This window comes from Glycine max, chromosome 13 (assembly GCF_000004515.6).
Source record: "Glycine max cultivar Williams 82 chromosome 13, Glycine_max_v4.0, whole genome shotgun sequence".
Classification (NCBI taxonomy): Eukaryota; Viridiplantae; Streptophyta; class Magnoliopsida; order Fabales; family Fabaceae; genus Glycine; species Glycine max.
The window spans coordinates 10,205,831-10,268,215 of NC_038249.2; the positions used below are offsets into that span (position 1 = coordinate 10,205,831).

At 34.9% G+C, this 62,385-nt stretch overlaps 2 protein-coding genes across 3 annotated transcripts; both read left to right on the forward strand.

The window, feature by feature from the left end:
* The first annotated feature begins 22,259 nt into the window (after positions 1-22,259).
* LOC106795446 (putative wall-associated receptor kinase-like 16) lies at positions 22,260-25,595 on the forward strand. The gene is made up of 3 exons (XM_026125084.2): positions 22,260-23,391; positions 23,698-23,859; positions 23,983-25,595. The coding sequence occupies exons 1-3, from the start codon at positions 22,527-22,529 to the stop codon at positions 25,185-25,187; spliced, it is 2,232 nt and encodes a 743-aa protein (XP_025980869.1). The 5' UTR covers positions 22,260-22,526; the 3' UTR covers positions 25,188-25,595.
* Positions 25,596-34,030: 8,435 nt separating this feature from the next.
* LOC100784078 (wall-associated receptor kinase 2) lies at positions 34,031-38,540 on the forward strand. Of its 2 annotated transcripts, none has more exons than XM_014765247.2 (4): positions 34,031-34,698; positions 35,213-35,610; positions 36,613-36,771; positions 37,155-38,540. In XM_014765247.2, the coding sequence occupies exons 1-4, from the start codon at positions 34,235-34,237 to the stop codon at positions 38,351-38,353; spliced, it is 2,220 nt and encodes a 739-aa protein (XP_014620733.1). In that variant the 5' UTR covers positions 34,031-34,234; the 3' UTR covers positions 38,354-38,540. The 2 variants fall into 2 exon arrangements, with proteins under 2 accessions (XP_014620733.1, XP_014620734.1); XM_014765248.2 differs by having other exon boundaries at positions 34,031-34,674.
* Positions 38,541-62,385: the final 23,845 nt, after the last annotated feature.

The window sequence follows — 62,385 nt, forward strand, 5'->3', positions numbered from 1 at the left end:
TAGCAATATCACATACTCAGCTTTAGAAGGAAATTTGAAGTAAACACAGTTATCATAGTGACTTCTATGAAACTGTATGTGAGCCATAAATTCATCAAATCTCCTATTCCATTATCTTGGGGACTGTTTTAGACCATACATGGATTTGTTTAATTTGCAAACATAATCTTCTTTACCTTTGACTTCAAACCCCTCAGGTTGTTTCATCAATATCACCTCATCAAGCTTCCCATACAAAAATGTTGTCTTCACATCCATCTTTTCTAACACAAGATCAAATTCTGCCACCATAGCCATAAGAATTCTGATTGACATGTGTTTCACTACAGGAGAGAAAACTTCATTGAAGTCAATTCCCTCCTTTTGAGTGAACCCTCGAGTACCAAGTCTAGCTTTGAATATGTCCGATTCAACTCCTTGGACGCCTTCCTTTTTCTTGAAGATCCATTTGCAGCTGACCACTCTAGAACCAGGTGGTTTTTTAATCAATTCCCATGTATGGTTGTCATGGAGAGACTTAATCTCTTCATTCATGGCACTTAGCCATTTTTCTTTCTCCTTACTAGCTAAGACAGCTTTAACAGTTTTTGGATCTTCCTTCAAAACTTCACTAGCAGCTACCAGAGCAAATGCTATTAGATCAGCATATCCATACCTCTTAGGTTGTTTGATTTCCCTTCTGATTCTATCTCGAGCCAGCACATAGTCAGCTTCTTCTTGTTCCTCTTCTTCATATTTTTCTTCATCAAGAGGCCAATTAACAGCTTGTGTTTCAGCATGTTTATCCTCAGTCTCCACCTCAAAATTTAATTTTTCAGAATCAATTTCCTTACTCTGATCAGTGTTGGACTGAGTCTTGTAGGCCATTTCAGCTTCATTGAAGACAACATCACGACTCACCAAACACCTCTTAAAACTAGCCTCCAAACACCACAGCTTATACCCTTTCACTCCTTCAGGATATCCTAGAAAAATATACTTGACAGCTCTAGGTTCCAATTTATCTTGCTTGATGTGAGCATAGGCAACACAGCCAAATACCTTTAGCTGTTTTAGACTCGGTGGATGGCCAGACCAAATCTCCTCAGGGGTTTTAAAATTCAAAGCTGTTGAAGGACACTTGTTGATGAGATATACAGCAGTCATTGCTACTTCAGCCCAAAAAATCTTGGGTAATCCTGCACTCAGCAACATACATCTCACTCTCTCCAAAATGGTCCTGTTGAATCTTTCAGCTAAGCCATTTTGTTGAGGAGTGCCCGCAACTGTCCTGTGCCTTGCAATGTCATTCTCTTTGCAGAAATCATTGAAAGGTTCAGAACAGAACTCAAGACCATTATCATTACAGAGCCTCTTGATCTTTCTGCCTGTTTGGTTTTCCACAAGTGTTTTCCAGCCTTTGAAATTATCAAAAGCCTCATCTTTTGTTTTCTGAATGTAGATCCACAACTTCCTTGAGTAGTCATCCACAATGCTCAAGAAATACCTTGCTCCAGAATGAAAGGGAGTCTTGGTTGGACCCCAAAGATCAGCATGAACATAATCAAGAGTACCTTTAGTTCTTTGTTGTCCAGCATTGAATTTGGCTCTGCAGGCTTTGCCATAGACACAATTTTCACAAAACTTTAATCTTTCCATTCTATCCCCACATAGCAACTCCTGTTTTGTCAATTCAATCAATCCCTTCTCACTTACATGGCCCAACCTCATGTGCCATAACTCTATTTTTGATAAAACTCTTCCAGTTGCAGTGGCTGCAGAGCCAATTACAACTTCACCATCAACAGAATAGAGGCCATTCTCCATAATTCCCCTCATGACAACCATGGAGTCTTTAACTACATTCTGTATTCCTTTTTCACCCTTGAACACATACCCTCTTTTATCAAATTCACCAAGAGAGATTAAATTTCTCTTCAACTCAGGTACATATCTGACCTCTGTGAGAATTCTTTCAGCCCCATCAGGAAACTTGAACCTTATAGATCCAATTCCTTCAATTTTGCAAGGCTTGTTATCTCCAAGGAGTACTAACCCATCTGCTTGATCAGAAAATTGTTCAAACCATGATTTGTTTGGTGTCATATGCCATGAACACCCTGAATCCATTATCCATTTAGTTTCTGGATTCTTCTCAGACACCATAAGTGCCTCTGCAGATTCATAGCCATCATCTTGAACAATTACAGCATTTCCTGAGTCCTTCTTCCTATTGTTACTGCCACCATTTTTCTGCCTTTCAGGACAAACTTTCTTGTATGACCCTCCTTTTTATAGTGATAACATCTGATTTTGAAGATGTTTCCTTCACCATTCTTCTGATTTTCTGGCTTTTGCTTCTTCTTATCAAATTTACTATCTTTCTTGAAGGTCTTGCCTCTTGCTGTCAGCCCTTCACCACTTGCAGAGGACTTCTTTTCCTTTCTTTCATTCAATTCCTTTGAATTCAGAGCAGCCTACACTTCATCAAGAGAAACAGTATCTCTTCCAAACAATAAAGTCTCTTTGAAATGAGAGTAACTCTTAGGCAAAGAGCACAACAATAACAAAGCTTGATCCTCATCATCAATAGTGACATCAATATTTTCAAGATCTAGAATCATTTTATTAAACAAATCCAATTGTTCTCCTACTGATCTATCTTCATGCATTTTAAACGAATACAAAGACTGCTTTAGGTAAAGACGAATAACTAAAGATTTGGTCATGTACAAACCTTCAAGCTTTGACCAAACTCTAGTAGCAGTTGTTTCCTTAGAGACTTGCCTCATCACCTTGTCTTCGAGACTGAGGATAATTGCACTGTGTGCCTTCTGCAGTAGTGCTTTCTTATCCCCATCAGCCATCAGTTTTTTAAGTTTGGCTTCTCCATCAAGTGCTTCCACCAGGCCCTGCTGAACAAGAAGGGCTCTCATCTTCAATCGCCATAACCCAAAATCATTTTGCCCTGTGAATTTTTCAACCTCATACTTGGCCGAGCCCATTTCTTGAATCGAACTCAAAATCGCTCCACGCTCACCGCACCAATTTGTTGTGCCAAGATCAGATTATAATTCACAACAGAATGAGTTTCTTGTATGAACAAGAATAAGCAAAATGCAGGAAAAAGGATGAACAGAAAAAACTGCATTGTGCTCACAGCAGCCACTTTATTCAATCTCTGCAGAATTTTCTAAGTACAGAACTTTCTCTCTAGTTACAAAAAAAACTCTCTCTTGATCTAGGCTATACAAGAAGAAGAAATAGAAGCACTATTTCAATCCTAACTAACCCAACCAACTTAAAACTAATTAACTGTTACATGTTATAACAAAATAACAGAAAAATACAAGTTGGTAAAGAGAAGGAGAACTAACTAATGGTTGTTAATGAACCAACATACAACAAGAGAAAAACACTCAGCTTAGAAAGTTCAATCGTTTATATTTACAGGGCTTTATTTTGTGATCAAAATCTCCATTGTAAACACACACACTCTTTGAGTGTTGAAAAGAATCTTTGATTCTAAGCCAAATTTTTGTTTGTGAAAGTCAAGAGTGACTTAGTGACTAAATAATACTTTGGTGTTCTTCAATTCAGGGGGAGTCTAAGGGTTGTGCCAGTAGTGTCCTTGAGAATACTTGTAAGCTAAAAGTGACAAAAAAATATTTGTTGTAATCAAGTTTGATTAGTGGAACCTTTTAGTGGTTAATAAAGAAGAACTAGACGTAGGTCAGTTTGAGAGAACCAATATAAAATTAAGTATATTTTTATTGTTCTTCTTTAGCTTGTCAAAGTATTTTTAAAGTCTATTATTAACACATTCTTGCACACAAGTCTTTCACTAAAAATACATTTTATATATATTATTGGACAACAATCCACCTTTGCTTAACTTGGTTCAGTCATTAGACGAGAGTCCTTACAAACTGTTTTGTTTATTAAACAACTTCCATTCGAAAAGATTTGAATATTTTATCTAGCATACTATTCAACCTCATTTTAGTATGATTTATGATATATCATTGGTTTATAGTGCCCTAAGGCATGCACCATACTAGTTATGTTTTTAACTTGATTACATGATGTTTTTTATGATGGAGGATGATTAGATAACATGATAGGAAATGTGAAAAACTGATAACTATTTTCATGAATTAAACTTGATTTTACTATGATGTAAAATGAATCTAGAAGGAGATATTCCATGGTATTGGCGATGGAATGGGAGGAACAATACTAATGTAGCTCCCTTTCACATTGTTAAAATGTATAGCTAGCAAGTGATGGTTGGTTGTCTTCACTGGCATTTTGTTCATTAACAAAGATCTTATTATCAAATTGAAGGAGGCCTACTGAACGACCTAGCATGTCATCAGATTGTCATGGGAAGGAAACAAAGATCTTATTATCAAATTGAAGGAATCTTGGGAATGACATTATTGGTCAACTTTCTCTTGTATTGAGCATTATCCAACCTCCTCTCTAGTGGAGTCTTTCTTGTGCTCACAACAAATTTATTCACTCTTTCCACAATATTAAAAGTATACAAATCACTCAGAATGGTGAATAAGACTTGAGGAAACCAAATTCATTCAAACAATAGCTCCACACTCTCACCTTCTAAGCCCAAAAATGAAAAGGGGAAGACAATAGAAAAGCAGCCCCCTAAGGCTAGTATGCAAGAGAAGAGTAGCTCTATAAAGTGCTTTAAATGTCTTGGAAGAGGACACATTTCTTCTCAATGCCCCACCAAGAAAACCATGACTATGAGGGGCCAAGACATTTATAGTAGTCAAGATGAGGTTACTACTTCACCTTTCTCTAGTAAAAGTGAAGAAGCAAAAGGGGAAGAATCAAGTGAAGAAATCTACCCCCAAGAAGAAGGGGACCCTCTAATGGTCAGAAGGCTTCTAGGTGGTCAATCTTGTGACTTGACCCAATCTCAAAGAGAGAATATTTTCCACACAAGGTGTAAAATTTTTTATAACACATGCTCTCTCATTGTAGAAAGTGGTTCATGTTACAATTGTTGCAGCACAAGATTAGTCCCAGAGTTGAGCTTTGCTATCACTTCCCATCCCAAGCCTTACAAACTTCAATGGCTCGATGAGAAAGGGGAGATGATAGTCAATCAACAAGTGAAAGTGCCCTTCTCCATTGGAACATATAAGGATGAAGTGATTTGTGATGTAATTCCTATGGAGGCAGGACACCTTCTTTTAGGTAGATCATGGCAATATGATAGGAAAATCATCTATAATGGCCTAACTAATGAGATAACCCTCACCCACCTTGGAACAAAGTTTGTGTTGCATCCTCAAACACCTTCACAGGTGGCCAAAGATCAACTAACTATGAAAAATAAGAGGGGTGATGAAGAAAAACTTGAAAAATAAAAGAATAAGAAGGATAGTAAGGCCTTGTCTTCAAAGGCAAGGGGAAGGAAAAAAAGGAAAAAGATTCCTCCAAGATGATTGTTAAGAAGGAAATTCATTTTGCAACAAAAGGTGATATCAAAAGAGCGCTCCTTCTTAAACAATCCTTCTACCTTCTCCTATCAAGGGAAACCTCCCTTAGCACTGCCACAATTCCTATATTTGAGACCTTACCCCCAAAGGTCCAAGAACTCTTAAATGAATTTGGTGAAGGAGATAGAGTCCAAGGAGCAAGCCTTCCTAATAGGCCAACCTATAGGACTAACCCTCAAGAGACTAAGGAGATAGAGTCCCAGGTTAAAGAATTGTTAGAGAAGGGCTGGGTCCAACAGAGCCTAAGCCCTTGTGTTGTGCCAGTGTTGTTGGTGCCCAAAAAGGATGGTAAGTGGAGAATGTGTACAGATTGTAGGGTCATCAAAAACATTCCTGTAAAGTATAGGCACCCCATTCCTAGACTTGATGAGTTGCACGGTGCCAACATCTTTTAAAAAATTGATGTTAAAAGTGGTTATCACCAAATCAAGATGAAAGAGGGTGATGAGTGGAAAACCGCTTTCAAGTTTGCATGAATGGCTAGTGATGCCTTTTGGGCTCACTAATGCACCAAACACCTTTATGAGGCTTATGCATTATGTCTTAAGGGATTTCATAGGTAGAAAAGCTCACAAAGGCACCTGTTCTAGCTCTTCCTGACTTTTATAAAACTTTTGAGCTAGAATGTGAAGCGTCTAGAGTGGGGGTTGGAGCTGTATTGTTACAAGGTAGGCACCTTATTGCTTATTTTAGTGAAACACTTCATGGTGTCACCCTCAACTACCCCACCAATGATAAAGAGCTTAATGCCTTAATAAGAGCCCTTCAAACTTGGGAACATAATGTTGTTTCCAAGGAATTTGTCATTCATAGTGATCATGAATCACTTAAGTACATTAGAGGGCAGAGCAAGTTAAACAAAAGGCATGAAAAATGGGTAGAGTACCTAAAGCAATTTCCATATGCTATCAAATACAAAAAGGGAAAAACAAATGTGGTAGATGATGCCTTCTCTAGGAGGCATACGTTGTTTTTCTCCCTAGGAGCTCAAATTTTAGGATTTGATAACATTAGGGACTTATATGCTTTAGATGAATGTTTATCTCCCATTTAGGACAGTTATGGGCAAAAGGCCCAAGATAGATTCTATTTGACTGAGGGGTATTTGTTCAAAGAGGGAAAACTTTGCATACCCCAAGGATCCATCAAGAAATTACTTGTGAAAGAGAGCCATGAGGGTGGACTCATGAGCCACTTTGGGATAGACAAGACCCTTGTCTTACTCAAAGAAAAGTTCCAGTGGCCCCATATGAAGAAAGATGTCCATAAGCATTGCACTAGGTGTTCCTCATGGGCTATACACACCCTTACCCATCCCATCTACACCTTGGGTAGACATTAGTATGGACTTTGTCCTTGGGCTTCCTAGAACCCAAAGAGGTGTAGATTCTATCTTTGTGGTGGTGGATAGGTTTAGTAAGATGGCACACTTTATACCATGCCACAAGGTGGATGATGCTTCCTACATCTCAAAACTCTATTTTAGGGAAGTTGTGAGACTCCATGGTTTGCCTAGGACCATTGTGTCAAATAGAGATGCTAAGTTCCTTAGTCACTTTTGGAAAACCTTATGGGCTAAGCTAGGAACTAAGCTTCTTTTCTCTACCACTTGTCATCCACAAACTTATGGGCAAATAAAGGTAGTGAATAGGTCTTTTCCACCCTTTTAAGGGCTCTTCTAAAAGGAAACCATAAGTCTTGGGATGAGTATCTTCCTCATGTAGAATTTTCCTACAATAGAAGGGTTCATAGAACCACCAAGCAATCCCCTTTTAAGGTTGAGTATGAGTTCAATCCCCTAACACCCTTAGACCTCATTCCCCTCCCACTTGACACTTCTTTTATACATAAAGAAAGGGAATTTAGGTCAAAGTTTGTAAAGAAGTTGCAAGAGAGGGTTAAGAACCAAATAGAGAACCAAACAAAGGTGTATTCAACTAAAGGAAATAGAGGAAGAAAGAAGCTAGTTCTTAATGAGGGGGATTGGCTTTGGCTCCATCTTAAGACGGATAGACTCCCAACTAAAAGGAAATCCAAGCATAGCCCTAGAGGGGATGGACCTTTTCAAGAGTATGGAGTCAACACCACTTTTAACATTTATGATTTAATTCATTTTGCAGATGGAATTGATATTGAGGAGGAGGAACCAACAAATTTGAGGTCAAATCTGTTGGACAAGTGGCCTCAGTTGTCTTAAGAAGGGGGGGTTGAATTAAGATACAAAAATGATTCCCAATTAAAATTTAACTCTCTTTTTGAATCAACAATGCACCCTTAATATGAATTACTCAAATGACAATTCAAAATAAACTTCTTTAAAGCAAAAGATAAATAGCGATAAATAAAAGAAGTTTAAGGAAAGAGAGAATGCAAACTCATATTTTATACTGGTTGGGCCACGCCTTGTTCCTACGTCCAGTCCCCAAGCAACCCGCTTGAGATTTCCACTATGTTGAAAAAGGCTTTTCACAAAACTCTGAATCACACAAGGACATCCTTCCCTTGTGTTCAGATAACCTTACAACTTAAGAGACACTCGGTCTCTTAAACAGATCTCTTTGAATAAGAAGAAGAAGAGTTCTTTCTTTAAGAGAAGGATATTAGAATGGAAGATCGCTCAAGATTCCTTATTGAATTTGCAAGTGTTTTGGCCAAGGAATATTTTGAGAGTGATAAGATAATTTAATTTTGAGAGGATAAGAAAATGTTGTTCAGAAAAACTCTAATAGTGTGTTTGGATGGAGCAATTTAACAGGGGAATTCATTTTTTCATGGAATTTAAAATGATTCATGATATAATGGCTTGTTTGGATAGAGTAGTTGAAAGAATATTTAATTTTTGTTATTTTTATGAATCATTTTGATTGACTAAAACAGTGGGATTTCAAATTCTCTCAAAAAATATAGAATTTGAAATTCTTTTTTCGGAGATGCTCACTCTAACCCACGTTCCTGCCCATGACTCTTTCTCGCTCAACGCTCACAACTACAGGTGACCAAAGTTTTTACAATCGATATCGACATAAATTGTTTTTCACTAACATTGGCTGAGGTTTTTTCGGTCAGAATTTTTTTGTATGGTGTCAACTAAAGCTATTTTTTGCCGATATCGGCTAATATTTTTTTAGATGAAGTTGGTTAGGGTTATTTTCTCAGTGATGTCAATCATGGGAAATTTTTGCAAACGTCGGCCAAATTTTTTTGGTCGTTATCATCCAGGTTTTTTCAGTTGATGTTGACCAATGATTTTTTTTGGCCGATGTTGGTTACATTTTTTCTACTGACATCGGTCATGACTAACTTTTGAGTAGACACCTGTTAGGATTTTTTAGCTGACGTCAGCTAGGTTTTTCCAGCCAACATCAGCCAAAGCTATTTTTTAGCCAATATCGGCTAGGGTTATTTTTTAGCCAATGTTAACTAAGGTGTTTTGGTTGATGTCAACTAGATTTTCTTAGCCGATGTTGGTTAGGATTTTTTTGCTGACATCGACTAGGGTTTTCTAGCAGACATCAGCCAAAGCTATTTCTTAACAACATTAGTTAGGTTTTTTGGTTGAAGTTGGCTAGGGTTTTTCTGCTAACACCAGCTAGGTATTTTTGACCGACATCGGGCATGACTATTTTTAATCAACATCAACTAGGTTCTTACAGGGGACATCCACTAGATTTATTTTGGTCGACATCAGTCAAAGCTATTATCAATATTTTATATTTATAAATTATTAAAAATTTAAAATATTTTTTACTTAATATTTCAAAATTAGTTTGTGTTTATTTTCTATAAAGTTTAATATTAAAATTTCATCTATTTAAAATATAAAATTGAAATTTTGCATATGGAGGAAATTGAATTGCCCTATCCAAACAAAAAATTTAAAATGGAAGAAATTTGAATTGATTTATCCAAACAAAGCATTTGAAAAATGAAGGAAATTAAAATAAAAGCAATTCAAATTCTAGGCATTTCATATTCCTTGAAATTTTGAAATTCCTGATCCAAACACAAGGTAAGGAATTTCCTAGCCCAAGTCACCTATTTATAGGTCTTTGATGGCCATTCAAAAACTTCTTGAACAGATGTGACTCTTGGGAGTTATTTTCGAAAATTCCTTACTGGTAATAAATTACATAAATGTTGTAATCGATTACACAATTAATTTCTAAATATTTTTTACTCTTAAGACTTGAAATTTGAATTTTTATGTTTGGTAATCAATTACACAAATGTTGTAATTTATTATAAGCTTTTAAAATTTAAATTCAAATTTCTAAAAGTTGTAACAAATAGTTTGAACTTCTGGTAATCGATTAAAAACTTTGTGTAAACGATTACAGACTTTAAAAATCAAATTCAAAATTTATAAAATTGTTTCATAAACCAATTTGACCACTGGTAATCGATTACTAGAGAGAAAATATCATAGTTTTGAAATCTTAAAAAGCTTTTGTAAAACATCCTTTAGTCAAACCTTGTGCAGCATCAATTAAGGAATTCTTTCTAAGATCCTATCAATTAAGTACATCGTTCTTCTTGCATTTCTGAATTCTTAACTTGAATCGCACTCATCTTTGGCATCATCAAAACTTCATATCATATATGCTTCTACAATCTCCCCCTTTTTGATGATGAAAATAATTTGAAATCAAGATAAACAATATATAATTGATAATGCATGCTCACAGCCCTTACTCCCTCTTAAGATTGGAATTTATGCCTAAGTTCATGATAAATTCTATCCTAAGTTCTCTCCCCCTTTGGCAACATCATCAAAAAGTAAAATAAAAAAAATGTCTAGAGAAAGGAACTAAGGGAACAAAAAAATCATAGCACAAGTTATCCATAAACTAATTCAATCCATAGAATAAACCAAGCAAGTGTAAATCATCCAAATCAAAGTCTAAATAACCAAACACAAAGCAAAACATAATGGTAAACATCCAAGACAATCATAACAAAAGTACTAAGCAATAAAAGCCAAAATACAAGGCTAAAGAAATAATAATAAAGCTAAAGGAAATAAAAATATAAGAAAGATAACTAAGAGTCGGCTGAGGGATTGAAGCAACGCATGATAAAGCTTATATCATCTTCAAGCCAAGTGATACAAGTATCCATCCCATCAAAGCGAGTATCCATCGCATCGAAGCGCTCACCCACAAAAGCTCGAAGGTCGCGAAGCTTTGTGAGTACTTTAGTCAGAAGAGAAGTGGAATCATCCCTTTGTGGTGGAGGAGATGGGGTATGTTGGTCGGGAATAGGTAGTGGCAAGTCTTGTTTGCGAACCCACTGACCATCAACATCTTTTTGGTAACCAAAGGAGGTAACCGCACTGGCACCAATGGAAAACAACCTTTTAACCTGGACATAGGGTTTATCATCCAAAGGAACATTGAAATGGTGAAGAAAGAGAGTAACAAGGTGGGGATAAGGCAGAGGTACATTGGCCCGTAATGCCTTATGCATCTGGTACTGAACTAGATGGGCCTAGTCGATCTGACGACCAGTTTGAAGTGCCCACAACAAAATCAAATCCTCCTCAGAGGCTTGTGCAAGGTTTAAAGACCGAGGAAGAAAAATACGAACAATGATATAGTGCATGATGCAACAATCGAAGGTAAATGACCCAGCAAGTAATCTACCAGTCATTTTAGCCTTGTCATTACAGACCATTCTACGAGCATTATGACTAGAATATTCAAATTTCCAATCATTAACAAGAGTGCCCTCAAAAGGAACACCTTGATTGGGTAGCTTAGTAAAAGAATAAAACAAGGACTGATCAACAACAATGGGAGTATGATGCACCTCGGAGTAAAGAACACCATCCTGAATCTTCAAATTTTTATAGAAAACCTTAACTAATTCAGGAAAGTAGGGCAGTTTCAGAGACATGAAATCAACCAAAGCAGAATTTTGAAACACTAGGTAACAATCAAATGTTTCTCCATAAAAAAATTCAAGGTCAAGGTACTTAGGGTCTAGAATGACTCTATTACAGAATTGAGAGTAGTACCTTTGATGCTAATCATCTGAGGAAAATAATATGGATGATCGAGGAGATGAAAGAGAAGGAGGAACTGGTGCAGGTGGGTCTCCATAAGTTCCTTGGCGGTGGTGGCCAACAGCGGTGGTGGTGGAGGAAGATATCTTTCTCTTCTTTGATGATTATGCCATTTAAAGGTGTTACAATTGATTTTGATCAGTGGGTTTGAAAGAGAATTGAAAAAGATGAAGATTAGGCTTTGTTCGAAGCGATTTGGTTAATAAATGAGAGAGATACAAAGATTTGAAGATTGGGGAAGGTTTTGCACCGTCACACGAAAGGGGAGAATGAAGGTTCACAAATATTTATAGACAGGGACGCTTGGTAATCGATTACAGGCCATTATAATCGATTACAGGCTTCTATAATCGATTACAGCCTTGCTGTTCTAAGGTAATCGATTACAAAGAATGGTAATCGATTACCAGATCCTTAAACAAGGCTTTTTCAATTAAAACTAATTATTCTTAAGTCACATACATACTTAACAATGATAATCAAGCACAATCAAATGCATTCAATCAACAAACACATTCAATCAATAATCATCAAACACAAACAAATCTAATCAATTTATCAATCAATTTACTACACACAATAGATTATATTGCTATTAAAAATCAAACAAAGGTAATTAAGGACAATTATTATATGACATACAACAATGAATATGACTATTAATAACACAAACAACTACACGCAAAGATAATCTATTGAACATAAGAAGGATAAAACTCAATTTGAGTTACCTATTTGTCTAGATCATTGACATCTAAAAGACCTAGTTCTCTCCTAATAGCAAAGAATGTTTCTTTAAGGAGAGGTTTTGTAAAGATATCAGCTAACTGATTCTTTGTATCAACGAATTCTAGTACACAATCTCCCTTTTGAACATGATCTCTCAAGAAATGATGTCTTATCTCTATATGTTTGGTTCTTCAGTGCTGAAGAGGGTTCTTAGATAGATTTATAACATTTCTGTTATCACATCTTATAGGAATATGATCAACAAATATTCCATAATCAGAAAGTTGTTGCTTCATCCAAAGAATTTGGGCACAACAACTGCCAGCAAAAATGTATTCCGCTTCAGCAGTGGATAAAACAACACTATTTTGTTTCTTACTATGCCAAGAAACTATAACAGATCCAATGAAATGGCAAGTTCCAGTGGTGCTCTTTCTATCAACTTTAGAACCGCCAAAGTTGGAATCAGAATATCCTATTAAATTGCATGTGGAATTTTTAGGATACCATAATCCTATATTCATAGTGCCTAACAAATATCTTATAATTCTCTTAACTGCACTAAGATGTGATTCTTTGGGATTTGATTGAAATCTATCACACATACACACACTAAACATAATATCAGGTCTACTAGCAGATAAATAAACAAGAGATCTGATCATACCTTGATATTTCTTAATATCTATTGACTTACTATTTTCATCTTTATCCAAATAGAAAGCAGTGCTCATTGGAGTAGCCATATGTTTAGCATTTTCCATCCCAAATCTATGAATCAATTCTTTGCAATACTTTGATTGATTGACAAATATTCCATTCTTGGTTAGCTTTATTTGCAACCCAAGAAAGAAATTTAACTCACCCATCATAAACATTTCAAATTCACTTTGCATGTCTTGAGAGAATTCTTTGCATAAAGAGTCATTAGTGGATCCAAAGATAATATCATCAATGTAAATTTGAACTAATAAAATATCATTTAACTTCTTAATGAAAATAGTAGTATCTACTTTAACTCTAGAGAAATCTTTTTCTAAAAAGAACTTACTCAGATGCTCATACCAAGCCCTAGGGGCTTGCTTTGAGCCATATAAAGCCTTTTTTTAATTTAAAAACATGATTAGGCTTATTTGGGTTATCAAAACCAGGGGGTTGATCTACATATACTTGCTCTTGGATAAAGCCATTTAAAAAGGCACTCTTCATATCCATTTGATAAAGTTTAAAATCCATTATGGATGCATAGGCTAATAACATTCTTATGGCTTCTAATCTAGCAACTGGAGCATATGTTTCCTCATAGTCTATCCCCTCTTCCTGATTGTATCCTTTGGCTACTAACCTAGCCTTATTTCTAATAACTATGCCATTTTCATCTAACTTGTTTCTAAATACCCATTTTGTTCCAATAACTGGGTAGTTTTTAGGTTTCTCAACTAACTCCTAAACATTATTTCTTTCAAATTGGTTTAACTCTTCCTGTATAGCTATTATCCAATGTTCATCAATTATGGCTTCTTTCAAATTTTTAGGTTCAATCATAGAAACAAAATCCATATTATTGCACATATCTTTGAGAGAATGTCTAGTGGATACCCCTTTTGATATATCACCAATGGTGTTGTCAAGAGGATGATATCTAGAAGCTCTTCATTCTCTTGGAAGATCAGCATTTGTTTTGATTTCATCAATGTGAAAATCTTCATTATTTCCATCTCCTTTGCCTTTGTGATCTTCTCCTTGAATATGAATTTCTTCTAATGATTCTGAAATATCATCTAGTATATCTTTTCTTGGCAAAATTGCATTAGATTCATCAAAAGAAACATGAATGGATTCTTCAATAATCATAGTTATTTTGTTATATATTCTAAATACTTTACTTTGCAATGAATAGCCAAGAAAAATACCTTCATTAGATTTAGCATCAAACTTTCCTAAATTATCTTTACCATTGTTTAGCACAAAACATTTACATCCATATACATGAAGATGCATGTGAAATGTTAGGTTTTCTTCCATTAAATAACTCATATGGAGTTTTCTTCAAGATTGGTCTTATTAAAGCTCTATTCATGATGTAGCATACAGTATTTACGGCTTCAGCCCTAAAATATTTTGGAAGAAAAGTATCATTTAGTAAAGTTCTAGCAATTTCTTCTAAGGATCTATTTTTCCTCTCAACAACTCCATTTTGTTGAGGATTTTTGGGTGTAGAAAAATCATGCTCAATGCCATGTTCATCACAAAATGATTCAAAATATTTGTTTTCAAATTCTCCTCCATGATCACTCCTGATAGATGCAATTTTAAGATTTTTCTTATTTTGAATAACTTTAGCAAGTTTCTTGAATGCATGAAATGCATCACTTTTATGAGTGAGAAATAATGTCCATGTATATCTAGAGTAATTATCAGCAATAACGAGAGCATAATAGTTCCCTCCAAAACTCATAGTTCTAGAAGGACCAAAAAGATCCATATGCAACAGTTGTGAGGGTTGAGTTGTTGACACAATATTCTTAGATTTAAAAGAAACTCTTACTTGTTTTCCTTTTTGACATGCATCACATTATTAATCTTTTTCAAATTTGAGTTTTGGTAAACCAATAACTAAATCTTTTGAAATTAGTTTATTTAAATGTTCCATGTTTATATGGGCAATCCTTCTATGCCATAACCAAGGATCATCATCTTTACTAAGAAAACATTGATCATGGTTTTGTTTTTGTTTTAAATTTATCATGTAAACATTATTTGTTCTATAGCCTATATGCTTTATATTCCTATCAATCTTGTTTTCAATAACATAGTTATAAGAGTCAAATGATACTAGATAACCTTTATCACATAATTGACTAACACTAAGCAAGTTATGCTTAAGACCTTCAACAAGTTGAACATTCTCAATGGAGGAAGATGAGTTTGTACCTATTTTTCCAACTCTAAGAGTTCTACCTTTATCGTTGCAATAAGTCACATGTCCATTTTTCTTAGGAGAGATATGAGTGAACTTTGATGCATCTTCCGTCATATGTTTAGAGCATCCGCTATCTATGTACCAACTTTTCTTCAAGGATACCTATATGATCATATTTGTGAGTTAGGTACCCAAACTTTCTTGGGTCCTTGTGTGTTAGATTTAATAAAAGGTCCTTTTGGGACCCATATCATTTTAATATTGTTGCTATTTTTCTTAAAGTAACATGTAGATGTACCATGTCGTTTCTATCCACAATAAAAACATGTTAAGAAAGGAGAACTATATTTTTGTGTGGATGCAAAGAAACTTTTATAAAATTTTTGTTGTTTATCAAGCTTATATCCTAATCCTGCCTTATCAAAGACACATCTTTGCTTTCCTAATATAATATCTAAGTTACTTTTGCCAATAGAAAATTTTGCAAGAGAAATTTTCAAATCCTTAATTTCTTCTAAGTACTTGTTACAACAATTACATGAATTAGATACCTCTATATTATCATGCATGGTAGAAGAATGAATTATATCATTTGATCTTAAAGTTATAACTTCAGTCCTAAGATTTTCTAATTCTTCATTTAATTTTAAAACTTATTTTTCTAAATTTGAAATTTTTTTCTTAGAAGATGAAACCAGTTTTGCAAGTTTAACTGATTCTTTATGAAAATCAGCAAATGCATCTTGTAATTCATCAAATGAAATGGATAAGTTGTTATCAGAAGATGTTACCTCTTCATCACTTTCATAACTCTTGGCCATCAGACTCAGGTTTACAACTTCATTTTCTGAATCTTCAGATGAGTCCATATCATTGTCATCCCATGTAATGTAGGCCTTCTTTTCATTAAAAACTTTCTTTTCAGATTTCTCCATTCTTTTCTTGAAAATTGGGCAATCAACCCTCAGATGTCCAGGTTGATTGCATTCATAACATTTTGGAGTAGACGATGAATCTTCTGCCCTTTTCTTTGATTTAAAATTTGATCTTTTTTTATTTCCTCTGACTCTTAGAAATTTGTTCAATCTTTTTACAAAAATACTAAGATCATCATCGTTTATTTCAATTGAATCCTCCTTATCACTTCCTTCTTGGACTGAAGATGAAGCTTTAAGGGCAATTCCTTTCTTCTTTCTATCATTCTCCTCATGTTGATTCAATCTCATCAATTCCATTTCATGTTCATGTAACTATCCAAACAAAGTAGCAAGAGACATGTTAGAAAGATCTCTTGATTCAGCAATGGCCATTACCTTTGGTTGCCATTCCCTGCTTAAACATCTCAAAACTTTATTGACAAGATCTTCATTTGGAAATATTTTTTCTAAGGATGCAAGATGATTTACTATATGTGTGAATCTCTTTTGCATGTCATGTGTGGTTTCATTAGGATTCATTCTAAATAATTCATATTCATGAGTTAAAGTATTTATCCAAGATCTTTTCACATTTGTTGTCCCTTCATGGGTTACTTGTAAGGTATCCCACATATCTTTTGTATTTTTGCAATTTGACACCCTAAAATATTCATCCATTCCTAATGCAGATGTAATTACATTTTTGGCTTTTAAATTGTAATGAACTAATCTTTTTTCCTCCTCACTCCATTGATCCCTAGGTTTTTTTATGGTTTTATTTTTTGTCACCATAGTGGGAATGTAGGGCCCAATTTCTATGGCTTCCTAGATATTCAGAAGACAATGCACCCTTAATATGAATTACTCAAAAGACAATTAAAATTATTCCCAATTAAAATTTAACTCTTTTTTTTCAATTAACAATGCACCCTTAATATGAATTACTCAAAAGATAATTCAAAATAAACTTCTTTAAAGCAAAAGATAAATAGCAATAAATAAAAGAAGTTTAAGGGAAGAGAGAATGCAAACTCAGATTTTATAATGGTTCAGCCACGCCCTGTGCCTACGTCTAGTTCCCAAGCAACCCGCTTGAAATTTTCACTAGCTTGTAAAAAGTTTTTTACAAAACTCTGAACCACACAGGGACACCCTTCCCTTGTGTTCAGATAACCTTACAACTTAAGAGACCCTCGGTCTCTTAAACAAATCTCTTTGAATAAGAAGAAAAAGAGTTCTCTCTTTAAGAGAAGGATATTACAATGGAAGATCGCTCAAGATTCCTTATTGAATTTTGCAAGTGTTTTGGCCAAGGAATATTTTGAGAGTGATAAGACAATTTGATTTTAAGAGGATAAGACAATGTTGTTTAGAAAAAATCTATGGAATTTCGTAACTCAAGTCACCTATTTATAGGCCTTTGATGGCCATTCAAAAACTTCTTGAACAAATATGACTCTTGGGAGTTATTTTCGAAAATTCCTTACTGGTAATCGATTACATAAATGTTGTAATCAATTACACATTTAGTTTCTAAAGAGTTGTGACTCTTCAGATTTGAAATTAGAATTTTTATGCCTCGTAATCGATTACACAAATGTTGTAATCGATTACAAGCTTTTAAAATTTAAATTCAAATTTCTAAAGTTGCTACAAACAGTTTTAACTTCTAGTAATCGATTACATACTTTGTGTAATCGATTACAGGCTTAAAAATCAAATTTGAAATTTGTAAAATTGTTTCAGAAACCAATTTGGCCACTGGTAATCGATTACATCCTCTGGTAATCGATTGCCAGAGAGAAAGTATCATATTTTGAAATCTTAAAAATCTTTTGTAATATATCATTTAGCCAAACCTTGTGCTGCATCAATTAAGGAATTCTTTCTAAGATCCTATCAGCTAAGTACATCGTTCTTCTTGCCTTTCTGAATCATTGACTTGAATCACGCTCATCTTTGGCATCATCAAAACTTCATATCATATATGTTTCTACAAAATTCTCTTCAAGGGGGAGCGGATGGTGCAATCCTTCCTATGAAGGGACTAGTCACCAGAGCCATGAGCAAGAGGCTCCAAGAGTATTGGGCTAGAGCTGCTGAAGAAGGTCCTGGGATTCTCATGAACCTCAGGGTAGATTTCTGAGCCCATGGGCCAAGGTTGGGTTCACTTATCTTTGTACATGTTAGATTAGGATTTCATTATTTTTGGGCCTTGTATTTAGGGCTCCATAATGTAGGTAGGGTACCCTAGAAATGTAGGATTTTTCAGCCCTTGTATTTTAGAATTTGTATTAGGGGTATTTTTGTAATTTCACATGCACTAAGTGAATATTTGATGTGTATGTTGAGAAATAAATTTAATTGAATTGGGAGAAGCCCAATCCAATTAAATTTTAGAGGGGGAGGTGAGCATTTGCTTGCTACACCCCATTGCCACATCATGTAGTCACACTTTGTGCACATCTTTCATGTTTTACATGCCTTATAACACCTAAGCACACTTAGTGGAGAATCTTGTACATGATCTTGGATTAGTGGGTTGAACCATAGCTAAAATTCACTAATCATAATTAGTGAAATTTCGACTCCAAAATTTGGTTCCACAAATTCAATTTCAAATTCAAGGGAAATTTGAATAGAAATTCAAATATCCCTCCAATTTTGTGTGACACTTAGGCTATAAATAGAGGCCGTGTGTGCATTTTTTGAACTTTGATCATTTGAGAATTACACTTCAAAGTTCAGACTTCATTTGAGGAACAAAATTTCATGCTCCTTCTCCCTCTCCCTCCACTCATCTTCTCCTACCTTCAAGCTCCTATCCATGACTTCCTATGGTGGTGAGCTTCTTCATGACTCATCTTCTCCTTGTAGTGGCATCTCCAATCATCTTTCTTCCATCTCCATTCCACTGCCATTGATCTTCAAGAAGCAAAGGACTTCATTGATGAAAAAGATCCAAGGTGTACAAGCTCCACATGGAGCTACATCAATATGTTTTTGTCCCTATACTTTTGTTGAATCTTATTTTTAGTCCTTAAACTTTTATATCATGCAATTTAATACATGAACTTTATAAAAAAAAACATGCTTTAAGACCCCTGGGCTTACTCCCCCATTTTTACAATTTTTTAACTTAAGGTTGTCACGAGGGACTAAAGGTTTTTTTTACAAAGTTCAGGGGCTAAATTGTAAGATATGAAAACAAAAACAAGATATAATGAAAGTATAGAAACTAAAAACATATTTTATCCTTAATTTGTTTTACCACATGACCTTTTTGGTCCTTCATTTTTTTTAGTTTAGTCTTTTATCATTTAAAAAATCATTTTGGTCCTTTATCGTTTTTAAATCGATTCAAAATGGTCCTACCATCCATCTGTGGTTAACTTCACTAACGAAATAATGATATTGGTGCCTAAAATCCATCAAGAAATGTCTCTTCTTCCTCTACTCCATCTACTTGCACCTTCTTCCTAAGTCTACTCCATCCTAGCTCCTTCCACCTCTCTCTCTTTCTTCACCCATGAATAGAGGTGTTCTAAGACTGAGATTGCAAGAGAAGGGGATATCAAACAAATCTAAGACCAAATCACAAATTGAAACAATAATTTAGCAAATTCCACATAAATTTTCACTCTAGACCCAAATCACAAATAAACCAAAACAGAAATCAAGATCATAGAACTATGGAAAGAAGGAAAGTGTAGAAAATAAATAGAAGAAATGAAACACCATCACAACACTGCGTTGGAGGCAACGGTTCCCCTCATTCACCGCCACATCGCTGTCACCTCCACTCCCCCTCCACTTCCTTTGAAGACTTCTCTCTCCCCCACAAACAACAAATATCTTCTCCTCTTTTTGTTTTCAATCCTTTCTTTATGTTTTCTCCCTTCACAAAACCCAAAAACACCCCACGCCACCAGCTTCTCCTACCCTCTCCATCACGTCCTATGTTGGGTTAGGGAAGCATGGGATGGGGGATTTCGGGTTTGGAGCTTGGGCTAGCGTTAGGGTCTGGGGAACATAGATCCTTGGTTGGTTGATCTAAGCAAAAATAGTGAGAGGCGTAAGAGAGAGAACAATGAGAGTGGAGAGAGAAAACATTAATGACAATAATCTTTAACTTAACAAAAGGACCATTTTCAATTGATTTAAAAAGATAAATGATCAAAATAAATCTTTTAAAAGATAAACGATCAAACTAAATAAATAAAATTAAGATAAAGAACCAAAAAAGTCATTTGACCTATTTTTTTACTTTGATCTCTTAGTATTGCATTGTTAGATTATATTGGTTTTTCCATCAATTTTTAACCCTAACAATATCAAACTTGCTGTAGCTACTTGTTATGTCTCGAATAGCTTTCGACTTACAGGTATTTTAAGAGAAATTTTGAAGGCAACATCTGAAGCTTATTTGGGTTCGTAAGGCTTGGGTATATTCTTATTTGACTAAAATATGATTTATATCCCTCATAAATTAGCAAATTTTGTAATGATTTTGTGATAAATTTTTTATTGCATTGACTCCCTAGTAAACCAATCATTTTGTTTTTGGTCCCTAACACTTTTTTTAGTTCATGATAAATTAATGAATTTTGTACTTATTCTCGATAATAAGTATGTTTCTCATTTGCTATTAGTCCTTTTGAAAAATACTAATAAGAAATTAAAAAAAATATTCTACAACCAAATAAAAAATTCAATAATTTGTCAGGGATTAAAAAGTGTCAAAGGACCAAAAAGTAAAATTATTGTTGTAATCAGAACTCGATGCGAAGAAAAAAATTATTAGAGAACAAACACAAACATTGAATATTTATAAGGAATCGAAAACATATTTTGACCTTTTTATTTTAATATGTAATGGGTAGTTAATTATATCTTTGCTCAAATGTGTAATTTTGTTAGATGGGTTGGTGTGCTTTTTCTTTTCTTTTAGGTACCTTTGCTTTTTGTTAAATGTGACCTCTCTCATAGTTTATCATATTCCATTAAGTTGAATAAGTTAATATAATAAACTAACAACTCATTTATCCATTTGGTCTCCAAATTATTTTAAATTGTTCAATTTAGTCCATAAATTTTTAAAATATTCAAATTGGATCTTAAGTTTTAAAAAAACGAATCAATTTGGTCTCCAAATTTTTAAGAAATTCAATTTGATCCTTAAATTTTTAAAAGAGTGAATCAATTTGGTTCCTAAATTATTTTAAATGGTTTAATTTGATTCTCTGAGTTCTTAAACATTTGAGGTCCGAAATTATTTATTTTTCAGAATTTGATGACTAAATTAGACTTTTTAAAAATTTGGACACCAAATTTTTTTTTTTTAAGAACTAAAGGACCAAATTGAACCTTTTAAAAATTTGAGAACCAAATTAATAATTAATGCATAAAAAGATTAATTTAATCTGACAAAGATATTTTAAAAGACTATAAAATAAAACTATTTAAACTTAAGAGAGTAATTAAATTAAAGAAAAATAATATAAATAAAGAATCAAAATTCTATTTCAGTCTCGTTTTTACTAAAGTAAATTTCTGCCGAATAAATTGAAAGAGTATAGAACGAAAAGGTAACAAAACATAAAACTGAAATATGCAGAAACTTTGTATTGTGCAATACTGATAAAATAGAAAAAAAAATTATTCAGTTTAAATTAGAAATATATATGATATATAATTACGGTATGATATTTATTTTTGCTTGTGAATTCATAGAAATGAATGATCTTCGAAAACTTTATAGTGGATAGAAGTTGATTCCCATTTCCTAGATATAAAAGGAATTTCACGTATCATATAGTTTAGTTAGGAAAATAATATTCGGACACCCAAAATGTTAAACAATATATAGTGTTAGAAAGATATAAATATTATAAATGTTAAGCCGTGATAACAAAATAGAAAAATAAAAAAAATATCAGTTAAGTGTTTGGAAAAAAAATGAAAGTTCAAATATCATTGCCCTTTACTTTCTGAAGGCTATGCATTTACTTTTTGATTTTTAATCTATTATTCCCTCTCACTTTCTTTCTGCTTTCCATGCTTCTTGATTTTGTCGTACTTACGGCTGTGGTCCTCCTTTGAATTTTCTTTCTGCGTGTTTGCACAGAAAATTCTTCATTAATTGGTGTGCGAGTTTTCTTTTCTTTTCAACTGTGTCTGGTGAAACAGTCAAATGAAATGAAGGCAACGCCCGCCGTGCGTAGATAAAGACCAAAACTTCATGTTTATAAAAATTAAACACTTGAGCCACTAGGTAGCAGCACAAGCAACTGCACCAACTCGACCCTTCCAAAGGCCAATTTTCTAAATTGTGACTATAGGCGAATGCAATATACAACTGTAACACCCCAGCAAATCACACGATGTTGAATATGTTGGCATTAGCCCTCGTAGTAGTAATAATAACCGTAGCTGTTGTACCTCATCAAACCCTTTCCGCCACAACACCAAAACAAGCCCTCCCTGGCTGCAAATCCACCTGTGGAAATGTCCAAATTCCTTATCCATTCGGCATAGGTAACTCTTCAACACCCGGTCACCGACCCTGTTTCTTGGATCGCAAATTCAAGCTTACTTGTGATGGCTCCATATTATATTATGGTAATGTAAGAGTTTCAAACATCAGCTTCCTAAGTCATCAAATAGACCTATTGGCCTCTTTCGCATCGCTTTGCCACCAGCAAAACGGAAGCGAACTCCCCAAGTCCTACCATCTTCGCACTGGCAGTTTCAGCATTTCAAGCAACGAAAACAAGTTACTAACCGTTGGCAGCGATAGCTATGGCTACGTAAATAGTTATTTCAACGGGGAGTCATATTCAACTGGGTGCTTAACGAGCTCTCATGGCAACACAAAGAGGATCAAAAACGGAACGTGCTCGGGCATAGGGTGTTGCCAGGTGGATATTCCTCCTGGAATGAGGAACATCACTCTGCGGGCAAGAGTTTTCCACAATTCAACGCTAGATTGGGGAAACTGCAGCTATTCATTTGTAGTCAAAAATGGCTTTTATAATTTTTCTACTACTGACATACAAAGCTTCCCACACAAGAAGATCCCATTGGTTCTGGATTGGACCGTGGGAAACAAAAGCTGTGATGATTCCAATAGTAAAGGCAATGAGGCCTGCAAGTGGAATAGCTATTGCGACGACAAGGACACTGATTTTGGTTATCGATGCAGATGTAAAGATGGCTATGAAGGAAACCCATATCTTGGCTGTACAGGTAATTTAATTTAGAAAAGTAATATTCCAACACCCTGTGGCTAATATTTTAAACAACTCGTTGACACCTCATTTTTCTTTATCATTTCCTTTTTTCTCTGGGTTTATATTAGTATATGTTGCATATGAGTGTCCATGAATTATTTTCTTTTAATTTACTCCCCCAAAGATTAATTTACCTATCTCCTTTATATGACTCTCATCATTCACAATTTTACATACTTCTGCAATTATATGCCACTGTTTTCGTTTTGGTAGTTTGCTTTATTAATTGAAGTTCTATGTTATTTCTATATGGGATTTGCAGACATTGACGAATGTAAGACAGACAATCATACATGCATAAGTGAACAAAATTGTGTCAACACCATTGGATCCCATACATGTTTCTGTCCAAAGGGGCTTTCCGGAAATGGAACAAAGGAAGAAGGGTGCCACAAACGAGATGTAGTTCCGAAGGTTGTCATAGGTAAGCAATTACGGTTTATTTATTGTTTTCATTTTAACTTAGCTCTGTTTATTCTGTATGTATGCTGCTGATACTAGTTCAGAGAAGAATTCAAGATTTGTGTTTGACATATTCTGAATGCAGGAGTAGGAGCAGCAATTGTTATTCTGTTTGTGGGCACTACCTCATTGTACTTGATATACCAGAAAAGGAAACTCGTCAAACTTAGAGAGAAATACTTTCAGCAGAATGGTGGTTCCATTTTGCTACAGCAACTCTCTACAAGTGAAAACTCCTCCCGAATTACTCAAATTTTCACAGAAGAAGAACTAAAGAAAGCAACCAACAACTTCGACGAGAGCTTAATCATTGGTAGTGGAGGTTTTGGAACTGTTTTCAAAGGATATCTTGCAGATAACAGAGTTGTTGCTGTCAAAAAGTCCAAAATAGTTGATGAAAGCCAAAAGGAACAATTCATTAACGAGGTGATTGTTCTATCCCAAATCAATCATAGGAATGTGGTCAAACTCTTGGGATGCTGTTTAGAGAGAGAAGTTCCTTTACTGGTTTATGAATTTGTTAATAATGGTACCCTTTATGATTTTATACACACTGAAAGAAAGGTAAATAATGAAACTTGGAAAACCCATCTGAGGATAGCAGCAGAGTCAGCTGGAGCACTATCATATCTTCACTCAGCAGCCTCAATACCAATTATCCACAGAGATGTCAAGACTGCTAACATACTCTTGGATAACACTTATACTGCCAAAGTGTCTGATTTTGGAGCTTCAAGATTGGTACCAATTGATCAAACAGAAATAGCCACAATGGTGCAAGGAACTTTTGGTTACCTGGATCCAGAGTACATGCGTACAAGCCAACTAACTGAGAAAAGTGATGTCTATAGCTTTGGGGTAGTGCTTGTAGAGTTGCTAACGGGGGAGAAACCTTATTCTTTTGGCAAACCAGAGGAGAAAAGAAGTCTTACTAACCACTTTTTGTCTTGCTTGAAAGAGGATCGCCTGTTTGATATTGTTCAAATTGGCATTGTGAATGAAGAAAATAAAAAGGAGATCATGGAGGTTGCTATTCTTGCTGCAAAGTGCTTGAGACTCAACGGGGAGGAAAGGCCTAGCATGAAGGAAGTGGCAATGGAGTTGGAGGGAATAAGGATAATGGAGAAGCATCCCTGGATTAATACAGACCAAAATGTTGAGGAGACTCAACACCTTCTTCACGAGGCATCATCTAGCATTTATGAGCTTGGTGATAGCAGCAGCCATCAATATGCTGGGTATGATAGCATTAGGGATCATGTACTGATTGCTTTGGATGATGGAAGATGATCAATTATGCATGGCAGCATACAGTCTATTTTATAACAACACCAATTAGTTGATTACATGAGTGTACCTGTCTTGGTTCATCTTAATAAATTCCATTTCTGTTGGCTTTTCAAGACAAAAAAAGTTGTTTCCATGAGTGTGTAGTTGTATGTTTGTATTTATTCAAATATGTTTATGCAGAAATTTTTAAGTCCTTGATTATATAGAATGTACTTTGGTAGATGCAAAAAAATGCCTAGGAATTCAAACTTCATTCATGATGGAATGACCGAGTGTCTACGCTGGTTTTTTTTTTTTTTTGGTCAGCATTGTCCAGGCTTGTTATATGCATTGTTGCTACCAATGCATCGCATAATTAATATGTTTTCACTACTCAATTCTTAAATTTTATGACAGCGTTAGGGATCATGAACTGATTGCTTTGGATGATGGAAGATGATTACTATGCATGGCAGCATACACTACTCAATTTTATTATATCAATGTTATGTTTCAGTCTCTTGTAATCTTTATGAAGAATCCAATTATTTCTTTTCATGAGTGTGTATCTGTGTTTGTTATGTATTGAAATATGTTTATGCAGAGAGGTTAAAGACCTTAACTATATATACACTGTACTTTGCTGGAAGAAATAAAGCGCCTAGGGATTCAAACTTCAATCATGATGGATTGAATGATGGTTTACCCATGTTGTATACTGCATTGTAACATTGCTCAATTATTATCATTTATTTAGCTACACGCACATATATACATAGATATGTTTGCAACCTTCATCTGATCTTCATGTAGGACGCAAAAGCAATGATCTTCTACCATATGTGATTTTGCAACCTTTCCCAACACTCGTCGCAGCATAAGCGAGGGCAAGGTCTCAAAATAAGAGCTTTGATCTAATACCATATTAGATTTCATCTTAAAATATGAGATCGTGCGTGAATTTTGAAAAGTTCAGCCCATGTTATGTATTGGACATTTTTCATCTCAAGAATGATTGGGACATGATTCTTGATGTTAGATACAACAAGAGGAGGTTCAAAAATCTTTCTCTAAGCAATCTGATACCATGAAAGAAATTGTTTCCCTCCAATAATTCATTAAGCATCATTAAGCTTTGGTTTAGTATCAACAGGGGTAGGTGATGACTTACAAAAAAACATGCCAACATGATCAATAATATCCATGGCACCTTAGTGCTAGCGTGTTAGATTTCATCTTAAAATCAATTGACATTAAGTGAAGTTATCCAATAAATATATAAGTTGCACTTCAAGAAGTGAGGCAGCTAATGTGAAATTTGGGTATTTTTCAACAAGAAGTCAAAAGATGAAAAAAGGAAAAATATGTAAGTTTATTTTTAAAAAAGTAAACTAGTGTTGTTTACTTTAGAGAACTGGTTGGGGTTTACAAAAATTCTTTATTTATTTGTATAAACTATTGTGCTATGAACTTACCTTTGTTTCTCCATCACTTAACTTACACGGTAATTGAAATATTATTTTAGAAAAAATAAATCCATGTATAAAAATAAGTTAGTTTATCTTTATATATATAGAAACTCAAAAACTAATCAATCTATTGATTAAGCTGCAATCAAGAAATTATATTAATGAACACATTTTAATAAAAAAACGAAATTCAAATAATCTGTCACTAATAAACAATACTATATTATATTGCTAGCAAATATTATTGGTTCAATATTTTATATGAATTAAAATTTTACAAAAAATTATAATAATTTTGAATAGCATTACAGACCATAGAAAATAAAAAGATATTTATAATGATACGAATATTTTTTGTAAAGAGAAGCAGCATGTGGAAATGTGTAAGTGTTTGTAGAATTCAATTTAATATCTCTAAAAAATTATGTCAGCTTAAATGTGTGATTTTTTATAGGAATTTTTTCATATTTAATATTTGTAGTTATTATATTTTGTTTCTGATATTTTATATTTGGATTTGTATAATTTATAATTTTTACCTAGATAAAAATAATATTGGCAGAATATCAATATTTTAAACCTATTTATAAATTTAAATAGCATACTATATATATATATATATATATATATATATATATATATATATATATATATATATATATATTCCCACCTACCAATTTTTCATAAGGTTGAGTACGACTGTACAGTGTAACCTGTACCCGTATCACGTAGCAAAGAATATTGCGAATTATTTGACTGTGTCGGACTTTGAGGTCTTGAGCCATTTCAAATAATCTCCATTACTCTACTCCGATCCAAGCGCAATCTGCTTCCAAGAACCGTTCATAGAATTGTGTGTAAAACATTAAGAAATTTTCTAGATTATCAATTATAGGAAATCAATAGGATCTTGAAACATGTGATTCTTACAAATAATAGATAATTAGGTACTGCATACCTTTTTTCATAGGAAGATTTCTCTTCGGTATATTTTGATTTTCTTGAAAAAGAGAGAAATAAGATTTCACTTCCATAGACATTTTTTTCTGTCTCTCTCTACGTTCATGATAACTATGGGAGAGAGAAAATATTTTTCTGTCAGGAAGGATACCTTATTTCACGTTAGTGATATTAACCCTCATTTATAACCATTACTCCCATCAAGTAGTAGTTACCTCTAGACACTTTTTCTAATTAACTCAATTACAATTTAACCCTTAATTATTAATTATTTATTTATTAGTCCCTACGTAAGTCACATGTCTCTCACATAAGACATTAATTCTAACATTCTCCCACTTGACTCATGTGACATTAATAAACATTATGGACTAAATAAATAAATAGATTAACTAACATAATGCGCATTAAAAATGACTAGATTGTTTTATATATTGAGTACATCATAATTTCATGATTAAGAATAGGAACCAATTCGAGTCATGGCGTTTGTACATCATTAGTTAGGAGTACATAATTGGTCCAACATAATGTCTTCATTCAAGACAAAACCTGTTAATATTACTCTAACACAAACATGCATGCAAACATAGAGAACATGTAATCAGAAACATATCATAATTGAGCTCAAAGTGTCACTAAAATGCATAAGATAAATTACACTTAATGATCATCAATAACAATAATGGCCATACTTTCAACATGTTTTATAATGTCTTGGGCGGTAATCCCTTATTCAAAGGATCAGCTATCATAAGATTTGTGCTAATATGCTCTATTGACACTCTTTATTTCTGAACTTATTCCTTCACGATAAAGTACTTCAATTCCATATGCTTAGCATCCTTAGAGTACTTGTCGTTCTTACAAAATTATTGTTGCGGAGTTATCACAATACATTTTCAGCGGCCTAGCAATACTGTTGACAATTCCAAGTCCTGAAATAAAGTTCCACAACCAATTAGTCTGAATTGTAGCCTCAAAACATACTACAAATTCAGCTTTCAGATGCAACAACAACTGATGCATACAAAATTGCTTCCATTTGTTTTCGTTCCATATCATTTTTAGGACATTGTGCGAGACTAAATTTGTTTCCTTTCTAAATTAGAACAGGTGATGTTAAACACCTCTCCATCTTGAATATCTCTAGTACTTCATTGATATATGCTTTATGAGGTAAGCCTAACAATCCTTGTGATCTATTACGGAATATTTCTATCCCTATCACATAGCTTACCTCACCCATATCTTTCTCTTCAAAGTTTCTAAAGACAAATTTCTTAGTCTCATGAAGAAGACCAATATCATTAGTTGCAAGCAAGATATCATCAATATACAGAATTAGAAAATAACCTTACTCCCACTAACCTTCAGATACATACATCGATCAACAATATTTCCCTTAAATCTAAATGAAACAATGGTATCATTAAACCTCAAATACCATTGGCGGGAAGCTTACTTTAAGACTGTATATTGATTTCTTTAGTTTGCACACTATGTGTTCCTTTCCCTCAACTAAGAACCCCATTGGTTGGTCCATATAAACATTCTCCTCTAAATCTCCATTAAGAAATGTAGTTTTCACATCCATCTAATGTAGCTCCAAGTCATAATGGGCTTCTAATGTCATGATAATCATGAAATAATCCTTTCATGAGATCGGTGAAAACATCTCTTTATAATCAATGTCATCTTTCCGAGTAAATCATTTAGCAACAAGTCTAGCCTTGTAACTTTCAAGGTTGCCATAAGAGTCACGTTTAGTCTTGAAGACTCACTTACAACCAACTCTCTTACAATCCTTTGGAAATTATACAAGGTCCCAAACACCATTATGTTCCATGGAATTTGTCTCTTCTTTCATGACATTTAACCACTTCTTAAAATTATCACATCTTGTGAAAACGAAACTAAATCATTATCATTAATGCTTAAGTATATTTCCATTTCATGTAGGTATACTACATAGTCATTTGAAATAATTGGTCTCCTTTCTCTTTGAGACCTCCTTAATGCTACTTCTTGCAGTTCTTCCACAATAGGTTCATTATCTATCATGGACTCATTATTGTTTTGTGCTTCTTCATTATTGTTTGTAACAATAACTAAAGGAGCAATCACCTTACTGCTAGAGGCACAAGCTAAAGGGACTTGCACCCTAACTTCTTTAATTTCCACCTCTCGTGGAACTTTACTCCCACTGATTTCACCATTTTCAATGAACCTTGCATTTTCAGTTTCGATAATTCTCACACTATGATTAGGACAATGAAACATATACCCCTTTGAATTTTTTGGATATCCAATGAAATATTCACTGATTGTTCTTGTATCCAATTTTCTTTCTTGCGGATTATAAATCCTTATTTCTACCTGGCAACCCTAAACATGCAGGTGCCTTATACTAGGTGTCCTATTTGTCCATAGTTCAAAAGGTGTCTTTGGAACTGCCTTACTAGGAACCCTATTCAACAAATACATGGTAGTTTTCAAAGCATACATCCACAAAGATACGGGTAAAGTTGAATTGATTAACATACTCCTAACCATATCCATTAAAGATCTGTTACGTCTTTCTGATACACCATTTTGTTGTGGTGTACCAGCATTGTGTATTGCGCACAAATGTCACGTTTCTGAAGAAGCTTAGCAAGTGGACCTGGGTGTTGCACAATTTCATCATATCTTCCGTAATACACACCACCTCTATCATATCTAATAATTTTCATCTTTTTGTCTAATTGCCTTTTTACTTTATTCTAGTAAATTTCTAAGGCATCCACTGCCTGAGAAATCTCAAGCAGTAAGTAGACATAATCGTAACGTGAATAATCATCAATAATGGTGATAAAGTATCATTCCTTTCTGAAAGAACTAACATCAAAAGGTCCATAAATATCAGTATGCACATTTTCAAGAAACTGAGTGCTTCTTGTAGCTTCTTTCTTTGTATGTTTTACTTGTTTTCCCTTAATACAACCCACACAAATATTTAGATCCATAAAATCTAGATAAGGAAGAATTTCATTCTTTATTAATCTTTTCATCCTTTCTCTAGAAATGTTACCTAAACATTTATACCACAAGAAAACAGATCTTTCATTCACTAAATTAAGTTTAGTGCCAACATTATGATGCAAAGTTAAAACAGTTTCAGCATACAAACTATCTAATTTCAATTTATATAAACCATCACAAAGAATACCAGTACCAATGAGATGATTATGCTTAAATAAATTGAAACATCCATTAACAAAATCAAAAGAGTATCCAGTAATATCAAGTTTAGATGATGAAACTAAATTCCTAGATAAACTAGGTACATAAAGAGTTTCCAATAAATCTAAATGATATCCAGTGTCGAGTTTTAAACAATAAGTCTTGATTGCTTACACTGGAGTTTCACTCTATTCCCCATGAAGACGAACTTCTCATTTGGGCTTAAGGTTTGGATTGTAAGGAATCCTTACATAATGTTAGAAACATGAGTCGTACATCCAGAATTAATCTACCATGTATTATGAGGAACTTCAGTTAAGTTTGATTCAAAACATACATAAGCATTAAGCTCACCTTTCTTTTCGAACCAAGACTTACACTTTAGACAATCTTTCTGGAAATGTCCTGATTTCCTACAAAATTGACAACTATTGCCCTTTGATACCTTTTTCTGGATTTGCAAAGAGTCGTCATTTATCTTTAATGACCCTTTGCCTTTATCATGCTTCTTCACAAATTTCTTTTCAGCTCCTTGATTCCCTTGGTGGCTTGCATAATGGACTGAGTGACTTCCTTGATTCTTAAGCCTCATTTCTTCCTAAACTAACATACTGTGCAATTCATGCACATTTCATTTATCTTTCATGGTATTATAGCTCATTTGGAATGGGCTATACTCAGACGATAATGAGTTCAAAATAAACTAAAACAAGAAAGTTCTCATTCGCAGTCATTCCCAAGGTCTTAAGTCTTACTGTAATATTTTCATCTCAATCACATGTTCATACATAGTACGTAAACCATCAAACTTCATGGTGGTCAATGTACTCATTAATGTCTCAGCAACAAACTTATTAGTTGTTTGAGAGCGCTCTCCCACTGACCCCATAAACCTTTTAGCACTTTTAATTTTAGAGAGAGTTGTCTTAATATTGTATACAACAGTCATTCTCATCAATATTAAGCTGAGTCTGTTAGATCTTTTCCAAGCTTTATAATGGGTTTTCTCTTCATTGCTACTAACATCAATAATAGTAACAAACTTCTGTTCCAACATAGCAAGATCATGATCCAAAACACCAAGGTGAAATTGGACTTGCTCATTCCAGTTAGAGAAGTTAAGTCCATTAAAATTGACACTAATGATACATAAAAATTCAGTTAATTGAGAACATGTATTACATAATACAATTCACATAAGTGTTTTGAGACATAAAATACATGTTATACATATGATTCATTTAGATAACGGTCAATGTATATTGATGTTTTCCTTTGGGTGATACACCAACACACAACATACAAACATGATGATGCTAATAAAAATTCTTAACATTATTTGGCAATTAAATATGCACCAATTAGTAATATCTATTTCCTTTGGGTATATAAATAAAACTAATGATACACACAAATTGCCTACAATTATATTCATTAATTATAAGAACAACTAATCAACTTTTGGGCGATCCATAAATGCCTTATAACAATGAATTTTAATTACCCATAATCCAATAATCATATAATTTAGCATCCATTATTCTATGAGTAATTGAAATAATCATTAATTTGGAATTAAATAACCTTATAAATTTGACCACTTTGGTGACTAATAAATTCAACATACATTTAATTCTAACCAAATATATATGACCTGCACATAGTTATTGCTATTAACAATTCAAAGCCATTTTTTTAATTTCATTCCAAGCCATAAAATAATATTCACATTTATTTGTGTTTTACATTCAAACACGTTCAAAGAAATATGTAGCATATATATATATATATATATATACTACCAATAATTTCAAAGCATTCAGGTTAATTTAATTCTAACATATAAATTTTCAATCCTTTAATGACAATCAATAATAATTTTTTGAGAAAAAAAAACAACTGGAATTGAAAATAGCAAAATAAGGTTGCAAATAGCAATTTTCAAAATTTCCACTTCCTCCCTTCCCTGAACGTACGTGCTGGCGCAACTTTTCAAAAAGAAACTTGGGGTGGGTCACTTTCTCCACATTATATGTTAAAGGGAAAAAAAAATACCAACACCAACCACCATTGATGACACATAAGGGATTTCGCTTTTTCTTACTTTCCTTCCATTAAGATAAAAAAATAAAAAAACGCCCATGGCAGCTATCACGGAAACATGATGATGCCCATAACTCCATTATAAATAAAAACTGGCTGCCTCAATGGCTTTCAAATTAAATTAGATACCACAAAAAGATAAATATGAAATCTTTCTCCAAATTTAATATATATAATCCAAAGTACCCACTAATTAAATACAAATATCATAAGTTAATATAATTTTATGTATTCATACCCTTTTTCAATATAAGATTTCATAATTGCAGCGGGAAAAAATCCCTAAATTTCATAAGTAGGATTCATGCATAATTGGGAGAAATTAAATCATTCTTAAAAAATCATAAATTTCATAACACACGCTCTGATACTACATGTAAAATATTAAGGGATTTCTTAGATGATCAATGATAGAAAATCAAGTATGTACCTATAATTTTCTCTGGCGTAGTACTTTCATTTTCTTGGAAGAGGAGAAAAATAAAATTTCACTTCTTCAGACCTTTATTTCTGTCTCTCTCACGTTGGTGATGACGATGACTAAAAGAAAACACTTTTGTGTGAGAAAGGGAACCTTATTTTATGTTAGTAGTATTAATCTCATTTTATAATTAGTACTCCCATCAAATAACAATTACCTCTAAAAATTTCTCCTAATTAATCTAATTACAATTTAACTCTTAATTATTAATTATTTATTTCACATAAAATATTATTCTAATATTATCTGGCTGTCACTACTACTCCAAGCCCATGGCCCTTGGATGTTTGATAGAATATATAATAATCAGAAATGTCTTTATCATAAAAAACATCATAATTACATTAGAATTATAATTAAAATAAAGGAATGTCACGTTTCATATATACTTTTTGACGACCATGCATATACTTTTTGACCTCTTTTTCCTTCTCTCACTTTTTCCACCTATCAGTGCTTCTTAGTTTCGCCATGCTTACGAACTCTCTATACGTCATCTCACTTTCTTTCTCTTATCCTTACCTCTTAATTCTGCCATGCTGACGCTATCCAAGTTCATGTATCTTATCGCATTCTTACCTGGAACTTTCTTTCTTAACTTTTAGGTCAGAAAAATTCAATAATTTTTGGAGATTTGTCAATATCTTTCTCCCTCTCTCACTTTCTTTATGCGAGCACTGTGTCTGATCACTGTTCAGTCTTCCATCTTCCTCAACTCAAATGAACACTGTAGAAAAAAAAAACAAAAATTTCAAGTTTATAAATAAATGAAACTCTTAAGCCACTAGGCAGCCCAAGTTGTGAGTGATAAAATTGAGTCCAAGAAAACAATGGGATTGAATGTCCCGCAGAGGCAACTAACCCTTCTGTTGCTGATTGCGTTAGCAGCAGCTGAAAAAACCCTACATGGCTGCCGAAGCACTTGCGGAAGCGTTTCATCAATTCCGTATCCATTTGGCATAGGCAACTCTTCTGTCACCGGTGAAAACTGTTTCTTGGAGAGGGCATTGATGCTCACTTGCATAAACTCCACTTTATATCTCGGAAACGGTAACGTCCAAATTCTGGACATAACCCTCGACAGTAAAATGGTCGTGCTTGCCTTCATCTCGAAAGTTTGCAAAATCGAATCTTTTGGTAGAGTAGACACGAAAGGTAACGAAGCCAGTCTCACAACTCCGGCTTTTACCGTCTCTAGCGAGGACAACAAGTTCGTAACCGTAGGGTGCGATACCTATGGCTATCTCAACAGCTTTAACAACGACATCAGGTCTCGAATGGGGTGCTTCACAAGGTTTTTTTTTTTTTTTACTAAATATGTTTCTTTTTGTTATAAATATAAAAATGTTTGAATCTATTTCAGCAAAATTTCAGTAGATTCTCATGAAATTGAAATATATTTTTTTTAGTTGAATGAAGGTTGAAACATTGGAACTTCCATACATGATTTTTTACATCAATTATATATATGAATGTTGTAAAATAATCACATTTTACATTAATTATATGTATTAATGATGTAAAAAAAGTTAAATTTATATTATATTTATTATTATTGATTCAGATTTAGCCGAATTTATATCTAAGACAAAAAATAAATTTCAATTTTATGAGCATGAAAAACATACTAATTTTTTTTATAGAAACTAAATATTTTTATATTCTGTGACCGTAAAAAATAATATATTTTAATTTTATTAAAATTGTTAATTTGTTAATTTTTATTAATAAGAAGATTAAATTCACAATTTTTTTTCCTTAATTTTTTTTAATTATTCCATCAATCTTAAATTTCCGTGCTTGACAAGGTGTGACACCATAGAGAGTGTGCAAAGCATGCAGGAAGATGGAAAGTGTACGGGGATAGGGTGTTGCCAGATGGATATACCTCCTCGAATGAAGAATATTAGCATACAAGCATTCAGCTATTACAATTTCAATTACTCTTCGGACTTCAACAAATGCGGCTATTCTTTTGTGGCAAAAAACGGCAACTATACTTTCTCGATGAAACATTTAAAATCGGTACCATTCGATAAGGCTCCCATGGTTGTTGATTGGGCAGTTGGAAAACAGTGTTTCAATTCCAAGGGTAAAGCATGCAAGAGTAATAGCGTTTGTGAGAACTCGCCCTCGGGATATGGCTACCGATGCAAATGTAAAAAAGGCTTTGAGGGAAACCCGTACCATCCGGATGGTTGCAAAGGTAATTAATTTATGCTAAGAATTAAACCTTTATGTTCTTTCTCCTTGATTGTTATTTGCTCTACCCCTTAGGAACAATAGCTACTTCGACCACAGGGACGCTGATTATGGTTACTTGCACAGACTATTGCAACCATATACCACGGTTTTCATTATTTTTAGTTACATTTGATGAGAAATAAATAAAATCTAATAAAAATTTATTATTTATGCAAATAATCAAATTCAAGTAATATTTTAATGTTTTAATTTTAACTTCAATATATTAATCACTTATTCCCAATCATTTTGTTGGCAAAGAAAATACTTATATTCAATTATCAATGTTGATTGGCAGTGTCTTTTACAAAAGAAACCTTTTTTTTTTCAAATATGATCCATTAAAAATAATTCGTAATTAATTATGAGATCTTCATAATCAATTATTTAACTCAATAAATTTCTTTTACTATTTTTTTTATTTTTCTTAAACTAAATAGTCTTATTTTTTACTATATTTTTTTTTCTATTTTTCATCCAACTTCTTTGTTTTCTACGAAACATATATCATTTGAATCGGTGTAATTGGGTGATGACAATGATTAATTATTGACTTATTTAGTAGAGTGCAAGACACATATTTACTATATATGAAAACTAACCACATTTATTTTGATTAAAAAATGTTCTTATTTATATTTTTTAACATAAGATCTAACCTAATATAATAAATGTAGCACAAATGATGTTACTATATATTGAAAAAAAATGACCTAATATTCTCTTATCAAGAATCTTTTATTGAATTTATTGAAAAAAATGATGTTACTATTTATTATTGGACTAGACCAAATTAAGATCAGACTTAAATTTTTAAATCTCAATTCATATCATATATCAGAATGTTTTAGCTAGTTAGCTCCTTAGTTGCACCCCATTTATTTGCCTTTAGAAATTTAGTATCCTATCACAAAAACAAAATCTCTTTAGTAAGTTCTTTGTTATTTCTATTTGTGATTTGCAGACATTGACGAATGTAAGACAGGCAGTCATACATGCATAAGTGAAAAAAATTGTCTCAACACCAACGGATCCCACATATGTTTGTGTCCAAAATCAGGAAATGGAACAAAGGGATCAGAAGGGTGCCACCAACAAGAAGTTGTTACCAAGGTTGTCATAGGTAAGCGCATGCAATTGTTTTATTTTCCTCTTCAACTCTTGTAATTTATTTTGATGTATCTGTGTTCATTCAGTTAATATGCTACTAAGATAAGAGTCATGTCCAAATAAACTTTTCAATAAGTATTTATAACAGAAAAGATAAAATGAATTGAATTTCTTTCAAATATTAAAATCGACTTTAAGTATTTCAAATTTTGTACATGTTATTTCTTTTAATAACTTCTTTAAAAGCTAAAATACCTAACTTAATTTTAAATTACGAAAGAAATTTCATTTTATTTTCATATTTTTTTTCACTTATGAGTCTTTATTGAAAACTTTATTCAAGCTTAGTTCAAAAACAATTCAAGAATATTCGTGTTTGACTTATTCTGACCGCAGGAGTAGGAGCGGGAATTGTTATTCTATTTGTGGGGACGACCTCATTGTACTTGATATACCAGAAAAAGAAACTCAACAAACTCAGAGAGAAATACTTTCAGCAGAATGGTGGTTCCATTTTGCTACAGAAACTCTCTACAAGAGAAAACTCCTCCCAAATTCAAATTTTCACAGTGGAACAACTAAATAAGGCCACCGACAACTTTGACGAGAGCTTAATCATTGGCAAAGGAGGTTTTGGCACAGTTTTCAAAGGACACCTAGCAGATAACAGAATTGTTGCTATCAAGAAGTCCAAAATAGTTGATAAGAGCCAAAGCGAACAATTTGCTAACGAGGTGATTGTTCTATCCCAAATCAATCATAGAAATGTGGTCAAACTCTTGGGATGTTGTTTAGAGACAGAAGTTCCTTTACTGGTTTATGAATTTGTTAACAATGGTACCCTTTTTGATTTTATACACACCGAAAGAAAGGTAAATAATGAAACTTGGAAAACGCGTGTAAGGATAGCAGCAGAGGCAGCTGGAGCTCTAACATATCTGCACTCAGAAGCCTCAATAGCCATTATCCACAGAGATGTGAAGACTGCTAACATCCTCTTAGATAACACTTACACTGCAAAAGTGTCTGATTTTGGAGCTTCAAGATTGGTACCAATTGATCAAGCAGAAATAGCCACAATGGTGCAAGGAACTTTTGGTTACCTGGATCCAGAGTACATGCGTACAAGCCAACTAACTGAGAAAAGTGATGTCTACAGCTTTGGGGTAGTGCTTGTAGAGCTGCTAACAGGGGAGAAACCATATTCTTTTGGCAAGCCAGAAGAGAAAAGAAGTCTCACTAACCACTTTTTGTCTTGCTTGAAAGAGGATCGCCTATCTGATGTTGTTCAAGATGGCATTATGAATGAAGAAAATAAAAAGGAGATCATGGAGGTTGCTATTCTTGCTGCAAAGTGCTTGAGACTCAATGGGGAGGAAAGGCCTAGCATGAAGGAAGTGGCTATGGAGTTGGAGCGAATGAGGCTAACCGAGAAGCATCCTTGGATAAATACATTCCAAAATCCAGAGGAGGCTCAGTTGCTTCAAAAGGGATCATCTAGCCTGTGTGTATCAGGTGATAGCGGCAGCCATCAATACACTGGGTATGACAGCATTAATGATCATGCACAAATTGCTTTCGATGATGGAAGATAATTAATTATGGCTAAGCAGCATACGCTCCAGTTTGCTTCAAAGTTCTGTTACAACCTTCTGTATTCATGATGAAAAATCCATTGAGTTGTTTTCATGAGTGTGTATTTGTGTGTATTTATGTATTGAACTATGTTATGTAGTAAAGTTAAAGACTTAAAATTATATATATGCAATGCGCTTACTTCAATCACGATGGATTGACTAATTGTCTACGTACGTACGGTTCTTATAAAATGTGTTGCTGCCAATTCATTGTATAATTAACATGTTTTATGTTCTATTTACATGCACATCCCAAATCAACATACGCACTCAGACGTGTGAAACCCTCCTCATTTCGATTCAATCATATCTAGCGAAGCAAAGGATCATTCTCCTCCTATTGCTACGTGATTTTATTTATTAATTTGTAGGTCAGAATAATACAAAGAAACCCAGAGATGACTATTTGGTGGATAAGTTTCTCAGAAAGCTAAAGAAAATAAAATGTTTATGACAAGTCTCCATCACTACGACAAATTTAAATTTTAGTTGTACTTATTTAATGACAATAAACCCTTATGACCAATAAACAATTGCCACTAAAAAATCTACTAATAAAGACAATAATTTAGAAATGGTTTTGAAGGTCCAATGCATTTGCCTTTTGTTTTAAAATAAAACTATCTAATTTCACTATATTTTCCGACCCTCTGATGTAATTCCAATAATTGAACAATTAATCAACTATGGTTTTATCTATCAATGAGACTAAAATTATAGAGAAAATGTGTTGAATAATATAAACTTGATTTAGCCAATTAATCAAGTGTTAGACCCATTAAGTTTGTGCTACTACTCCAAAGAAAATTCTAGAGAAGTGTAGAAATAAATAAAAATAATATTTAATTGGCGAAAGTGTATAGAACTAAGTAGTTGTGAGAAGTTTGTAGAACTCTCCCTCCTTTAAGTGTGTCGAATCTTTCTTGATATATCTAGAACTCTCCCTTGAAGCCTATAAAAGGGAGAGAGGTTGTCATTTGTAAAACATCCAACGAACCAAAAAGAAGTCAAAACCAAAACATTTCTCAAGAAATAAAAACTAGCCTTCTTTCAAATATTCTCTCCTCCTCCATTTCTTTCAAATACTTCCTATAACATTCTCTTTTCCAACAAAGTGGTATCTGAGCTTAGGTTCTGATAAGAAATTCCTCTATAGTTATGACAAGCAATGGAGCGACATCCTTCCAAGTTCCACTTCTAAAGGGGAGCACCTATGATAATTGGAGCATCAAAATGAAGTCCCTTCTTGGAGCACATGATGTTTGGAAAATGGTTGAAAAAGGCTATAAGGAGATGCAAGATAAGACTTCACTATCCCAAGCACAAAAAGGAGACTTTAAAGGATTCAAGAAAAAGAGACAAGAAAGCTCTCTTCCTCATCTATCAAGCATTAGATGATGATGCATTTGAGAATATTTCTGATGCAACATCCGTTAAGGAGACATGGGATAAGCTTCAAACCTTTCACACAGGAAAAGAAAAAGTAAAGAAGGTGTGTCTCCAAACTCTAAGAGGTTTGTTCGAATCCTTACATATGAAAGAGTCAGAGTCCATTTCTGATTATTTTTCAAGAATTCTCGCTTTTTCAAATCAACTAAAAAGAAATGGTGAGGAGTTAGAAGACGTAAGAATTATGGAGAAGATACTGTGCTCGTTAGATCCCAAATTTGAGCATATTGTTGTGACAATCGAGGAAAACAAAGATTCAGAAACTATGAGGATAGAACAACTTTAAGGATCACTACAAGCTTACGAGGATAAGCATAATAAGAAGCAAGAGATCACTGAGCAACTCTTCAAGATGCCACTTAAGGAGAAGGAATAAAGTCAAGAAAATGAGAGAAGTCAACGAGGTCGAGGTAGAGGTCAAGGTCTCAACCGAGGATAGGTTGGACATGGCAACAGTGGACGAGGTTCAAATTTCATCAACAACAATTACGAGAAAGGAAAAGCTCAACAAGAAAATATGGAAGAGGCTATACAAGCACAAGGTATGATAAACCTCAAACCCAATGCTATAATTGTCAAAAGATTGGCCACTATGCTTCAGAATATAGATTTGCCTAGAATAGAGTTGAGGAGGAGACTAACTATGTGGAGCAAAAAGACAAGAAGTTTGAAATAGTGCTTCTAGCATGTGGAGGTAATGAAGGTAGCCAAGAAAACACATGATACCTTGACACTGGTGCAAGCAACCATATGTGTAGAAAAGAAGCATGTTCGTGGATCTTGATGAATCAGTAAGTGACAATGTCTCATTTGGTGATAATTCTAAGATTCTTGTAAAAGGAAAATGTAAGATCTTAATTTATTTGAAAGATGGAAGACATGAATTCATATCAAATGTCTACTATGTCCCAAATATGAAGAATAATATTATGAGTTTGGGACAATTACTCAAAAAAGGCTATGATATTCAATGAAAGATTCCAGTCTTTCCATCAGAGATAGGAGAAGCAATCTAATCACGAAGGTACCAACGTCAAGAAATGGGATGTTCTTGTTGAATATCCAAAACAATGTTGCAAAATGTCTTAAAGCTTGCAACATTGATGCATCCTGGCTATGGCATCTTCAATTTGGGCAATTAAATTTTGAAGGCTTAAGTTGGCTATCAAAGGAGAAGATGGTGATAGGACTACCCTCTATTAACCACCCTGATCAACTTTGTGAAGGCTATTCACATGGCAAACAATTTAGAACAAGTTGATGAGAATCCCAAAGTTTCCCAAATACAAGGACCTATGACTAGGAGTAGGACTAAACAGTTAGAGGATACCCTCCAACAAATGGTATCAGCCATACTTGACAAGGCCCAATTGGAGAAGGATGAAGGCCCAGATTCACTACCAAGAATCTTAATTGTTGCTGAAGGCCTAAATATTTGAAGGCCCAAGTCAAATATTTTCTATTTTTCTTGTAATTTTAATTAAATAAAATTGGTGCCTTTTCAACTGCACCTCAGCTACACTATATGCATTGAACTCATTTTCAAGAAAAGGGACTTTTGCCATTTTGAGAAAATACATGTGTATTTTTGCAAGAGCATCTCTCTGGGTTCCTTGGTGAACCAATCTCGGACTTATCAAGGTAACCCTTGTGGCGCCTACCCTGACTTATCTTTCATCTCTGGAAGTGGTGTCATCCAAATTTTGTGTCCTATACCAAGCGATCCACTCCTAATAAGGATCACATCAAGAGCTAAGAAGCCACTTGAGCTAATATATGCTGACTTCTATGGGACAATCAAGCCAATGTCACTAGGAAAAAATAACTATTTCCTCCTATTCATTGATGATTTTTCAAGAAAAATGTGGGTTTGTTTCTTAAAGAAGAAATCAAAAGTTTTTTCCGCATTCAAGAAGTTCAAAGCTGTAGTGGAGAAAGAAAGTGGTCAAGAGATCAAAGCCATGAGGACTGACTGAGGAGGAGAATTCACTTCCAAAGAGTTCTGAGTGTTCTATGAAGAGAATGGAATTAGACGCCCCTTGACAGTTCCAAGGTCCCCCCAACAGAATGGTGTGGCAGAAAGAAAAAATAGAACGATCCTTGATATAGCTCAAAGCATCCTCAAAAGCAAGAAACTGGCAAAAGAATTTTTGGCAGAAGCTGTGGCGTGTACAGTTTATCTGTCTGATCGGTCTCCGACACAAAGTGTTTGGGGGAAAGATACCACAAGAAGTATGGAGTGGAAGAAAGGCTAGTATCACTCACTTGAGGGTTTTTTGGAGTACAACTCATGTTCATGTCCTAGACAAGAGAAGAGAAAAACTTGATGATAAGAGTGAGAGATTCATGTTCATGGGTTATGATCCAAGTTCAAAAGGGTACAAGTTGTACAACCCAAACAACAAGAAGATGGTAGTCAGTCGAGATGTGGAGTTTGATGAAGAAGGATAATGGGACTTTGAGACTCATGAAAAGGAATACAACTTCTTTCCTCCACTTGAAGAAGAGAAGACACCTCAACATGTTCAGCAAGAGCTCACCCTATCAACATCAACCATTCACAAAGACACTTTGCCATCTCCTGAGAGTGAAAGGGTCGTGTCATGCACAAGAACCCTCCAAGATCTTTATGATAAAACTAAGAGATTGGATAATAGCACACTATTTTGTTTCTTTGTATATTGTGAACCAGGGGACTTCAAAGAAGCTACGCAAGATAAAACATGGATAGATTCAATGGACGAATAAATTAGATTCATCAAGAAGAACTATCAGACCCTAATTTCGTTCGGGGATGATCATTTGCTAACGTTTTGATTCTTACTAGTTGAATTGAGCTGCTTGACACCAATTGTCGCATAATCCAAAAGGTTTTTTGATGTTTCAAAAAAGAATACAGAAAATACCCAAAAGGAAGGGCAAAAAGGTCATTTGGAAGTTTTTTCTGACCTCTGGCTCGCCCAGGCTCGTCTGGGCCTCCAAATAACTTAGGGGTGAAGTAACTAGCTCACCTTGGCGAGCTGATGATCAACCAAGTCCCCTTATTTCCTATAATTAGGCGTGAGGGGGCTGAAGGAAGGGGTTCAGACTTCTAACATTGAAAGGATTTAGTGAAATTAAGGAGAAAAAGGAGAAAGAAGAAGAAAAAACGAGGTCGAGGTGCTTCTGAATCACAACCGTGACCGATTCCTACATCGTTCTTCGTTCATCAACCGGTTAGTTTTTATTTTAAGGTTTTGAATTCGCTCTATGCACCCTTAGGGGTCCTCTTTGTTGCTTTGCACATCTTCATCTCATTCTTCTACAATCAATGATCTCATTTCTTTACGTAAAGCGAATTTCAACCAATCGTTTGTGCCGTAATCTCATTTTATCATTGTAAAATAAAGTTTCAACCGATCGTTTACTTCAAAAGTCATCTATTGATGAGATTGAAATTAAATAAGTGAAACCAAAGTTAAAATCAACATATAACCTAGCTTTTATCCACAAAATTCGCTTGAGTCCATTCAAGGTCCAATGCATTAACGGTCTCTTTTACTTTTATTGGTTAAAATGAACCTTTCAAAAGTTTAAAATCAATTCTACGCATAACTTGCTTTCTTTCAAAGAACTATGTAGGTATGAGTTTTTCATCGCACTTGAGGATACGTTGGAGCAAGAGCCACACTTTTTTCGTCGCCTAATTATAGGAAATAAACTCGTCGTCCTTAAAGGGTCTTACAGTTGTATGATTACACAATTCATCGCTCACAACACAATACACATCTCAATATACATGTATTCCATCATTCATCACATGTTCAATTCAGCACATACTCACAATTTGAACCATCATTTCATATCCTCAATATAACAATTTATAAAAGACTATCACAACCTCAGGAATAAAACCCCTCAAATAATATTGCACAACTACATCAAAATCATAGGCCAAAATATACAAATATTAAGAGCACAATTTATCAAGCAATTCTCATTAGAACATCAATATTTTATTTATAATCATAAAGGAAAAATTGTAATTTAATAAACATCCCAAAATAAAACCCTAATTTAATCTTTTAAGAATCTCTGCACATGTTCTCACTAACCCCCAATTGTGAATAACTCATCCCCTACCTCTAAGCGAACTCACGTGTCTTCCGACAGCGATAGCAACATCTCTAGCGGTTCCCTGAGATTCCTCTAGTTTTTTCTCTGACTACTCCGATAGAGTTCCCAAACGTCAGAGAGACAAAGAAGGGATTGAAGCCTCCATTTTTAATGTCTTCGTGTGATTCCTTTTTCTCTCTCCATGAATATTATCATTCAAATCCCAACGGGAAAGCGTGCGGAATTGAATTGTGAACCACATACCAAAATTTCACTGCAATCCAACGGTTAATGAGTCTGAGATCATAGTTTTACCGAAATAGTTTTGGATTTCTGCGAGAAAGGAAAAAGCTACGATGCAAAGGGTATTTCTCTCAGCTTTGACATTATTTTTCAAAATTCCCAACGGTGAGAATTCACGAAATTGAGTTTCAAATCTGGTGTTTAAATTTCACGACGATCCGACGATGAATGAGTCCAAGATCGTCATTTTTCTGAGATAGGTTTGGTGGTCTATGGGAAAGAGAGGATTTTGAGAGGTGAAGAGAACAAACGAAAATAAGGAAAAGAAGAGGCACCGTCCGTGTCAAAATTGACGTAATGCTATTTATAGCTAGGTTTAATCTATTTATTTATTTATTATTTTATAAAAACAAACTCTATTTTATTCTCTATCAAACAAATAAATAAAATACCCTTTTTATTTTCTCTCAAATCATTATTTTAATTAATAATTATATCTCCTTATTTATTTATAAAATCTCATCATTTTTTTCAAAACTCTATTTATTTATAAATAATAATTCTTTTTAAATTACTTTATGAAAAATGAGATGTTACAATCACCTGTTTGATGTTTTTTAAGTTAGCATTGTGAATGACGAAAATAAAAAGGAGATTGTGGAGGTTGCTATTCTTGCCGCAAAGTGCTTGAGACTCAATGGAGAGGAAAGGCCTAGCATGAGGGAAGTTGCAATTGAGTTGGATGCAATAAGGCAAAAGGAGAAGCATCCATGGATCAATAGAGACCAAAATATGGAGGAGACCCAATTCTTGCTTCATGATGCATCATCTAGCATTTATACACATGGTGATAGCTGCAGCCACCAATGCACTGCTGGGTATGACAGCATCAGGGATCATGTAGTAATATCATTGGATAATGGAAGATGAATATGGCAAAGCAGCATACCCTCTATTTCGTTTTTGTATTAAAGTTCTGCTACAACATTTGTAATGTTTCTGAAATCATCTCTGTTGTTTATATATATATATATATGAGTATATGTATGTATGTTTGTATTCTAGTATGTCATGCAGATTGGTTAGGGAAACGCAGCTTTAATAATCTTTCTTAGAGAAAAAGCAAAACATAATATACGGCATTGTTACCAATATTCATGGCTTAAAGAACATGATTTTGTTGCAAAATTCTTAAGTTCTACCCAGTTACATTCATGTGTTTGATGTACATGGAAATACAAACATGTGTGAAACCATCATTTCACATTGTCAAATCTAGGATAACACAAGCAATAGTCATTCATTCACTTCCCATTATTTCCCCATGTTATTCTTTATATGAATTTGGCAAGTCAGAATAAGATTGATATCACAGAGAAACCCAAAAATGACTTCTTCGTGGACACCTGTCATTGAAAAACAAGATGAGGGAAGAACACTTGGGGATTGTACTTGGTTCCGTAAACATGAAGCAGATTCAAGCACACTTTCATTTTCTATTCCAAAATTGAATAAGATTTTCAACAAAGCTTAAGTGTTTGATATGATAAAAAGAAAAATGTTATTTGTAAATATCACCTCTCGGAGAAAAAACTAATTCTATAAATATAAATATCACAAGCATAACTCCATTTATGGTTACAAGGCAATATGCGAAGAGATAAAGTATGAATTCATATATGAGACTTAAAGGTGTGTTGTTCCTTTTGTGGAAATCCATTTCCCTACAAGAATTACATCAATAATTTCTATCTACCAAGTAAATTGAGTGACAATGTTGTGGTAAGAATTCAGATTTACAGGAAATATTATTCAGGAAAATATAACTAACAGATGATGATCAAGGATGTTACATGAAAGAAATATAGCAGATGCCGTTAAAATGTCTTCCAATAAATTTTACATCAGGAAATGTTCTTAATAAATTTATCTGGTCCAATGAGGAATTGTTACTCCAACATCTTTACAAGGGACTGCACTGTCTTCGGACCAAGACCAATGAATCTACAAGAGTGTACGTGATTCTGCTTTATAAGCAGCACGTGAGATGAACCTTTGTAACAGATTTACTAAATAATGATGCTTTCTTCAAATCATCAGCGCTGAGTAATGAGAATGCCAGCACTGAAATGTACCGTTAGAGAGATTGCTAACTACAACATAGTTTACTCTACATTAGACCTTTCCATCTGACGTAGGAAGACCATCATTTTTTGTGTTCGACAAAGACGAAGGCAACACCGAATTCGTGCCTTTGGAGGGAGAAGAAGAAGGAGAAGGTAGCTTCTTTGGCATCATCTGTTCCCAGTACTCCTTAGGTAATCTTGATCCTTCTGATAGAACAACAAAAGCAAGAAGACTCAATAGCAAGCACTGTTTTCTCCAAGCACCTTTCATCATGATTGTGTGATGCATGTGTTACTCTCACTACTGAACAAGTGCACTGAACCTTCCCCTTTGGCTTTCAAAATAGAAGCTTTTTTAGAGAGTTTCTGGTAGCAGACATGTTCAGTAATGTAGGGAGCTTGCCAACTTGTTTGTTTGGGAAAGGGTGTGTAAATGGCAGACAGAGAGGGTTTTGATAATGCAAAGTGGTTAAGCAGCTCATGTTGTTGATCTCATTGTCTAATACAATAATAGAATCCAAGTGCGCATGTGTGTGGAATATGAAGAATAGTAAAATATTCACTCTTACCCTTTACGACTTGGATACTAATAATTAATTCTTTATGCTTCTTTTAGCATATCTTTGTTGTTGTCAGACTTTGTTCTAAGTGTATATTTCATCCGGTCTCGATTATAGAGCAACAGGTTTCTTGCCTTAAAAATAAGTAAAATCTCATTTATCCCTACCTTATTTGATGAGACCTTTTCTAAAATATCATTCATATAAGTAAAAGAATTTTTTTATGTTTGATATCAAGTTCTAATGACAATAGTTTAAAAAAAAGTATTTGTTTTTTAATTAAAAACTACACAATTTAATAAAGTTAACTAACTTAAGTGTGAAATATGTCTATTTTTTTCTTATAATGGAGACTAGAGGAAATAATTAGCAGAGTCACTTACTCACTGTGGGGCTGTGGCAACTGACAAATGTGGCCTGCTTAAAAGCTTAAAAGAGTTTCTCACTAATTCTGCATTGATTTCCAATCCAAGTTAGTTAGAAATTTGTGCAACCCTTGATAGATAATCATATCTTCCTAGTGGATCTCAAGAATTATTTTACACTTAAATTGTGTTCATTGAACAATCTGTTATATTAGCATCAGAATTAAAGCTTTAAAATACCGACATTGCACTTCGTGACCTTTCAAATTTCAGAAACGAAATAATTATACGTATACTATTGAATAATAATGCATTGATGCTTGGTAACTTTAAATACACATTTTTGTCGGTAAATTTACGAAGGAGGGTTGGTTTTAGAAACAATTTACGCAATGGAGTCTCATTTATAACAAATTACAGGGGGGGTTCGTTTTTTACGTGGGTATCGCCATTGACATTGGCGGGAAGCTTGAACCGTCAGTGCCAATGGCGGGATAGGGACTGACTAGGAGAGAGGGGGAGGGGTGCCGCCATTGCTGCTGGCGGGATGGGAGGGGATAGGAGAGAGAGAGGGTGTCCCGCCCTTGGAGCTGGCGGGATAGGAGAGAGAGGGTGTTGCAGGGGTGGTACCGCCAGTAGCGGTTGCGGGACAGGGGGAGAGATGGATGCCGCCACTGGGTTCTGCGGGATAGGCTTCTGTGGGTTCACGTACGCATGGTTCACGTGTTAGCTTTGTTTCTGAAAAGCCTGCACCTAGGTTCACGTTGAAGGCTTTCATGGTCTGCACCTTGCAATAGCTTTCAGGTTCTGAAAAGGCTATACTATATAGCATCTTAACGTTAAAAAAATTTGAACGTTGGAAGGGTTATAACTGAAAGGATTATAACTGAAAGGATTAGACTTAAAAAATTTAAACTACACATTCATACTTTATTCTATAAAAAATTACTCTAATTAAATAATTTATGGAAAATTCCTCAACTTCAAAAAAATTCAAGACAGACACAAAATGGAAGGGTTATAACTGAAAGGATTAGACTTAAAAAAATTTCAGACGGAACATGGCCAACACGCCTAGGCGCCCCAATATTTGTATGTTCAAAGTCGTTTTTCAGTACTAATAGACGAAAACAACTTACTTAACTCAAATGATATATGTTCAGTAATGAAGGATATATCATATATATATATATATATATATATATATATATATATATATATATATATATATATATATATATATATACATATGAGAAAATTAATGCGAAGGTATACTCTCTATATATAGGAGTGGAGGGGAGACAAATAAGGCCTAATTGTTCTCCATGTCGAGTGAATAGTCTCAATGGTTAATTAATTAACTATATGCACGTATATGTAAGGCAAAAAATACTCGATGAACAACTAATTTGAAACTTAGTGAGACAAAGAGATAAAAGAAATATATACAATTCAAGTATAATAACTAATATTATATATGTCATAAAAACAAAGAGATACAAAATTAGTGAGTGTTAAAGAATTAATTCAACTATATTTTTTAATATTTTGTCCTAGTGATTGCTTGGAGAGATAAAATATTCACCTATTATTTTTCGAAAACTGGAGAAGTATTAGACCTGATCTAGTGCTAGTTTGTTGTCTCAATATTTTTCTTATTTACCATAAAGTATAAAATAATCTAAAAATCCAAATAAAGTTCTTTTAAGATTATTAAAAATCAATAAATTACTAATAAATATAGTAACGAAAAATTGTTATTCCCATGCTACTTTTTATGTTAGTAAATTTAAATGACGGGACTTTTAAAATTATGGTAATATTTTTCTTATTGTTTTTATAATTAAAATTACAATTTCTTTTTGTTAACTTATACTGAATTTTATTACAAGTGAAACTTCGTACTCACGACAAACCACAAAATACTTAACAAATAGCATGTAATTAGTTTTTGTCTTAAATTAAATTATATGTCAAATAATACTTCAAACGCAAAAACCATTAACAAAAAGCTTACAAATAATTAGTACTAATAATTTTTAAATTTAAAACGTAATTTACAAAATTAATACACTTAAAGTTGAGCTTCAAATTTCATTCTAACCATAATATTTGTTAGTTCAAAATAAAAAATTTGTACATGATAAATAAACAAAACGAAAAGAAAACTTAATTTAAATAAATATAAAACATCCTTACAATAGAATCAGCAAACTTAGCGAAAATCTTTCTGCCTCTTTCATACTATTTGATACTCTCTTCAATGTCGAAACCAAAATCTTTCTTCCTCTCACACACACTATTTGATACTCTCTTGAATGACAAATTTTTGCATGCTGAGGGATTGCAAGTTTGCTCTATTTAAAGAAATTTTTTACCAAAAACCTATCTGCAAAGTAAATTTACATTAAAGTAAATTTGTATGCACGTCAGTTCCTACCTACTTGCCTAGCCCTAATCTAAATGACATCCATGTGATTTCTGATTGCCCTATCTAATACATACAGTGTCCTATCCAATCTAATAGTGTTAAAGCAAGATTCCTGATTACCCTATATCCAATCCAATAGTGTTAAAGCAAGAGGTGGGTGCATGTGAACTAGCCTGTATCACAAAAAAAAATGATTCTTGCATGTTAACCCTAGCCTAGCCTGCATAAAAATGATTCAGCATGCATGTGAACCTTAGCCTTTCAAAAGCTTGCGTCCCGTCAACGTGTTCCGCAGGAGGCAGTGGCGGGACTGCCACGTTGGCATGTCCCGCCAGGAGGAATGGCGGCATGGCTCCATCTCTCCTCGTCCCGCTAGCCCCAGCAGCGGTACAGTCTCTCTCTCTCCTACTCAGCCTGTCCCGCCGTTCGTACTGACGGTTTAGGCTGAGTCCCGCAGTTGCCAATGGCGGGATCCTTGTTCCCGTAGTTGTCAATGGCGGTACAAGCTTTCCCGTCGGCAACAATGGCGGCATCCACGTCATAACAGACTCCGTCTGTAATAAGTTTTAAAAGAAACCCTGTTTGGTAAATTGTTTCTAAAACAAGCCCTGTGAAGTAAATTTGCCCATTTTTGTCATTAATTAAAGTTTCATCATATCGAAGCCTTTAAATTATAGCTAGGTTAACTAGGCCAAAGCCTGTCTCTAGTATTATTCTTCACAAATTTCAATCATGCAAACATGAGGAGAATGCTCTTTCCTCGGCAGTTTCATATAGCTCAAAAGCTTAAAAGTCTCAAGTTCACTAAGGATAAAGTTGGTTTGTTTGATTGAGTCGACCAAAAGTGCACCCAAAGAAAAGCATGTTTATATTTTGTATGCTGTTTACCCAACAAAGGGGTGTATTAACTATATGAAGATACTGGGATACAGGCACCCATAGTGTCAGTGAAAAGTGGTTATTCTTTATTCTCTAAGATACTGAAGATAGGTACCCTTAATTTGATCAGTTGAAGGGCGCATCATAACATGACTCTAGTCTAAAATGACTAGTTACATTTGATGGAAACAAGTATAGGTATACAACAATTAGATTATTATTCCAACGCTGTTTTTCTTTTCTTTTTAAATATTACAATGTTCTTAAGCGAATGTAACAATTTTGTGTCTCTAAATTTTATTGCATTAAAAACTATTATTGAAAGATTGTCGGGTTAAAGCTACAATAATAATTACTTGCGCAGTTGGAAGGTGCAGAATGCTATTCCATCTACGAAAGTGGTAGGGTCACATTTTTTCTCGAACTGCTTTTTTGTCTCCCGCACACACCATCACTTTATTAATTTCTAACTCTTAGCAGTTGGATTTTTGGACATGAATATAAGAACACATTTTAAATTGAGTCTTCTCTTACACACCGTGTTAGGGAATGAGATTAATGACAACATACTTAGTTCAAGAAAAAGAAGAGCATTCAGATGGAGAGGGTAAATAAACATTTAGATTGACTAAATAGTTGCAGCTGTGCTACCTTTTAAAACTTAAATATTATGAAAAAACTTGAAGATAGATTTAGTTGTGAAATGAGAAGAATTTTTTATTATTATCCAATCATAAATTATCTTGTAAGTAAATTTGTTCATTAATATTTTAGAAGTCATGTCAATAATAATTTTTAATTGATTGATAGTGTAAGTTTTTTAACTCTATCAAATTAAAATCTTGTTTATACGTTTGCATCTTTGTGACAGATTTAGTCATCCGACCATAACAACATAACCTCACAGGGAAGTTACACTCTACCTTTCTATCATATTTCCATATCCCTTGACACCCATCTTGTCCTCATAGGCATTGTTAGGTACAATATTACAGTAGAGGGCCCCACAATAAAAAGAAAAAAGAAAATATGCCACATCATCGGAAGGTTAAATTGCGAATCTAAAAAATTTCTGACACCGGAGAAGATGCTAAATTCAGTGAGAGACACATTATCAACACGAAAATATATATATCCAATAACTAGAGTACCAACGTCGGCAAGGCTGTAAGTTCCCATGACCCTTATGTCTAGACAAAAGCGGGAATTGATGTACAAGTGTTATGTTATATGTTGCATCAAATGATACTACGAACACTTTACAGCATATGTACAACCTGTCCAAGGAGGATGCACTTTCTGGCATTGCAGCAGAATCTGTTTGTAGAGTGGATGGTATTTTCCCATGCACCAACTCAAATGCCACAAGTCAATATATGTTTGACGACGGAGACTATGGTGCGTAAGTGAAACTCCTTATGCATTATGTGAAAGTTATCACGATGTAATCTCAGTCGTTAGATTTTGTTGATTTTAAATAAATGGTTCAAAAAAAAATTTCTTTTTTATTTTATTTTTTTTCATTTTTTTTCCTTTTTCTAATTTACCCTTGTCTTCTCTCTTTCTCTTTCTTCCTTTTCTCATTCTGATTCTCTCTCACTTCTCTCTGGCAGCACCACCCTCACTGTCAGCCTCTCCCCTCCACGTCCCACGAATCAACCCAAGCATGCCACCGTTGAAGACTTCGGAAGCGTACAAGCATTGCGCACCGTGCACGGGGCCAGCGATGGCCAACGACGCAGGGGTGAGTTCGGAGCAATGCCACCGAGTTGGACGCGGATTCGGACCGGTTCCGGTGGTCGTACCGGAGAACAAGGAGCTCAATCTCGACAACGACAAGGACGTGGGGGAAAGAGATGAAGGCGCGGCTGAAGGGGATTTCGAGCGGGGAGGGGATTTCACCAATCAAAGCATCTCATCAGGTTGTCCACCCAATCCATGCTGAGGTTCCCGTCTTCAGCCACCATATTGGGACTCGCAGTTCTGGCAGTGGAGTTGGATGCGGCGGTGGTGGTGATGGTGGTTGTGGGGCTTCCTCTACGGTGGGGGAGATGCCGTTGGTGGCTGGGGAATCCGGTGGCGGTGGTGGTGTTGGTGCTGAATTAGCTTGAAGGGTCATGGTAGATGAACGGAGTTGGAGAAAGCACAGAAAAAGAGAAGAAAGAGAAAGAGAGAAGACAGAGAAAGGGTAGATTAGTAAAAGTATGAAAAAAGAAAATAAAAAAATAAAAAAAAGAAAATTTTGAACTGTTGATTTAAAATCAACAAAATCTAATGGTTGTGATCGCATCGTGATAAATTTCGCACGGTGCGTAAGGAGTTTCACTTACACACCCTAGTCTCAGTCATGTTTGACTGAATAGGCGTGTTCCTGTGCAGGAAGTCTTATCTTAAAACTCCCCATCGTTGCTGAATTTATGGATTACACCCAAAGAAGTACCATATCCTTTATACTATCATGATTTGGAGGTATTGAATTGGAGATCTCGCATTGATTAGTAATATAGTTAAATAAAAATATGTAAGAGACATAATACTTATCTTACAAGACTTTTTTATAGGATTGGATTAAGTTCAAGTATGAATTTTAATAGCCTATATACTAACAACTACTGTTAAGTCTTTTTTGTAGACATTACTAGAAAAAAATCTTTCTACAATTTGATCATATAAAGGAGAGGCTGAGGGTCATTGGAGGAGGAGGAAATTATGCCTTTGCCAACATGGCAGAGTTGTGCTTGGTACCAACATGGTTATTCTTCCAAAGCTCAAGGTGCCAAATTTTGATAAATGCAAAGTAACCAGTTGCCCAAAGAGTCACCTGAAAATGTATTGTAGGAAAATGAGGACATATGCGAAAGATGAAAAACTATTGATGCATTTCTTCCAAGAGAGTCTCGTTGGGGCAGCTATTACCTGGTATACTAACCTGGAACCTTCCTGGATCCGTTCCTGGAAGGACCTAATGGATGCCTTCATTAGGTAGTATTAGTATAACTCTGATATGGCTCCAAATAGAATGCAACTACAAAATATGTGCAAGAGAGACAATGAATCTTTCAAAGAATACGCTCAAAGGTGGAGAGATCTGACAGCTCAAGTAGTGCCCCCAATGACGGAGAGAGAAATGATAACAATGATAATGGACACATTGCTGGTGTTCTACAATGAGAAGGTGGTAGGTTACATGCCTTTAAGTTTTGCAGATTTAGTGTTTGCTGGCGAGGGGATCGAAGTGGGTTTGAGAAGAGGGAAATTTGATTATGCTACTACTACGGGTTCTAGTAATAGAAGACCTAGGATGAGTAGAGGGAAAAAGAAGCAGGGGGAAACCCATGCTATGACTGTTATTCCTACATGGCCAAATTTTCCACTAGCCCCTTATAATCCCATGTACCAATATCCTCCTCAGTTATATCACTACTCAGCCAACATTAGTCTTGCCCATTACTCACCACCCTACCAACCAAGGCCACCCAATCAGGCACAAAGGCCACCCCTAAATCAACCACAAAATCCACCTGTTGCATGACCAAGACCAAACACCACCCCTATTACCAACCAAAACACAAACTAGGGGAGGAATTTCCCCGAAAGAAAACCTGTAGAATTCATCCTAATGCCAATATCATATACCGACTTACTCCCATATCTGCTCAACAATGCAATGGTGGCAATTAGCCTAGCAAAGATTCCTCAACCTCCATTTCCCCGAGGGTACAACTCGAATGTGACGTGTGCTTATCATGGTGGAGCTCCGAGGCATTCCATTGAGCACTGTATGGCCTTGAAACATAAGGAACTTTTACAGGATTTGATGCATGACGATTGAATTTAAATCGGTCATAGAAGGAAGGAGGAAGGTAAGGTGTTTATGCAATCGAGTGACACCAATATGAATGTACCTAAACCCTTAGTAATTCATTTCACTAGAAATGCGACCACATACATGCCTTAAGGCTTCCAACCTGTTATTTTGAAGGCCCCATCATCATTCTCGTATGATAATAACAAAGCAATACCATGGAGATACGATGTACAAGTATCAAAGGGAGGATAGGAGGTATCCCTCGTGCATGATGGGCATAACGCGTCAACCCCTAAGTCACAAACATTTCTGGTATCAATGGCATGATGCGTAGTGGGTGTGTTTTTACTCCTCTCAATTTGTGAGTTGAATCAAAAAATAAGGGTAAGAAATAAAAAAAACAAGTCTTATGGTGAATGACAAAGTTCATAGTGAAAAGCCTGAAGGGAAATAGGAGAATTCTGGTCAGAAAGAAATATCTGCTGAAGAGGTAACAAATTTTTTTAAGATTATACAATAAAGTGAGTTGAAAGTGATTGAACAGCTAAATAAAATGCCAGCTAGGATTTCCTTTTTGGGGTTGCTCATGCATTCTAAGCCTCATAGAAAGTTACTAATGAAAATTCTAAGTGAGATGCATGTGGCACATGATATCTCAGTGGAGAAGTTTAGAGGAATAATCAATAATATCACTACAAGTAATTATTTGACTTTCACTGATGAAGAGTTACCAATTCAAAGGCGGGGGCATAATAAGGCTCTACATGTGTCGGTCAAATATGCAGATCATATGGTGGCCAAGGTGCTTTTGAACAATGGTTCTTCTCTTAATGTCATACCTAAAATGACATTAGACAAGTTGTCATTCGACACCTCATACATGAGGCCAAGCTCTATGGTGGTCAAAGCCTTTGATGGAAGTCGGCGTGATGTGAGACGGGAAATTGATCTCCTGATTTAGTTTGGCCCATGCACATTTCAAATCACCTTCTAAGTCATGGATATAACTCCCGCTTACAGTTGTTTATTAGGTCGACCCTGGATCCATTCTACTAGGGTGGTCTTATCATCTTTGCATCAGAAATTGAAATTTGTGGTGGGGGTCAGCTTTTTATAGTATTAGGTGAGGAGGACATACTAGTAAGTTGTCCATCTTCTACTCCTTATGTTGAAGCAGCAAAGGAGTCATTAGAAACGTCGTTTCAAGCATTGGAAATTGTGAATAATGCTTATGTGGAGTCTCATCCGATACAACCGAGTTTGCCTAATACCTCTTTGATGGTGGCTTGAGTTATGCTAAAGGATGGGTGTAAGCCTAGAATGGGTTTGGGCCAAAATGGTGATGGCGTGATAAGCTTGTTGGAGATTGTTGAAAACTGTGGGAGGTTTGGTTTGGGTTACAAGCCTACAAGTGCAAACAAATGGAGGATTGCTTTGGAAAGGAAAGAGAAATGCATAGCTCGTTTACAAGGGAGAGAATTGCAGGTGGAGAGGGTCCCTATTTGTCACATCAATGAGAGCTTTGTGAGTGCAGGGTGGATGTACGAAGATCAGGTTGCTATGTTGGATGAACAGACCGATCAAGATCAGCCAAATTGGGTGCAACCATGTTTGCTAGACTTTGGATTGAAAAATTGGTAGATCATAGAGAAACCCAAGATTTATGTTTCTGATTTGATGTAATTAAGCATTTCCAGGTCCTATTGCTATGCCTAAGGCTTTAGGATTCACATATTGTCAGGCGTACTTTTCTTTTCAATTCCAGTGATCATTAATAAAATGCATTTTAAAGACATATCCCCTTTTGCATCTATGTTGCTTTCAACTCTTAACATATTTATTTTCATTCCAATTAAATGATTTGTTGCAGATCCGATAATGAGTCCTATGAAGACATTAATATTGAGATCCCTAATTTCAATTTTGAGATGCCAATTAACCAAGTTGAGGAAGATGAAGAGAAGGATTGGGAATTGTCTCCTGATCTGTTGAGGATGGTGGAGCAAGAAGAGAGGGAAATAAAGTCGCATCAAGAAGCAATAGAGCTTGTTAACCTGGGCATTGATGAAGAGATAAAAGAAGTCAAGATTGGAACTTGTATGTCAGCTAACAATCGAGAAGAGTTGATCGCCTTGTTGCGAGAATATCAAGATATTTTCGCTTGGTCCTATCAGGATATGCCAGGTTTAGATCCTGAAATCATGCAACACAGATTACCATTGAAACCTGAATGCTCTCCCGTGAAACAAAAACTAAGGAGGATGAAGCCTGAGATGTCTTTAAAGATAAAGGAAGAGGTGAAAAAGCAGTTTAATGCAGGTTTCTTAGCTGTTGTCCGATATTCAGAATGGGTCGCCAACATAGTGTCAGTACCAAAAAAGATGGAAAGGTGAGAATGTGCATAGACTATCAAGATTTGAATCGAGCCAGTCCAAAAGATAACTTTACTTTACCTCACATTGACATTCTGGTGGACAATACAACACAATTTGCTCTACTCTCTTTCATGGATGATTTTTTGGGGTATAACCAGATAAAAATGGCTCCCGAAGATATGGAGAAAACAACATTTATTACTCTATGGGGGACTTTTTGCTATAAGGTTATGTCGTTTGGGCTGAAAAATGTTGGGGCAACATATCAGTGGGCCATGGTAACGTTGTTCCATGACATGATACACAAAGAGATTGAAGTCTATGTGGATGATATGATTGCTAAGTCTAGAATAGAGGACGAACACATAATCAATTTGCAGAAGTTGTTTGAGCGATTACGTAAGTACAAGTTGAGATTGAATCCTGGGAAATGCACATTTGGGGTGAAGTCTGGAAAGCTGCTTAGTTTTGTTGTTAGCCAAAAAGGGAATAGAGGTGGATCCAGACAAAGTGAAAGCAATCATAGAGATGTCGGAGCCACGTACGGAGAAACAAGATTCTTGGGAGGATTGAACTACATTAGTAGGTTCATATCACAGTTAACTGCCACATGTGAGCCTTTATTTAGATTGTTGCACAAGAATCAGTCCATCAAGTGGGGTGATGACTACCAGATGGCTTTTAAGAAAATTAAGGAATGTTTTATGAACCCTCCTGTACTCGTGCCATCGATACCCGGAAGGCCTCTTATTCTGTACATGACGGTGTTAGATGAGTCAATGGGATGTGTGCTAGTGCAACACGATGAATCGGGAAGAAAAGAGTGTGTCATCTACTACTTAAGTAAGAAATTTACTGCATGTGAAATGAATTACTCGTTGTTGGAGATGACTTGTTGAGCATTGGCATGGGCAGTACACTGCTTGAGCCAGTATATGTTGAACTACACTACTTGGTTGGTATCCAAAATGGATCCTATCAAATACATCTTTGAGAAACCCGTTTTCACTGGGAGGATAGCTCGGTGGCAGGTGTTATTATCAGAGTTTGATATTGATTATGTCACTTAGAAGGAAGTTAAAGGGAGCGCTCTGGCCGATTACTTGGCTCAACAACCCATAGATGATTATCAACCCATGGCCCTATTTGATGAAGAGGGTGAGGTTGAAGATAGAGATAAATGGATTGTGTGGTTTGATGGTGCATCTAATGTACTGGGGCATGGAATTGGAGTAGTGTTGGTCTCGCCAGATAAACAGTATTTGCCTTTCCCAGCTAAATTATGTTTTGATTGCATAAATAATGTGGCAGAGTATGAAGCGTGCGCCTTGGGGATCTGAGCAGCAATTGAATTTAGGGTTAAGTTCCTCAAGGTGTACATGGATTTAGCGTTGATAATCCATCAGTTGAAAGGTGAATGGGAAACCAGAGACCATAAGTTGATACCTTATCAAGGCTGCATCAGAGAGTTGATGGAACACTTTGATGATATATCATTTCATCACATCCCCAGATAGGAAAACCAAATGGCCAACACCCTTGCTACTTTGTCATCTATGTTCCAGGTGAGCCTTCATGGGGACTTGCCATGCATAGAAATTAGATGTCACAGTGAGCCTGCTCACTGTTGTTTGATATAGGAGGAAAATGATGGCAAACCTTGGTATTTCAATATCCAGAGATATATTAAGGACAAAGAGTACCCACATGGGGCCTTTGAGAATGACAAGAGAACACTACGGAGGTTGGTGGCTAACTTATTTTTGAATAGGGACGTGCTATACAAAAGAAACCATGATATGGTTTTACTCCGATGCATGGATGCAAGTGAAGTTGAGCAGATACTAAGGGAGGTGCATGAAGGCTCATTTGTCACCCATGCCAATGGGCATGCCAAGGCCCGAAATATTCTAAAAGATGGATATTTTTGGCTCACGATGGAGAATAACTGTTGTATTCATGTATGGAAATGCCACAAGTGTCAAGCTTTTGTAGATAATGTCAAGGCTCCACCAGTTTTGTTGAATGTGTTGTCCAAACCATTGTCGTTTTCAATGTGGGGCATAGATGTGATTGGGGCAATTGAGCCCAAAGCTTCGAATGGGCATCGTTTCATCCTAGTCGCTATCGATTACTTCACTAAGTGGGTGGAAGCCGCTTCATATGCTAATGTGACTAGAAATGTGGTGGTTAGGTTCATAAAAAAGGAGATAATTTGCAAATATGGGTTGCCGAGCAAAATCATCACTAACAACGCCACCAACTTGAATAATAAGATGATGAATGAGTTGTGTGGGTATTTCAAGATCCAACACCATAATTTGACTCCTTATCGACCCAAGATGAATGATGTAGTTGAGGCCGCCAACAAGAATATTAAGAAGATCATTTAAAAGATGACAGTGACATACAAAGATTTGCACGAGATGTTGTTGTTCGCATTGCATGGTTATCGAACTTCTGTGTGTACTTCTACTGGGGCAACCCTATTTTTGTTGGTGTATGGGATGGAAGTTATCCTCCCGTTTGAAGTAAAGATTCCTTCTTTGAGGGTTCTTTAGGAAGCAAAGATGGAGGAGGCAGAATAGGTCTAGACACGTTTTGATCAATTAAATCTTATAGAGGGAAAGAGATTGGCTGATATGAGTCATGAGCGGTTGTATCAGAGAAGAACGAAGAATGCTTTTGACAAAAAGGTGCACCCGTGTAAATTCAATGAGGGAGACCTTATTTTGAAGAAGGTATCACCTGTTCAGAGAGATCTCCAAGGGAAATGGGCCTCGAACTATGAAGGACCTTTTATGGTGAAGAAAGCTTTCTTAGGTGGAACGCTAATACTCACAAACATGGATGTTGAAGAGCTGCATTCACCTGTGAATTCTGACATCGTCAAGTGGTACTGTGCGTGATGCTTGGGGTGATTTGAAGACTTGTTGCTAGATATTTCCAATGACTCATCAAGATTTTCATGTTTATGCCATTATTGTAAAAAAAACAATCGCAACGTTAATAATATGGATGAATTTGGTGTCATCACCTCTCATTCTCTAACAATCATATTTTTGTATATTTATTTAACTTTCACTGGAATATGAATGTACGTTGTTGGTTTGTTTGCTCAATTGATTTGTGTTCCTAAGTTGATCTCCAAGTCTGCCCAATCAAAAATTGCATGTTCTACACGTTTGGTGGGGGTGTCGTAAGCGACGAGTAAAGTTGAATAAACATTTGATTGACTGTGTTTCAAATCAATAAATAATAAGTACAGACATTTGAGAAGAAAAATCTTTTGACCAGGAGCTCATGGGAGATGCCCAAAGACAATTGTGATAATAGGGTACATATGATGTTAGTCGCTCATGCAAACTCCTTAGGATTCCTTTCGAATCCCAGGGTAGCCTTTATTATATAAATTCTTTCAGGATCAGCCCATGTCATCAAGTTTCAACGGGATCGACAGACCCTTGGCATCACTCTATAATGTTAAATCATGAAAGTTTCACTTGGTCATATACCGAAGTGTAACAATCCATTGCCATCATTCAATGGTGCACGCAATCGACCCCAAAGCCTCATATTTCCTTACTGTGCAAAATAATCGAAGTTTTTAAATAAAAAGAAAGGGACAAACCCTAGGATCAATATTTCAATTGACTGATTAAATGTCAAATGGCTCCACTGCCGTCACCCGAAAATTGTCAAGAGATTAAATCAAAACATACACTCTGAGGGGGTTCCCGAAGAATTTGCAAAAGATAGAATGAGGTTGCATGAATTATCACATCTTTCAGAAAGAGACAGTCAATCTGTGTTTTTTTTTAAAACAAAACAAAAAGAAAAGAAAAAATATAATAAGAGAGAAAGAATGTCATGAGCATTGCACAATTTTCATGATTCAAAGCCTTTTGCATTGCATTGATGCATACAAAGCCTACATTTACTGCATTTCAGGGTGAGAATTGCATGCCTATGCATTCCAAAACTCATATGCTTCATATCAGGCTGTAAAGGCATAGATTTCTCTTTATGTGCCTATTTCCAAAATCCAATTTCCTTTGCTTTTTAGTTTCATAGGACTCAATGTCCTTGCTTTTATGTATCACAGGACTCAATGTCCTTTGCTTTTTAGTTTCATAGGACTCAACGTCCTCACTTTTATGTTTTCATAGGACTCAATGTCCTTTGCTTTTTAGTTTCTTAGGACTCAATGTCCTCTCCTTTATGTTTCACAGGACTCAATGTCCTTTGCTTTTTAGTTTCTTAGGACTCAACATCCTCACTTTTATGTTTCATAGGACTCAACGTCCTTGCCTTTATGTTTCACAGGACTCAACGTCCTCTACTTAGTTTCATAGGACTCGACATCCTCGCTTTTATGTTTCATAGGACTCAATGTCCTCTATCTTTATGTTTCCATAGGACTCAACATCCTCTGTCTTTATGTTTCCATAAGACTCAACATCCTTTGTCTTTATGTTTTCATAGAACTCAACATTCTCTGTCTTTATGTTTTCATAGGACTCAACGTTCTCTGTTTTTATGTTTTCATAGGATTTATGTTTCATAGAACTCAAAGTCATATGCTTTTTGTTCCATGAGACCCATTTCCCTACTTTGTCGTTGAACTCAAACTTTTATTTTGTTGGTACACCAATCCTTTTTTCCAAAGATCCTTTATTCTCATGTTGTGATCTTTTGAAGAATTATCCGAACAGAATTAATGTTTTTATTTTTACTTATATTTTACTTTCAATAAAAGATAGTAAAGAGGGGCAGCTGTCAAGCCCTAATTCTGTTTGGGTTCAGAAGTAAAAAAAAAAAGGAAAAAAAAAAGATAATGTGTAAAAAAAATAATAAGAAAAAGAATAAAAAACAACAAAAAATGAATGATCAGAAAAAAAATATAAAAAAAGAGAAAAATAAGAAAAGAAAGAAAAAAACAGAAAAACAAAAAAGAAAAAAAAAGACAACATAAAAAAATGAATGATGAAAAAGAACGTATAAAAATGAAAAAAGAAAGAAAAAAAGAGAAAAGAAGAAGAAAAAGAAAAAAAAATGAAACCTAAAAAATGAGAAGAAAAAAAAAAAGAAAACATGATAATTTTTTTAAAAAAACTTTTTGTTATGACCTAGGCTCTCAAGGAGAGCCCATTAGGTCAAGAAAAAGGTACTCAGCATAAAAAAGAAAAGAAGAAAAGTTTGAAGGGGATAACCAACTATCGATTACTTCACATACTCTTCTGTCATCATGCACAACAAGCATGACAACTCAATTGTGTTTGGAACCTTTCAGACTTACTTGAAAGATTCCAAGGGGAGGTTGTTGCTGATAACCAAGGCAGCAGAGAAAATGGGAGTTCCAATGGGATTCAAATTGGTGAGAGGTGCTTACATGTCCGCAGAGAGTAAACTGGCTGAGTCTTTGGGGTATGCATCCCCAATTCAAAATACCATTCAGTACACACACAATTGCTTCAGTGACTGATAATCATTTATGCTAAAAAATTTATTCATTAACCTCTTAAGCTGTGACATTGGAAATATTTGCTTAATGTGATGTTATGCTAAGAATTTTAATGTCTTCATGTACATAAAGGAGTTGGGAAGGAGACTAAAAGCTACAGTGTTCTAAATTAGCCAGGAAGCAGGATTCGTTGAC

Coding starts and splice junctions, on each gene's coding strand:
- LOC106795446 (XM_026125084.2), top strand. CDS start 22,527: ATGTTGAATATGTTGGCATTAGCCCTCGTAGTAGTAATAATAACCGTA. Junction 23,392..23,697: donor CCCATATCTTGGCTGTACAG/GTAATTTAATTT, acceptor TGGGATTTGCAG/ACATTGACGAATGTAAGACA. Junction 23,860..23,982: donor AGTTCCGAAGGTTGTCATAG/GTAAGCAATTAC, acceptor TTCTGAATGCAG/GAGTAGGAGCAGCAATTGTT.
- LOC100784078 (XM_014765247.2), top strand. CDS start 34,235: ATGGGATTGAATGTCCCGCAGAGGCAACTAACCCTTCTGTTGCTGATT. Junction 34,699..35,212: donor CGAATGGGGTGCTTCACAAG/GTTTTTTTTTTT, acceptor GTGCTTGACAAG/GTGTGACACCATAGAGAGTG. Junction 36,772..37,154: donor TGTTACCAAGGTTGTCATAG/GTAAGCGCATGC, acceptor TTCTGACCGCAG/GAGTAGGAGCGGGAATTGTT.